A 70,522-nucleotide genomic window follows, 5' to 3' on the forward strand; every position below is an offset into this window, starting at 1 on the left:
CGCTCTAGAACCTCGGCGTACTCCCAAATGAAGCGTCGAATTCCACGATGCCAGGACAGAAGCTCGCCCTCGTAGTCAGACTTTGGACCTTTGATTCCCCCATCGTCGATGAAGATGCCGGCATGCTCAGGGATCTCGTCTTGTAGTATCCAAACCATTTGCGCTTGGTAGACTGCTACTGAGTTCGTGGCTCCTTGGGGGAGTCGGGTCAACTGGAACCGACCTAGAGGCGTGTCGAAAGTAGTTAAAGGCCGAGAAATGGGGTGTAGTGCGCGCTCGTCGTAGCCGCCCATAATATCCCCAAGACCATAACACGCGCGACCCGAAAAAGACTCAACAAACTCCTCCGTCGCCGGAGGAACCCCGGCATCCCGAATCGTCACCTTATTCAGCGGTTGCAGATCATGTACTACCCTGAGTTTACCGTTTCCTTTTAGAACGCAGAAGACAGGGCTAGAGTAGCTTGACGTCGACTGTTCGTATAGACCATTTCAAACTCTTTCCCGGATGATACGGATATACTCCTCAATCTTGGCGGCCGGAATCGGAATCTTTCCCTTCTGCCACGGTTCATGTTCAATGACGGGGATGATATACGGGAGTCCGTAGGTCTCCTTCAGCAGTCCCCGCTCATCCTCGGTGAAGGCGATGGCAAGGTTGCGTTCCGCCAGTACATTCTTGATCAACGACAATTCGTCCGGGTAGAGCCAGCCCTCCGGGCCAAAGTTAACCACCGAAAGGCGCTCCTCAGTTACTCGACCCTTGGGTACAAACGGTCCGGCTAGAGAGCGAGATAAGCCTTGATACGGGTCGCGTGAGAGAGGCGGGCGGCGAAGCGGAGGGTTCAATTCCTGAGGCATCGGCTGATTCACCGGTTTGACCTTCTTGGCGACTGGTTTGTACTTGGCCGCCAGCGCCAAATAGCCGCCCTCCTTCCATGATCGCGCCAAATCCACCTGCGCGCTGTACCCAAGCCCGGAATCCATGAGAAGACGCGTCCGATGCTCCGCCCAACTCCCGAATGCCGCCTTATCTGAAAAGGAGAGTCCATCCGGGAAGTCTTTGCTCACGTATGTGGCACGCGGCAGGGTTTTCGACGATTGGGGAGCATCACGCCTCGGAGGTGCATATTGGTGGGAACTTACTTTCACGCCATATGCCCTCCACGACGGTCCGAACATTACAATTCCTCCTTCACATTCCATTCCAAGAGAGCATAGTTTAAGCTCGTTGCGGAGCTCCGCTCCGCACACCGCGCCTTCTGTCGCGCCAGGTCCTGAAAGAAAAGCACCAGAATCCGGGTTGTGGCTCACCAGAGTGGCACGGGGCAGGGTTTTCGACGGTTGAGAAGCATCACGCCTCGGAGGTGCATATTGGGAGGAACTTACTTTGTTACTCCCAATCCTCCGCGGTATCTCAGAATCTGGTTTACGTGCTTGAGCCTCTGTTTCCAAGGAAATTAGTTTATTCTCTTCGCGGAGACGATCACAGTTTGAATCTTGAGACTTCTCCTGAAACGAGAATTGAGAACTTGCGGAGGGTTCCCGTGATGGGGCTGAGGCCTCCTTGTGATGAAACGAGGATAGTTTATTCTCTTCTCGGAGACGACAATCCGGGCTTGAAGGGTTGACGGTACTGGAAAAGAAAGGGGGCGAACAGGGGCGGCTCACAGCGTGGCATGTAATGTTTTCGACGCGCGTAGAGATGCCCGGAGGTGCACAATGGATGGGACTTACTTCTGTCTCTCTAATGCCCAGCGAAATACCCCTTTTTTCCTCTCCCGCACCTCTTCTAGTGTACAACTGAGACTTGAAACTGAACTGAAACTGAAAGCCGATCTTCTTTTTGCTGTTTTTGATTATCTGTGAATGTTTTTCGGGTTTTCTGATTTGGTGACTGAAAGAAGAAGTGAAAAGAAAAGCGGGCCGATGATACTCGAAAAGATGAGTCGATTCGACGGCGAGAGTTCGAGCATCTAGATTAAAACTGCCGTGTACCGAACCAACTGTGCTCATAAAAAAGGACGATCCTCCGAAGAATCGTCGGGGAGCCGCGCCACATGAGTAAGCACTGCCTTACGGCCCTGACCTGGGAAATCACGCTCCCATCGACCTGACCCAGTCGAACACAAAGAAACCTCGATGTTTCTTCCAGTGGCGTCCGGTATGATAAGCTTCTCGCCCGATTGTGGTGAGAACGCCAGCGTAGCCGCCACATCCATTAGGAAGGGCCGACCTAAGATCAGCGGCCCGTCCATCTTTGTGATCCAAAAGTGACAAGTCTTCACCAACGACTTGCCGATCCGGACCTGCACATCTTCAGCTACACCCATCAATTCACAGGCCTGGTTATTGATACCGTAGACCGCGGATGCAAAGTTAACACGAGGGCTTAGATTAAATTTGTTGGCCATGGCGTCCGAGATCAGATTCAATTGAGAGCCCGAGTCGACAAGGGGAGACGCTGAGGTCTCATCGTCCCCAATGAGACACGGCAAATATCCCAGGGGGCAGGAGTAAAGGTTTGGATCGGTTCCCAAATCTCTGTCAGAGACCTCAGCCAACGTCCCGGAGTTCACCTTCAGCTCTTCGGTTCCGACCTCAACACGCCGTCTAGATACCCATTTCTTCATGCCTTCGGCTATGGAGGGGGAGATCGCCATGAGTTCCGATACCGTGATGTCGGGCACCTTCAACACGGCTATCTTTTGCAATACGCCGTCAACCGCATTCGGGTGTTCGCGCGAGACCTCTCTTTCAAAGCGCACTTTCGGACCAGCAGCCTTTGTGGGCGTCGGCGGAGTCGTGGGGCGATCGGGAGACAGCTCGTGCGTTGGGTCGCCTCCAGGACTGCGCTCGAAAAGCTCCGCCTCCTCGTCCATCGCACTTCTTTCTTCGGGAACAGGCGGAGTTGGAGCTCGACGGATAGGGCGCTTCGCGGCACTGAGAGGGACGGCTGGGGCCTTATAAGGCTTCGAGTCTTCATGCCGCTTCCTTCCCGCCGGGTCGGCCTCATAAGCTCCCGAGAATGACTGAGACGTCACCGCGGGCGGGTACCACGGTTGAAGAGACCCGCAACCGACTTTGAATCCCACGGCGGGCTCCGTCGCCGCCTGACTTGCTGCAGTTCTCATGGGCTGGAACGACGCCACCACATGACGAATCGGCCTGGTAGAGTCCCAGGGTATCAAAGCTCCATTCGGCAAAAAGAAATTTGTGCCCTTCTGCTCTACGAGGTTGTCGTCCTTATCCTTCTGGAGCTCGAAGCAGCGGGCGGTCCCGTGTCCCTCGCGATGGCAGTAGAAACACACCATCGGACCCCGCGGATTCTGTGACTGCGATGGTTTACCCGGTACCGAGGCCAGCTTCTGGTCAAGCTTCTGTTCGAAAGACTCGAACATCTTCGACAGCTCATCCATAGTGGGAACGGGCTTCGGCGGAGCCGCTACCGCCTTCGGGCGCCTCTCCTCTCCCATCCGCTGCATGATACCATTCGACTCGCTCAAAGTCGCGGGTCCCACCGGTTTAGACGCCTTTGAATCTTCGAAGATCAACGCGGTCTGCCTTCTCATTACTTCAGTGATTGCAGCTTTAAGAACATCGAATTTTGGCAACTTGAAGCGGTTGTCGGCTGTGGTGATCATCGTATTATCTTTAAGCAGCTGTTCGCGAATTCGATCCTGGACAACTAGCGAGAACGACTGATAGTAGTCGTTACGGATCTCCTCCACGGAATCGATATGATCCTTGGCGAGAAGGTAGGCCTGAATGGGCTCCCAGTGCTTCCTGAAGGCCTGATAGTCCTCCACAGAGGAAACCCCTCCGCGCGCAACCCATCCCTCCGTCAAAGTCCTGATGTCTCGAGCGGTGAATTTCGCCGAGTCAACTTCTCCCCAGTAGGACAACATTGAAGCCTTCAACTTCGGCCAGTTCGGCGGCTCATAGCCTTCCAAGGTCTCCAGAACATCGAGGAGCGCGTCGTCCACAAAGAAGAACAACTGCTCGGCCATGTCCTGCCCCGAGGCTTTGTCCAAGCGAGCAGCGACTTGATACTGGTGCAGGAAGCGTTCGACGTTGGTCCCATCGAACTTGAGGCTCTTGCCGTGCGGCGGTTTGATCTTGACGGCCTCAACGGTTGTGGGTTCGGCCATCTTGCTCTTGAGAATCTTCAGACTGAACTAACAAACAAAGCGGACGCGATAGGACGGCTCACAGTGTGGCGAGTGATGTTTGAAACACGTAGATAGCCCTAGAGGTGCACTATGGATGGGACTTACTTCTATCCCTCCTATGCCCCGCGTCTGAACGCCCTAAGAAAAGATTAAAAAAATAAAAGAAAACCCGGACGATTAACCAACGCCACGAAAACTTCGCGCTGATCTTGATCCTGAAACGAGGATCCCGAAACGACTTCGAGATAAACTTGAGCTCCTGAGACGAATCAGTCGCGCGGCAAAAGAATCTGTTGCTTTAAAGGATCTGGTTCTTCCGCGCCGACCCTTCCGAATCAGAATCCCGAATAATCAAAAGAAAAAAAAGAAAGAAAATTCCAGCCTAAGACCGCCAGTCCGTCTCGAAATCCTGAGGCGAGACTGTAAATCTTGAGGTCGCTGGTTCGATCCCGGCTCGGGGGACCAAATATGGACTCCTGTCGGGTCTGAGCCGTGGCAGTCGGTTGAGGGGATGGTGCTGAGTGCTGCCCTCGTCGGTGGTCCTGCGAAAATATCGGGAATAGTCGAACAGAAGTGATAGCGGTTGGGGGGGGGGATTTGTTTGAGAGGGAACAAGGGGATGGAATACCCTCGGCGGTTTGGTTGGATGGAAAAACTCAGAAAAGAAACTCAGAGGGAAGCCGGCGCGGTCGTCGGAAACTCGGATAGTGCTCAAAAGAAATAAACTCAGGAAGCTCGGGTACTCAAAACTCAAAAAAAGGATACGGAGATGGATCGACACGATCCGGGATCAATAAACTCTCAAAACTGTGATGATATCTTTCTGGGGGGAAGAGAGTACCATGCCGATCCCTCCTCCAAGTTCGGCTGAACTTGGATTCAGGCCCGCGACATGCCGCGCGACGAGCCCTCGCGCCCGCCGCGCCCGTACAACTAAGATGAGCAGAGAAGAAAGAACAACCAAAGAGACAAACCAACAACAAAGGCCAAGAAAACAAACAAAGCCAAAACCAACCCTCCTCCAACTCAACCTCTCCAACGCGCGCAAGGAAGAAACAGAAAAAAAAAGAGAAAGACACGTGTAAAAGAAATGTAAATAGAGGAAACAGAAACAAAACCACATAAAACAAAAGGGAAGAGAAGAAAGAAAGGAAAGGGAAAGAAGGAAAGAGGGTGAGAAATGATAACCGGAGATATTGAGGGTCTTGATGATCTTGAGGCCTTTATCCCGGTGTCTTGATCCTGTGTACGCGCCAGAACTCCACACCGTCTCCTACGGTCACGGTCGAACTACCCTGGCCTTCTCCTGACCACCGCGCCCCGTTGTTGCCACCTACTGCTTCCACGGTACCTTCCACCCCTCCAGCGGCGCCCACCGTCCCTGCTCCATCCATTCCATCCATCCTTGATTCCCCACCCTTAAACATACCTCTCCAACCCCGCTTTGACCGACGGCTGACTGCATCCATGCATGCACCTCTGAACAGAGTTCGAGATCGGACCCCGTCGCCTGTCTCCTCGTCAAATGACACAGATGCATCGGACGGTAAGTCTGCCCCGTCGCCGATCCCCCTTCCGTCGCCATTTCTTCGCCCTGCATCTCCTCCATCTCTTCTCCCATCTCCTCCTCTGCTTTCCCCTGTCGCACGGGCTCCTCCTAAGGTTCGCCCACCTTCACCGCTCCACAGGTCCTCTCCACCGGTGCTGCCTCCCGTTCTCCCGACTACGGAAAACTCCCCTCGTGTCCCTCAAGTGGCGAACCCTCCTCCGCCTCCCCCGCCCCGCGTCCCCTCGCCTCCACCGGTACGACGGTCCAACAGATCCAGGAAAGCCCCGGATCGCTACGGGCAGTGGTCAAAATCAGCGACTGCTCCTGAAGAAGTTGACACTCCCAAGACCTGGCGCCAGCTTCAGCGGTCCCCACACAAGGACAAATGGCTAAAGGCTGCTAACAAAGAATTCTCTTCTCTTCTAGGGATGAACACGTGGAAATTGGTACCGCGTCCGGTGAAACGTCGTATCATAAAATTGAAATGGGTTTTTAAGGTCAAACGCAGACCGGACAAATCTATTCAGAAACTGAAAGCGCGGTTGGTCGCCATGGGCTACTCCCAAATTCGAGGTCTAGACTACAATGAGGTTTTTTCGCCCACACTTCGAATGGAGACATTTCGTCTCATCTGCACTCTCCTCGCCGCCCGGAGCTGGAAAGGCCGCCAGGTTGACTTCAAAACCGCGTTCCTAAACGGTCACCTCGACGAGCCGATCTACATGGAGCAACCAATCGGTTTCGAAGATTCCGCGCACCCGGACTATGTATGCAAGGTGACCAGATCTTTATACGGTCTGAAACAATCTCCCCGTCAGTGGAATCAAGAACTCAATTCTGCTCTCGTGGATCTTGGCATGTCTCAATCGAAATACGATCCCACGCTTTACTTCCGCATAACCGGCAAGAAGCTCGTGTGTGCGGTGACAGTTCACGTGGACGATCTCACGGTAGTGGGCGAGCCGGCTCATGTAGATGGGCTCATAACTTCCCTGGGCTCTCGATTTAAAATTGGGGCTGACGAGGACCTGCATCATTTTCTATCTATCAAAATCACCAGGGACCTTGAAACCCGTCTGATCTATCTTTCCCAATCGCACTATATCGACGATATGATCTCTCGTTTTATTCCTGGAGATTCCCTCAACGTATCGACACCTACGGACTTGTTTTTCAAAGATCTCCGCCGGCGCAAGCCCGGAGATCCCATCTCATCCGGTCCGTACAACCAATTGATCGGGTCTCTTCTGTGGGTTGCGCAATGCACCAGACCGGATGTCTCGTTCGCCGTGAACAGGCTTTCTCAGTTCCTGAAGGACCCCTCCGACTCTCACTGGACGGCTGCTGTTCGAATTCTCCGTTACCTCGCTGCTACCAAAAATCTCCGTCTCCGTCTTGGCGGCTCCCTCGTTTTCGGGGGTTTTTCTGACGCCGACTGGGCTGAAGACAGGGAGGATCGCAGGTCTACTTCGGCTTACACTTACCGTCTTGGTGATGGATCAGTCTCGTGGAAATCTCGCAAACAGGCGACTGTTTCTCTTTCCAGCACCGAGGCAGAGTACAAAGCTCTCTCGGATTCGTGTAAAGAGGGTCTCTGGTTCCGCAACGTCCTAACTGAACTGTGCCTTCGTCCAAAGCAAGCAATTCCTCTCCACGTCGACAACGAAGGTGCAGAGGCTCTGGCCAACAACCCTGAACATCACTCGAGAACCAAGCACATTGATGCACGATATCATTTTGTGCGCGAGTGCGTCAAAGACTCCAAAATCAAGATTCTTCACGTCTCGACACATGACATGCTGGCTGATATGTTAACAAAACCGCTATCCCGTCTGCTCCTCGAAAAGCACCGCCTTATGTTTGGTATCGTTTAGTTTTTTTTGTTGTCACTACAGTTTCTTTCCTCATGTTTTCATTTTTTTCTCTCATCTCAGATTCTCAGCAAGGGGGGGTGTTGAGGTTGGCTCATCTGGTTGTCTGCTTCGATCTTCATTTCTCATCCGCTCATCTCATGTCACACGCCTGTCACATTGTTTCTTTGTTTCCGCTCGACTACATAACCTGGAGTAGCAGACGTTGGAAAGGCTTTCCTCATCCTTTCCAACACACTCACCATACTCGTGTCTGCTGCTTCAGGTAAGTTTCATCTCTCTATATTTCTCTGTATAGTTGTCTCATATGAAATCAAAATCCTTTCCAACACACTCACCATACTCGTGTCTGCTGCTTCAGTCCCATTTATTTCATCAGGATTTTCAGTTTTCAGAGCCATTCTCACCCTGCAAGACATAGCCCGCTGGACAGCCAGTCATGTCCGGCTCATTCGACGCACACGGGTTTGCGCTGGACACCAGATATGTGAGTTTGAGCCCGGCCCGGGGTCTCTGAGGGCTAAGCATGGCTAGCCCACGGGCAGCCCGAGACCGCCCGATTATTATCCTACATCTTCCTCTTTGGATGTGATTTATCGTACTCAGGATTCTCAAGATGGCTACCTTAAGCGACCTGCCAACCGAGCTAATCGACAAGATAATTTATTTCACTACACTCCGTATTATAACTAGCCAACAATTAGAAGCGATCGAAAAAACATTCAAGCACTCTCGTGATGGGTATGACCACCATAGGGTTGACCACAACAGGATCATCAGTCTACAGGACCAACACATCGCAAGCTGCCATGAATGGTTTCAACACCATGAACGAACATACGTACGTTATACTTTCTTTCCTTGCACGGTCCTTAACCATAAACAGTACATGTCCCAAGCTAAATCCTTGAAATTGATCAAATGATAGGCATCTCAAGTATCGTGGCCAGTGGCAGACGGCAAGTCATTGAACCTGCGAGACACTTCGGAACTGAAGATGAATAAAAACTTACCAATCTTGAATCTGTTTCTGCAGGTCTCCCCGGGAATCCCCTATTACCATTATCCATGGTCAACCGCACCTTTCGACGATTGGCTCAGGCGAGGCTCTTCAGAGATGTGACCTTGAAATCCCCTCGGCAGATGCCCTCGTTCTTTCAGGCGCTGGCTGGGCCATTCCCCGGTGATAACTCAATGGATGACCACGATGCACATAGCACTCAGGAGGACCAGATGAGTGACGTCCAGCGGTCTGGGGATACTCCTTGTCTGAACCAAGTGTCGCGATATGTTCGCTCGATACAGTTCTGGTGGAGCGGCATCTTTGAGAACACACAGGGCAACGGATTTCTGGCCCACGATATCATCCGGTCCTGTCCCCTTATCGAATACATCCACATTGATCATTCGTTCTTCAGTGAATGTGAACAGTCAATCATCGAAGCCTTAGCGAGTCGGCAGCTGATCCAAAAATTTACGACTATGGGACATTGGTCGAACCGTCCCGAGGTGGGTTTCTGCTGGCGAATCGACGAGGCCGTCGATCTACTCTCGAAGTGGGAATTTCTTCACACGATCGACTTGAGAATTATAGGCCGGCAAATCGAGACGCAGGAGTCAACGATTCCCCCAACAATCCCGGTCTTGAATCATGCCCTACGGTCGGTTATCTTGACAAAGCCTGACTTAAGCGGGATCGAACTCTCGACACTTCTACAGGGCTCTCTGAAGAGCTTGTTAACGCTCCAGATCTTATATCCGACGTCGAGGCTTGACCGGCCCGGTTTATGTCGAATTCTAAGAGAATACACCAACCCTGACTTGGAAATCTTGATGATCGATGTGGATATTGAGTGGCACCCGATCCAAACAAACTGCGAAACTTCCGATGACCCTGCTAAAAATCGCGCCCTACTAGACATTGTTATCAAGTCCACCTACGCCTTCAGAAAGTTGAAAACCTTGCTTGTTGCTGGTTATCTAGTCGGCCCCCGGTTCCTGACCCTCCTCCCTCAATCCCTCATAAAGCTTGCTGTTGCGAAATCTGAACTGCCATCTGCTGCGTTTTTTGAGGCCTTCTCAAGTGATCGCCAGCCTGACCCCCCTGGTGACTTGGATACCCTTTTGCCATGGCTGCCCAATTTGAAATGTTTATCAGTTCGGGATGAATGTAGGGCACACAGATGTCAGTTTTTATTTTCTGTCCTTTTCAAATTGGATTCAGAGGACATCATGAGGTCAGTAAAACTATACTAACGCGAAACTGAAAATGAATAATCTTCATTTACAAAAAAATAACGTTCCTCGTGGGTATCCGCATCTGAGACTGTAGGGCCCATTGAAGACCGAAATCTCATGTCAGAGATGATGGAAAAACGAGGGGTGTGTTTCCATGCAAGTTGCCACTGCGGGCCAGACTTTGGTAGGATAGAGTTGAATTAGGACGAGGCGGTGGAAGTGCTGGAAACTGTGGATGAGCAAAACATGAGAATGGTACATCGGTTCGAAAAGGACGCTCGCTTGACCTTGTTCTATGTAGTAAGTAACAGTAAGTATTGGAAATCACCTCCCGCATCAAATTCTGTTATCAAAATAACCCATTATGGTCATTGGTTACTGTTTCAATCCATTTCGACCTCCAGGTCATCATTCAACAAGACGTCATTGATAGCTGAAGGCACGAAATGTGTGACGTTCGATGAAAATGAGAATTTATTTGAATATGTATAGCGGCTAAATATGTGGCTGACGGTTTTACAAACATTGGGCGTCCAACGATCCTGGTAGTGCTTGTGTTGTGCTATCATGGACCCGTGTCATTGCCCATCAAACTGGGCTGCTCTCCGGCCTTTTTTCTTTGCACTCTACATACCTTGAGGAGGGCCGCACTGGAGCCCGGAGCCTGAGGGTCGGCGAATTTGTTCCCGTCGAAATCCCGGCGGGTATACCCGCCCCGCAGATACCACCTCGCGGGAATCGGGTATGCCCGCGGGACCGGGACACGGGTATACGGGCCAACCCGCGCGAGCCACCTTCCAGTGCCCCGAACTTAGCACAAGTCCCTCGCCTGCCGGGTTGTCGGCGCCAGGGGGTGAGGCGCGCCAAGGTGCGCGCCCCCCCGGTGCGCGCACCCGGGGCCCCGGAAATCCCAAAAATGGGGGTCGGCGCGCACCTGACTTACCCTACTTTTTGAGAGAACGTTGCAACAGCTCTTCCCTTACAACTTAAAGACAGTCGATCAACCTTTGAATTACTGGCTTACCCTTCCCTACACACCCGATTCAAGTGCATTTGAAGAAGCTAGCCATTGGCATCCTCAAAGTTGTTCCCCATGCTGCCGGAGTTGAGGGGCTATTCTCCATCATGAGTGCAATTACAGTTGCGAGGGGCATATTACTGTACAGATTAAACCCCCGGGGGCCCCCGGTTCGGAATTTTGGGATCTGGGAGGAAAAAAAAAACAGGAGATTCAGCCTAATTTGGCAGGATCTGACACTGATCTTCTGAATGAACAACCTCTTGGATGGTCTTGAGTCTCGAAGAGAAGCAGTCGGCAACGGCCGCGTGTGGAGCAAAATTGTGTGAAGGGTGCTGAGAGGTGAAGAGGGCACTCGGACTCTGTAGCTATGGGCTGATGAGTGCTCGGACAGGCTCGGACCCCATGACTATGGGTTTATGAGATCCATAGTCATGGAGTTACAGGTTATAAACCCATAATTATGGGCTCATGGCATGTACTTAGCATTGGGTTCGGAATGTAGGGGCCAAAAAAAAAAAAAAAAAAACTGGCTGGTCAGAAACCTTAGCCGGGATAGAACTAGAATCTACAGCCTCCAAAAGGCCCAAAACTATCATTTACATGTTATGTTAAGCCCATATGCATGGGCCTAATTTGGCCTGCGTCTCAGATCTGATTTTGTGGGCAAGGCCGTACAGTAATATGCCCCTCGCAACTGTAAAACTAAATCTTGAAATCAAATGTCACCCATCACCTTGAAGATGATGGCCCAACTTACGCTTCAACTCCTCATGAATGGCAATCAATTACCAGCACAAAACATGAAGACCTATGATGCATTTCTCACTCCGGCAGAACTAGATGAATTTGAATCCGGGGTCTTTGCTGAAGAGCAAATGCAAGTAGTTGCCTCACGGGACAACACTTTTGTGGACACCATCTTTGATTTTGACGTGTGGGAAAACCAACCTCAACCGTCTGAAAAAGTGATTGACCTCAAAACTATCCAAGAAAACCCGGCCAATTGCAACTGGGACCCAAACAATCTTTGGGTTTGAATCTCATTTCACTCCCTCGTCTTTTTTTGTACTTCTTCAGCTGTCTAATGTCATGAAATTTAATGTACATGTCAATTAAATATGTGATGTGATTCAAAAAAAGTTAAAACTAGGCGGGGCCAAGCTTGCCGGGGCGCCACCAGCCAAAGGCCTTTGGGCGCTCAGCTGGCGCCCCTGGGCGCGCACCTTTTGAAAAGGTGGCGCTGACAACCCTACTGCCGGGGGGCGTGGCACAAAGCGCCTCGCACGAAGTGCGACCTCCCGTCAGGGCGGGACTTGCATGGAATCCCTGATTCCTGGCGTTTTGACAAAATGAAAGGGTTTTTTATCAAGGTCCTTACTAAACAAAATATGGTTATTCTGCCATTACACGTAGTTTTACAATCTGACAGGACTTTGCCCGCTTGATTTTAAGGATTCTTCAAAATTTTGAATTTACTTCCTACACTTTGAAGGGTGTACGTTTTTATGGTGCCACTGCAGCCCATTTTTCATAGTTCCATTTTGATTTTTGAGCTCACATGGTTTTTTGATTAAATCAGTGTGCACTTTTGCAGTGGCTTTCAAAACTTTTAAATTTGTTTTCCTACATGAAAAGGGGTGGGCTTTAGGGTAAAATTGATCACCTCAAAATGAGATTTCCATGAAGAAAATTCCTTTTCTATGTTTACACACAGTTTTTCAGGGCCCCAGGACTGAGCAGAAAACACAGTTTTCCACATTTCCCCATGTTTTTTTGCTTTGGAGTTTTTATGTTTCCATTCACCTGAATGTGTTCCACACAGCTTGCTGGAATTCACCAGCAACCTGGTTTTGTACCAGCCCCCTTAGATAGCCTTGGTTGGTGCCTGGGTGGGAGCCTCAGGCAAGCATAAAATGTTTGCCTAGGATTCCCTGAAAATCTTGACAGCTTTCTAGCAGCTCTTGGAAAGGCTAAAGCTCCCAGCTTTTAGAATGGCTGCCTGGGTGATTTGAGGTATTTTAGCAGCTTTCAGGTTGTCATTGGCAAGCTGGTAGATGTGCAAAAAGTCAAAGGGGGAGATCCGACTACCTCAGCAGCCAATATCAGTGAGCTGATCCCCAACATTTGACCAGACAGCCCTTTCCATGCAATCTCTTGGCAAGCTTCCTATTCTAACATTTGACCAGAGACAGCCTGGCCGTCAGAGATTTGATGGTCAGGTTGCCAGGTCTGGAAGGTCAAGCTGACAAGTATTGCTGTTCAACCGCCACTTTGGGACCCTTGGCAGTTGGGGTGCCAACAAACACAGAGGTCAGCCGCCGGGCGGCTTGTCCACAAAGTATGGACCAGTGGCCGCCCACCACATGCATGCCATTACCATCAAGTCACACCGACTGTGACCAGCAAAACCACAGCAGACCGGCATGTTTTTCCGGTTGGCGTTGGACAATGTTTGATGTTGGGTTCTTGGCCCAAAGGCACCAAAACTGCTTGTGTGGTGTATATCTTTTTATGTATATCTCAGGCACAAGGTATCAGAAATAAAGTAGAGAAAATTTTTGGCCTGCCTCTGTGTGACCACATACCTTCAGAATCCCCTTTGAATCCCTAAACAAACATACAAAACGTGGGTTCTTGGAGGGTAGTTCAAACAGTTCTTTGGCAATTTTTTAAAAATCTGATTCAGGCCCCACAAATACCAAGAAAAAACCAACAGCAAGCCATGCCCCTTTTGCATCTCATGGGCTGGTTTGATTGACTTCCATGCAATTGTGTAGCTGCTGCAGAAGCAAACTTAACCCAAGGCCCTCGCTGCTGCACCAAAATTGGCTTTATTTGCCTGTCGTGCAAGGTAGGGCATAAGTCACTCTCTTCGGAGGGTTACTTGCGCCTTCAAAAAAAGGACAGATAAATATGCTCACAGGAGTTGTTTGACTGGTGTGGGCCAAATAGCTGGCTGGGCGCCGCTGGGCAGCCCGTGTCTGCCTCATTGCCTACACGGGTTTGGGTTGGACACCAAATTCAGGTGATTTTTCTCTGCCTGGCCTGTCTGATTATGTAGCGGGTTGAGCTGGGCTAGCCCGTGGGCAGCCCTTAACTTAACACAAGTCCCTTGCTTTGGAGGGCCCGGGTGTAGCCTGCGCTGGCGCGAAGTGCAAGCCTCCAAAGGAGGCACTTGGGAATAATTTTGAATTTTGAATTGAGAGCTTGGGGCTGTTTGGCAGGGAAAATGCTGCCCTCACATTTGCCCCACCTTTTTCAGCTATATGCTAGTCCAGACAGCGCTGCAACTTTCAATCCCGCTCCAATTAGCCGGCCAAAGAGTCTCCCTGCGAGGGAGAACACTGAAAGCAAGTGACATGTAAATGAAATGGATCAAACAAGCATATCACAGATCATATAGTACAAGTAGGAGGAATTCCTCCAACTTGGAAGATTCCTCAGATTAGATACCACACCCAACTTGATTGTAGTTTTGACCAACTCAAATACTGCAATTGGGGCTTTCATCTATCTCTTTTCCTTTTATATTTATTTTGATTTTGACACCTCCACTTGACCTCGCCAATACCGGGTAAGTCAAGCTTCCTATTCTTATCTCTCCTTCATCTAGTTTCCTAGAGAGTTGTGATAGACTCCGGTTGACAAGAAGTCAACAGCCCCTCCTTAAGGAGGCGTGGTTTCATTCCTCCTGCTGAGCCGGTAGAGTAGAGCTCCAACAAGTATGTCGTGATAGCTGTTATCATACAATTCCATTCAGAGCACGGTCACTGAAGAGACACACCCTGACAACCTTCCTGGAGGAAAATCCTTCAGCCAAAAAAGACGGCCAAAAGGCCTGAGTTTTCTGTATCTTTCCGGGCTAGACAGACCACCCAGGGTTATCAACTTCTCCATAAATGAATTATTGAAGTTTTCATTTACCTGAGTAGCTGTATGGATCTGTGGCTGATATGCCCCCTGTGCCAATTGAACAAGGTGCCTCCAAGAGAGAACCTCACTCAAATGCCAGGGAATGGATACTATTAGCCCAAAATACAACAAAAAAAGTTATGGCCAAAAAGCCAAGATGCTAGACTACATGCCAAATTTCACACCATGTTAATTGGCTTGATGGTTTGGGAGTTACAAGTGTCTGAGTTGCAAAAAGGCAAGAAAAGCCACAAAAAGCCACAGCTGGGACTTTACTCACAAGCCCCTCTTTCAGAGGCTTGCTTCGCGGGGCTCCTTTGGCGCGCCAGGTCCCCCGGCCCATGAAACAAGGGGATTTTGGCATGTGCTAAGCTAGGGGCAGCCCAAGCCTTGGCACCCTTAATCAGGCTGATCTTTGAACGCCGGCTGCGCCCGCAGGCTAAGTCTGCTCCACAGCCGCCAGAAGTCTCATTGGATCCAACAAAAGGGTGTCTGTCAATGGCGCCAAGGGTGGGGGCTGAAAGCCCAACCCAACCAGCACTCCAGTCCTCATCCTCATCCTCTTTGTTTCTCTATACTGTATGAGCTGACAGATTTATTTTTTGGTTATTTACTAGGTCATGAAGGACCCGCAGGATGCGGTACTCCAACAGAAACAGCATTCATCAGCGTCGGCAAACTTCCAAAAATACCAGACTCTAAAAGCCACAACGTTCAGAAGGGGGCCGCAAAACTATCAACAACAAGTTAAATGCAACCACATACTTGTTAATGTGGATCCCCAGTGTCCCAAAGCAGGTATGAATATCCAAGGATCATCCACAACTCACCCGGATTTCCCGCGTCCCAAAGCAGGTTATGAATCTCCAAGGATCATCACCCAGAATTCCCATGCTCCAAGGCTAGAGCCGTCTTGGGAAACTCGGTTTGGTAGACAGAAAAGTGGAAAAATAAAACATTTTTTCTATGCCACATAATTACTCATACTAGGCCTCAAGATACCACCAAATGGACCCCAGAAATGGATTCTACGGCCAATCTCACCCCTAGTCACCATTGGAAGCACCCCTGGGCCCCCTCTAGTGTGGAAGTTACACCTCATGGACACCTATCACACGGCCAGCCCCAGTAACCCAGCTGTCACCTGCCTCAACCCAAGTTTCACAGTAGTACACTTATAAATATCACAGGATACAAAAATACATCTCCACCACTGCTCAAATTTGGGCTTGGGTTGACAATGGCCCAACTTCGCGGTTGGCAAAAGGTTGGGCTGGGTGGGCGCCAACCTGCCTGCCCAGAGTTTGACTGTGGGATCGGATTGTGTCAAAGTCTAAGATTGGTTGGGCCCCCCTTGACCTGACCAATTCAGCACCGCGGGCGGTTGGATGGGTTGGCCGTGTCTAACCCAGCCAACCCATGCCGGCTCTGATCAGCGTGCCCACGGGGGAAGCTGGTTGGGCATGACAAGAGCCCAACCAGCTTTACTCAGTGGGTGGGCCAACGCAATCATGGTTGGCGCTGAGCAGCGCGCCAACGTTGTACTCTGGTTGAGCCCCCGTTAGGCCAACCAAGAAATGATTTTTTTTTTAAAAAAAACATATTTTCTGAGCCTCTTTCCATGTTTGGAAAAAGGCTACATAAGTGAGAAATTACAAAAAAAAAAAAAGACTCTTGTCCAAATCTGCAGACTTTGTCTGACAAAATTTGGAGAAATGGGGTTGATATTGCACAATAAACTGCCAAGCATGCCAAGAAATGTGTGATGTCTTAGTCGGCAAGGCTGGTGCTTCTCTGTCGAGTGCAGCAAGCTGTAGTTTGTCAGTCCTTGAAGTGCACTGATGTACTGGGTTCAACCCCAGTAGCAAGCCATATTTTTGTTACCCGCTCACCGGACCCCAACCGCGGCGCCCACGGCAGGCCAACTTGAGGAATTCGCCAACCGCGGGCCCTGCACGTGGGAGGTTGCGCCGACCGCGGGTGGCAATCACTCCCGCTCCGGGTGACACCAAAACTTCAGGATGGGGTTGCGGGGGTTGTCTCCACATTGCGTCCAATGTCAAACCGCGGTTGGGGGTGCTCCGTGGTGTCCCTGTCAGGCTACACTCATTACATATTAGCAAAATAGACTCCTTTAAATACATAGTATGACATCATTTGTATCTACACCCACCAGCTAAAATCCCTCACCCTGTTGTCTAGATTATCTGAAACCCTAACCCACAAGCCCCTTTGGGGCTCCACTTTTGTCTATAAAAGGAGCTCTCTCCACCCCCAGTGGTCTGCTCCCCAGTTCCTCACCCAGAACTCACAAGTCACCCAACACTCATCCACACTAAAATCCTAAAACCCTTATAACAAGAATTCAACCCTTATAACAAAGTAATTCAACCCTTATAACAAAGTAATTCAACCCTTATAACAAATTAATTAAAACACTTACATGTTGCCAGTCAAACAGATTTCATCTGGGACAGACCAGACCTATCACTTAATAAAACTTGCCAACCTGAGATTGGTGGGTCTTGTTGACTGATAACAGAAGGGCAGAGCTTTCAACTCCATCATACCCTTTGAAATTCAGCAAAAGGGTTTCATTACCACTTTTGAGTCTTAAATCAGCCAAATCTGACCAACAAGTCCCCTGAAAAGGAAGGGAAACCAGTGAAGCTTACAATTCCCCAGGAGCACCAGGTAGGACAAGGTATTGTGCACCAATTATAAATATTCCTCCATCATTGAGATTGGGAGCAAAACAGTCATTTCATCTCCTTTGCATTGGCAGGCCCTACAAATCTTATATCAATTCTTTCTAACCCTAATTTTAATTTTCAACTTTCAACATTGCTTGCTGTTAAACACCCCAGACACTCTCTGAGACAGCCTCTTTATTATAATTTCCACCTTTATCTCTGAGTTTGATTAGCCTCCATTCAAATTTTCACATCAGCTCCCTGGAGTAGCCATCCTTGCCATCACTTCTGAGTTGTGAATCTTAAATTTGAAATCCTTTCTACCTTGAACGTGATCCCTTAAGCTTAGATATCTTACCTCACTTTGATTTCACTTCACCCGGCCAATCCTTGTACAAGCTTTGCACTTCTTTTCACTGTACTGTCATTGTATCACAATTAATAACATCAGCAACCCCATAATTCCAAGTATCTCTGTAATAATAACTGTCCATCAGCCCCACTTTTACCTCCAAAACTCTCTCCACACCAAATCTCAGCTTTGTCCCTCTTCTAGTCAGCACACAATGAAAAGATCAGTCAATGATTCCAACACAAACTCTTACCCCTTAGTTAGCAAAATCTACCAAGTTTTTCCTCTTCCATTCACCCGTGAAATCCCAGTTCAGCCATTGATTCCCAACTCACTTTGCATGATCCAAAGTCTTGTGGCCACTGCACCAATGCCACCATCCTTTTCCAATCCCATCCATAAATTCACTATCCCCATCAATCACTCGCTGAAGCCAAAGCATTCATCACCGCCATGCAGACAACTGTACACTGGAGCAGACAGTGTGGTCCCAAGTTGAAGCCAGTGGCCTTACCCAAACGTGGCCAATCTGGTCGTCCCATCCACCACCTTTGTTTTGATTATGTTTGTCCTCTATCTGGAAAACATGAACCAGTACCCAACTCTCACAAGCAGCACTGCACACTCCCTCTTGCAAATGTGGTTGCAGGGGCGGGTTCTCCATCTTCCACCATGCTCAGTCCAATACACTGCGGGTTGAATGGTGTTGGCAGCACAATAACCCCAATCCCTTCTCTGAAGACAAGATCAAAAAAAACCAAAACCCTCAAATGGTGGACAGCTGGCTGACTGAATGTGTTTTGGAGGGGCTTGGCTGGACCGCAATACAGGCGTTGGTGGAGTGCCGGGAGCTTTCAATGGTAAGGTTTTTCACCTTATTCTGTGGATTCTGCAGAGGGTACACTATAATGACACTTGGCTTCCTCATCTCTCATTCAACAGATGCACAGCGCCACTGTCAAGCTGGAGCTGAGCAGCCTGAAGTTTGATCAATACCGATATCTTGTTGCCACCCAAATGGCCGTGTTGGCAAGACGTGATCCTGACCCGTTCAAATCGCTGAGCCTTTGGAACAACAACTTGAAGCAGCAAGATTGGCATACATTCCTCCCGGTACTGCACAACTCAGCCAATTTTGTTTTTGCCTTTCAATCACCTTGGCAGAAACAGCAAATGCTTGAGCACGGCCATGCAATGATCATTCTGGACAGCACTCACAACACTGTCAACAATGGTTCCCTTTCTGAAGGAAAGAAGTTCAGCTTGTATACCTTTGTCATACAAGACCCAGTCATGGGCAAAGGTCTTCCAATATGCTGGGTATTCACCACCTCTGCTGCAATGTAAGTCCCCTTCCAAACAATATGTTCACTCCTGTGATGTTCTGCTTGCTAAAACTGATTTCCAATGTCCCTTTCACCCATCGCCACTGCAGTGAGCCAATCCAGTCTGTGGTACAGTGGCTGCGCGACTCTACTGGTATTGTACCGTTATCCTTCATGAGTGATTGCGCGTTGGCAATCAGAAACGGCATCAAGTCGGTGTACTCCGATATCCGCAAACGGGCCCCAAAGCTATACTGGTGTATCTTCCACGTTCTCAAGGCCTTCAAGGGCCGGGCTCAATTCTACGTACAAGAGCAATTGCGCGCAGAGGCCCTAGCCAATTTTTGGGATATTCTGTATTACCAGCGCAACCCAGAGGCAAAGCTGCAAGTGTTCTACAGAAAATGGTTGATTGTCAGCACATCTCTTGTTGACTACGTCCAGAGCCAGTGAGCACCCAATATTGTGCACTGGGCTATTTCTTATTGATCAGTAAGTTGCTCATTTTATAAATGATTGTTGGAGCCAAGTTCCAACAATATCAATTCTGCTTCTATCTCATGCAGACCACCCATCAACAGATCCACACTAAAAGCTACACCAAGGCGTGGCACAAGGTGCTTAAGGCCCATTACCTCCTCAAAATGGATGGTCGGCGCCTGATCAATGAGGTTCTCCAGGCACTTACTGATTGGGTACACACCCATTACCTCATGGGGTACATTCAGGTTGCGGATGGGTACAAGCGCCAAAAAAGAAACAGATTTCAGTCAGTTGCCAAGGTAAAGGCCAAGGGCTACACCCCGGCAATAATGGAATTGCTAGGCATACTTGTCCACAAGTTTGCTACTCATGTAATTTTATCATCTTTCTATTTATCAAGTCAACAACAGTGTTAATCATATTTGGAAACAGTCCGTCATCTCCTCATTCAGCACACCGGCAACCAACACTGAAAAAAAAACTGTGTCAACTGTGAGCAGTTGACATGCGGCAACTCTGAGGAAGCTTGTGGTGTTACACCAGCCTTACTCAAGTTTTGACTCAACCCAAGCTTCAATGCACAGTCACTGTGCACCTTGCACAGTGACTGTGCCAACAAAGGCACTTCTGCATTCATGTGGAGTTACAATGGCAGCTTGGCTTGAGTATCCTGCATGTCAACTGCAAGCAGTTGACCAAGTTATTTTTGCAGTGCAATGCATACACGCTCCAGCTCCAGCCCCGCTGTGGAACTACTCTGAGGGAATAATAGAGCTTGAGAGGGATTTGGTGCTTGAAGGGCTGCCTCTCCGGGGAACAAGAAAAAGAATATAAGAGTATGGACTCTTAAGGAAAGGGGTGGCTATGGAGATTCTTGAGGTATGTCTGTAGGTTTTAACTTTAATGGGTATACTAATCTAATAGTAGAGGTCAAGGATAATATCAAGTTTTTCCAGTCTGATTTACTGGCATAAACTAGGCTAATTATGAAGGGTGACCAGTCAGGATCTGATGGGGAACAAAAGGTAGGGCCAAAGTGGGCAGACTATATACAAAATATTATGGGGCTGAGTTGTGGTTGGAAGAAAACATGAAACAGTGAAAATTCTCAATCAAGGGGCTGAGGCTGAAAATGCTATGGGGATGGAAAGTTCTGGAATGAGGCTGGAATGTGGAGAGACAATGAAACATCAGAAAAAAGGGATTACAAATGTTCATCACCTTGTGTCATTCTCATACCTTGTTTAGGTATTAGACTTTTCTTGGTCCTTGCTTGCTTCCCTCAGAGTCCTCTCTCTCCTCACTCTGCTGACAGCTGTCTCTGGTGTTTCATAGGTATTAGAATTTTCTTTGTCCTTGCTCGCTTCCCTTGGAGTCCTCTCTCTCCTTGCTCTTCTCACAGCTGTCTCTGGTGTTTCATACAACAGGAGTTCCTGCAGGGTGACTTGAGTGGCACAGGGTCTTTGGGTGCGCCAGATGACAGGCCTGTCAAGAAGTCTTGGCCCAATGACCCGTATACCCTGCAAGACAACCAAGCTCCAACTCAAGCCGCTGACAATGACAAGCCGCTGTGGACTGAGGAAGATTTCACCTGATTCCTTGCCGATTCGTTAGCAAAAAAGCCCCCCTCCTGCCCGCCACTACCAACACCTCCTCAAGCCAATGTCTTATCCTTGACCAAGGACAAAATCAGATTTCACCTTGAAAACCTGGCAGCATCCATGCCTCTTGCATTAAAAGGAGCCAACAAAGTCCTGAAGTTTGTCAAGAACCAGCGCCAAATCACCACAGAATTGTCCCCAGATTGGATGTGGTGGTTCAAAGAAGCCTGCAAGGGGATCATGGGGCAAGTTCTTCATGGATGTCCGAATGCCCCAACACCAAGGAAGGTTGAGTTTCCGGGGATATCAGTAGTTCAGTGCCTACCTTGTGACAAAGTCAACTTGCTGACGGCACAACTGCAAAAGGCAGGTATCAAGGCGCTTGTGACAGCGCAAGGTCTTATGGTGTACAAGGATCAAAAATACAACATTCTGGCTAGCATGAACACGGGTGCAATGGAGATGCTGTGAATTGATTGCTGGGAAATGTTTGGGAGCATCAAGAATATGTGTCCAGGTTTGGTGGTAAGGAAGCAGAGAAGATAGTTTCAATATATTTAAGTGCTACAGCAAGGAATAGTATCTGCAAGCAAAGTAGCTGTAACAAGGGTGTTTTTTTTTTCTTGTTGGTGCATCAGTAGTTGACTCTGAACGTTGTGGAACTACTCTGAGGGAAGAATAGAGTTTTAGAGGGATTTGGTGCTTGAAGGGCTGCCTCTCAGGGGAACAAGAAAAAGAATAGAAGAGTATGGACTCTTAAGGAAAGGTGTGGCTATGGAGATTCTTGAGGTATGTCTTAAATGGCATTTACTTGTCTACTAATCTAATCTAATAATTGTATACTGAATATCTAGCTTGTCCAATCTGATTTATTGGCATAAGCAAGGCTAATGAATGGTGAAAATTTATTTGAATTTCTGGGGCAGGATCTGATGGGGAACAAATGACAAGGCCAAAGAGGGCAGACTATATACAAAATGTGAAGGATGGGGACAAGTGCCAAGTGAAAGTGAGTGGGAAGAATATGAAACTGAGCCCTGGAAACAATCAAGGAGGTGGAGAGACAATGAAACTGCCAAGGTGGCTGATACAGAAACAAGAAGGGAATAAGAAATACCAACAAGGGAAAATACAGCTCATATGGGGGGGGGTTGTATAATGCCAAGGCGGATACATGATGTCATTAGAAAGGGCTGTGGCTTGTACCAAAGGGATGATGTAATAAAGGGTAAAGACAAGGAAAAAGGGGGAGGCTGAAACAGGAAAAACATGTGGCTGAAACCATAGGAGGATTATGTCATATTCTAGAAGGAAAAAACAGAAGTGAGGTGGGGTGTCACATGGTGGGTAAAAGAGGAGGGAAGAGAAAGGGGGGCCTGTCCTTGGTGTCAGAGGTCCTGGGGCTTGATTCTTGAGGAAGGCGGGGCCTTGAGTAGTCCAGAGTGGTTGATAGTGAGGGGAAAAGCCTTTGATTTTGGTGCCATATTCAGGATTGGCTTACCACAACATTGTACTGCTAAACATTGTATTCATGTAAAGATTATAAGTATAGCTTCATGTTGTGTATTTGAACTGGGAGGGACAGAAGGCAAGGGTGTTGTTGGTTGGCAGAGAACAAACTCAATGCCCCCGCCCCTTATATGAGATGGCAGCCTTCCATGAGAACAATGACTTGTTGAGAAACTGTTATTGGCTTGGTGGGCACTGGGGCGGATCTGCGCCCTGCAGGAGCGGTTACGTTGGGTTGTCACGTATTGATACATCTTGTCAATTATGGTAACTAATGGATGGAAACATCTTCATTATGTGTAACCAATACCAAAGATTAACATGTTCATGATGGCTTTCTACAAGACTTGTTGGTGATAGTTTCAGCTTTGCGTTCAGCAGCTCCGACAACCTCCCAACGCCTGATGCCGCGGGACCAAAGCCACACATGGCTGCTTCTTTTGGCAGTTTTGGCTGCTTTTTGGCAGTTTTGGTTGCCTTTTGGCAGTTCTGGCTGCTTTGTGGCCCCGCTTGCATCATCAGCCCGAGTGCTCTGACATGTCACATATAACTGACACTCGGGGACATCCCCTTCCAGGCCGCTGAAGGCGAATCACCCCCCAAACCATTGGAGTTCTGTTTCGAGTGCGAGTCGATCACCGGACAACGCAGGAAGGATACATATGCGGACATTTGGGGAGGCAAGCATCCATTCTGGCCTTTTGGCTTAGACCCAGCATTGTCCACGCCAAAAGGCGAAAGCGGGCCTCGTCAGGGGGCTTGTCGGGTGATCCGGAGCCCCTCCCTCTGACCACTTTTTTTCATGAGGGGTCGCACTTGCCTGAACTCCGACCGTCACCGACCTGTAGCCCCCCCCCCCGGTTTCCCCTGTTTTGATCACCTTCCATCCCGATCAAGTATCTGTTCTTAACAGTGTAATTACTGGTATTGGTTCATCAAACCAATCAATTAATTACTCTTATCTTTGCAATGCCCTCAGCCATGACCCGGCTTGCCGGAGTGGCTGGGACGATGGCCTTGGGCTCACACTACTCCCTTGTGCTGTCAGGCAAGACCTTTTTGATCTGGTCGCTTTTTCTCCCGAAGGGTTCAATGAACATCCGTGTTTCTTCCCTATCAGCTTCCCAGGAAAAAAAATCGCTCACACCAGTCAAACAACTCCTATATTTATCTGTCCTTTGTTTGAAGACGCGAGCAACCCTCCGAAGAGGGTGACTTATGACCTTGTAAGATAGTAAGGTTGATTTTAGACCTTTTTCCATTGTTCCTTCTGCAGCAGCTACACGATTGCATTGGAAGTCAATCGAACTAGCCCATGAGATGCACAAGGGGCATGGCTCGCTGCTCGTATTTTTTTGGTATTTATGGGATCTGAATGAGATTTTTAAAAAAATCGCCAAAGAACTGTTTGAACTACCCTCCAAGAACCCATGTTTTGTTTGTTTGTTTAGGGATTCAAAGGGGATTCTGAAGGTATGTGGTCACACAGAGGCAGGCCGACAATTGCCTCTACTTTATTTCTGGTACCTTGTGCCTTGCCCTATGACTGTACCATCAGATACACCATGGGGTGAACCCGGTTTGCCTCCCCAGGTGGAAATGCTCTTAAATAGACAGCCACGGAGGGGGATTTGTACTCCCGAGAACCATGTGATAGGGAAGAAAGAATCCACCAAATCCTCACCAGTTATCCCGTCATCTGTCCCTGGAAAATCTCATCACAGAACAGGACCAGGGACAACGCATCCACGATCACCTAGAGAAATAATATATTTAATCTTAATTTGGGGAGGTTGGATACGATATACGAACATTAATCAGAGAAAATATCGACTCATAGCTGGCCAAATATTGTGTGGGGAAGGCTGAAAAATAGAATAAACCAAGGCTGTATGATAATAATAAAAACGGGAAAATATACAGGGCAAGCGCAAGAGCAACAGTGTAGGTCTCAAGGAAGTCACTCGAGAGAAGAAAAGAAAACACAAGCGGTTAAAAGTCAACTACTTATATTAAGGAGGAGGAGAGAGAAGTGCCTGTTGTGTGTGTGTGTTTATGAGAGTGGATGTGTCAAAATAAATGGAATATAATATTAGTCGCCAGCGCGAAATAGGTGTTCTTCGGTGGCTCCACAACTAGAAAAGAGGCAAGATGGTTTGTCTTTTTTTGATTCGAGTGACTGTTTTTTCGGAGGAATCAGGAGGGATTTTGAGCCTCAACAACCAAGCATCTCAGATATGCTGTTTGGTTTTAGGATGGATTGAAGGTGTTGTTCAGGCGGCAGATGTGGAGCTGAGACGGGCGCAGAGGGAGGCAAGATGATTAGATCGGGAGTCGATAGAAACGAGGGATGCGGATGCCGGAGAGAGATGCGATGGGGGACTTACTGTCGCAAAGCAGCACCAGTGGCGCGGGCTTGATGCGAGCCCACGCGATGCAACTCGGTCGGATCGATCGTCGTCCCTTTCTTGAGCCCGACGCGACGTTGGGCCCTCTTGATCCAGGTAGCATGGTTCGAGTACACTGTAGGATAACGCTCGAATACCGGTCAGCACTGGCTACGAAGAAGGAGATGTTAAACAGAACGCACATGACTCGTGGCGAGAGGCGGTTCGTGTGAGAGGAATGCCCGTGGCCTCGTCGACCAACTTGAGACTCTGAGGCTTGACGCCTCGTTTAGCGTTCCAAGCGCGGATGCCGTATTTAACAGAAAACTTGATGAAATCTGTTGTTATGACCCAACCTACGTCAGTAAAAGCACCTCTGATGCACAGCCTGACACAGAGCGGAAGGAAGGACTGACCCATGGGAAGGAACCAGATGATGTTCCAAATCCAGACGATTCCAATCCATCCTCCCGAGATACCTTCGACCTGGGTGAACCCCCAGTTTCCATAAGCGGCAATGATTGAACTGATCAATTGAGCAAGACAGAAGGCTCCCATGAGGGCAAACGATGGCCTCTCCATAAAAAAGAAGCCGTGTGATCGGGTGATGAAGATCAACGCTTGGGAGATTTGGGCCACTTGGAGGTAGATGATCATGTGCAGCTTGAAGTCATTGATGTCAGTGATCGTGTCAACACCAAATCTGTCGGGGAAGAAGCTGGTTTCTCGGATCACGACAACCAAGATGATGGTCGACAGGGCGAGGTATAGCCCGTAAAACGTGGCAAAGATGACTGAAATTTAAAACAAAAAAAACAAAACTCAGTCAGTCAAAGGTGCCCACGACGCTACGGGAGCTAAAAAGGGAAGAAGACTGACAAATTTCGGCAAGGTCCCAGTGATCGGGGGTCATGCTAGGTAAGACCCGATCGACAGACAAAGTCATGATCGTCCCATCGTTGAGTAAAGCGATGATCAGCACCATGAACGGTGGGAAGTCAAACTTGTAGGCAAAGACCAAGACAGCGAAACCGACGACGATTCGAATAGTGACTGCACAGGCATAGATGGAGTAGTTACGCATCCGTTGGAAGATGATTCGGGATTGGCGGATGGCGTGAACGATGGTTGAGAGACCAGGCTCGGTGAGCACAATGTCGGCTGCTCCTCTGGCCGCGTCAGTAGCACCTTCGACTGCAATACCAACGTTGGCACGGGAAAGCTAAGTGGCAAAATATGTGCACCCGGTTAGTGAGGAAGCTGAAAATCAGATAAAAAAAGAAAGGAATCCTTACAGCCGGCGCATCGTTGGCACCATCACCAGTCATCGCACACAGATGGCCAAGACCCTGCAGACGTTTGACGATCTCATACTTGTGCTCAGGGAACACACCCGCAAAACCGTCGGCATCTGTAAAGCGCGAAATGTATGTCAGGAAAGAGTCCGATGTATGAATTCTTGACCAAAAACCGACCTAAGATCATCTCGTCAAGGGTCAAGTGTTTGCCGCCTGGTTCGGGACCATCCTTGAGAACTTTAGCCGGATACATGTGATCACCGAGACCCAGACGACGGCCAGTTTCTTTGGCAATCGCAAGTTGATCACCTGTCACCATCTTGACCCTTACTCCCAATAACATCGCATCATCAATAGTCTGCTGAGTGTCTTCACGCGGAGGGTCGAAAATGGCCAATAAGCCGACAAGCTCGAATCCGTTTCCTGGGGCATCTTTGTCATTGGATGGTACATCTTCAAAAGCGACCGCCAGAGCACGTAATCCTCGTCTGGCAAACTCCTCGACATCGGCTTCCAGTTGGTTCTCGACGTCCTCAGTCTTGTTACGAGAACAAAGTTCGATGATCACACCAGTCATTCCCTTGCTGACACGTTTCATTTTGCCGGTAGCTTCTTCCAAATAAGTTATTTCAGTGCGCTTGTCGACGGGATTGAATGGCTTGAAGTCCAGTAGCTTGATCCCAGCCCGAGCTGGCCCGGTTCCGACGGTTCCCACAACACACGTGTCAATGGCATCCTGATTCTCGGTTCTTGACGCGTACGCAGCCAATAGACAGACAGCATCCACGTCGTATTCCCCGTAGGTTTTCACGGTGGATTTGTCGATTGTAAGCTTGTTTGTGGTCAAGGTACCCGTCTTGTCCGAACACAGTATAGTGACTCCTGCTAGCTCTTCAATCGCGGTGATTCGAGTAACAATAGCCTTGTACTTGGCCAATTGTTGCGCGCCGACAGCCAGGGTGACAGACAGAACCGTAGGCATGGCAATAGGAATACCACCGATGAGGAGGACGAGCAAGTTGTTAATTCCACGACGATACCTGTATCTGAATCCGGCGTACATGACCAATATTTCTGAAACGCGTGATTGACAGAAAGTTCGAGTCAGCGGTGGATGACCAAGAGCGAGACTGTTGATCGCTGTGACTTACCGAGAATGATGAAGATTCCGATCGAAACGAGACAGAACGTCCCGATCTGAGCCAAGATCTTTTGCAAGTGACCAGATGAATCATCGTCTGCTCCTACGAGTGCGGCAGCTCTTCCGAAGAACGTGTTGGCACCTATAAAAATGTATGGAGTCAGCTACAGGGAGGGATTGGGGCAGTGATCGAGGGGAAAGACTAACCGGTGGCGATGACCACTCCCTCGGCTTCACCTTGCTTGCAAGTAGAGCCTGAGAAACATTGATCGCCGAGCTTCTTGCTGGCTGGAAGAGATTCACCGGTCAAGGCGGCTTGGTCGATTGAGACATTGATGGCGTCGTAGAGTCGGTTGTCCGCTGGGACAACGTCTCCGATCTTGAATGCCACAATATCGCCAGGCACCAATTGAGCCGAGTCGATCTCCTTCCAGCTGCCATCGCGTCTGACTTTGGCTTTCGGAGCCAGCGAATCCATCAAGGCGGCCACTGCGTTACCGGCAGACCGTTCCTCGTAAAACCCAATGGCGGAGTTCTAGGGAGTATCAACTCGTCAGTCTTTTTTCCTCCCTCAGGCTGAGGAGTGGTGCGGGCGACGAGACGCACGATCAGGAGCAGTAAGACGATTCCGACGAAATCTTGCCAATCCGGGGGCTCGCCTTCACCGTTGGATAGGGCGATAGCGACGATTGCTGCTGCCTCCATGACCCAAGAAAGCGGACTGTGGGTGGTGCTCAATGTACATAGGAACAAAAGGAGGGGCGAAGAGGCAGGCTTACTTCCACATAAATCCAAGAAATTGCAAGAACGGGTTGATTTCCTTGGTTTCAAGCTTGTTGGGCCCGAATATTTCGAGCCGACGTTGTGCCTCGGTTTCGGTGAGGCCCTCCTCCGTACATCTGAGTGCAGACGGGGCAGGTTTTAGGATGGGCTAGAGCGTGTGACGAGATGGGAGATGGGGTCTACTGACTGTAAGAGGGCCCAGACATCATCCAGTTCGACTTGTTCCAGATCGACCTTATCCTTGTCGTAGAGGTCCTCGGCCTTGAGCTGGATCAGACTCATGTCCACCAGGGCATGGACCGGCTTCTCTTCGGACTCGAAGGTCTTGTCGAACCGGCCGGGCTTCTTGGATCCATCGGAGGTCTTCTCGGTAGTGGTGATCGAGGTGGGATCAAGTGTGGACTGTTTTTCCGGCTGGAGCTGAGGGTCGGGATCCGGGTCGGACATTGTTTGTTGACTAGAACTGCGCACAGAAGGAGGCGGGATGGGAGAGGAGGAGGGGGGAGTGGGGCTACGAGGGGTATGTCGAGGGATGGGCTTGGTTTATGTATAGGGGGTTGGCTGTTGACCACCACACGCTATACTTGGTAGTGTGTGGATGTTCTGCAGTAGCCAATTCCGGATGCTCGCCAGTCCCCGGCTCGGCTGTTGTCTTTTGGAGAAGTTCAATGGACAGTCAAACCACATATTTACATATTTAATTTAAAGTGACTGCACAGCGCGCCCGCGTTTTTTCCTCTGGTTTCTGCCGCCCATGGGGCCATGCCCAGTGCCCACACAGCGGGGGACCCATCGCTGACATCATGTGCTGTGATCGGGCAGCGGCAAGCATCCCGCCACACCACCACCGATGCCGCCGCTCGACCATGCCTCACGAACACCAGAAGCACTCCGATGGAGTTCCGCTCGTGTGCATGCTCCGCCCCGAGGGCACGTCGTTTTCGGCCACTTGACAGCGTCTTACTTGGGGCACCTGAGTAGTTGGCATATTCCCTCCTTGAAGGATCGTCACCGCGCGCGCGGGGGACATCCTTCAAGGGTGTGTTACACCCAACCAGCGGCATGCCAAACTTGCCAAACATGGCAGTTTGGCTGCCATACCTCGCGCGACTTGAAGTTCGGATTTCGACGAAGTCGGAATCCGACAACATCCCACCTCTCAACCACACTAACCAGCCCTTAGGTTAGGTCCTGGGGGGGATAAGAAAAAAAGTTGACAAGAGGAAGGAAGTCGATCGACTGTAAATGGCAGCCAAACTGCCATGTTTGGCAAGTTTGGCATGCCGCTGGTTGGGTGTAACACACCCTTGAAGCATGTCCCCCGCGCGCGCGGGGACGATCCTTCAAGGAGGGAATATGCGGACCGGTCAGGTGCCAGGCCCTCCGAAGAGGGGCTTGTGTTAAGTTAGGCGTGGAGGTACTCCCGGGGTGTAGGCTTCCAAAGATTGGTGTGTCAGGGCCTCCATAGTACATTTTGGTTACATACATATTCAAGAAGTAAGAGAAACAGGTGGGCCCTCACCCTTTGGAAGCTGGGGTGGCGTCGATTTTCCTGAAACAAGTATTTCAATGGCGCCTACAATAGCAGAGACGCGTGTGGCAAAACGCACTTTTCCAAGAGCTGGATGAAAAATGAATGACCGGCCAGGGCACCCGTGACCGGCTATGTATGAGAAAGATTGGATCGGGGTCTATGCGACCACGGCCGATTTTGCGGCGCATGTTTGAGGTCTTTTCAAGACGCGGAACCTGTTTGCATCAGTCCGCTCTGTTTCTCTAATCAGCATAAATACCAGATTTCTCAGTAGACCTAATATCTACTTCTTCCTCGAACGCTGTCCAATCTTGAATCATCAAACTCCCGAACTCCATAGAACTCCATTCCGATCCTCACCGCTTGATATATCTACTACTACTAGCGGGTCTACAAACAGCAAGCATGATTCGATTCATTATTGTTTTATTATGGACCATCAATTGCTACGCGATGGATGAACCATGGATGAATCCGGGACCACTGACGTTTACGAGAGATAGGGCCGCTTCGACTTCTCCTATGCTTCTGGAAGATCGCCTAGGCAATCTCAAAGGATGGGGGCCCAATAGGCAAGCATTTCAAGTGAATCCATCTATTTATTTATCCCCTCGACCTCGTGAGGTGGATGTAGAAGACCTCCGTCCGGCTCGCGTGCACGATTCCGCCAAGTACTATGGATCGGATATAAGTCCAAATGGAAATTCAGAGGAGGAGGGTGTGTCGTCTAGACTAAGAGAATATCCTTTGGTTCCCAGACGGCCGATCAAATACCAAGCCTTGACTTCAAAATCAAGCAGGATGTTATCTCCGCAGGATAAGATGAAACGAAAAAACTCGGATCCTCCTGATAATAATGACTCACCATCGGCGCAAAGACCTCGGAAGTTCATAAAATTATGGGGCGTTTTCATTGGGCCGGAAGAACATGAACCGGGCTCTTCTTCCACAGGCGATAACAATAGTATCATCAATCGGTGGTCCCCAAATTTGAGATCCAGTCCATCCTCGATGTTAGCCTCAAGTAGACTCATTAATACAGCTAATAATGAAGATGGGATTTCGGTGAGCGAAGGGGCAAGTCATCAGTTTGCAATTCACAATCCTCATAATTTTCCTATCAATAATCAAGGCCTCGCGTCGACACATTCGGGAATAGTTACGAATTCCGGTACTTGTCGTGGCGCTAGCAAAGAGCAAATTCCTGGCTATGAGGAAGACGAATCGGGAGAATTACTAGTGTTTGATAGAACGGTTTTTGGCTATTCGACACCAAGCATCTTTCAAGCGTGTTTGAACAGAGATATCAATATTTTGAACCTCATCTCCACAATGTTTGGTAGACTAGCCGTCAAAAAACTAGAGATGACAGAAGTTATGTTTGCTAAAGACTATCATGGAATTTTCAACTTCGAAAGTAGAGCAAAGCCAAAGGAATTTGATAGAGAGATTGCTCATGCTAGAAATAGAGATCTTGAGAATCATAGAAGAAAAAGCTTACATCATTCATTCAGAACGCTCTTCGAAAACCAGGAGGTATGGCTTACACATTGGCGCAAGATAACGGGCATAGACTTCACACCTATGGCTGAAGAGGCGGAAGCTTATAATGAATCTCTCCACATGCGGGAACTTCTCATAACGTTTTTATTTTATGTGGAAATGATAAATACAATCATAACTAGCGGCCCAAAAGTGAAAGTCAAAGTAGAAAGAAAACTACAAGAAGCAGCATCTTTCTTCAAAAACTATTTGCTCACAGGCACCTCTGCAGATACAAGAATTGTGACCAAAGAAGACCTGAATAATCAAAAGAGGATCAAAAAAAATATTGTCAATAAACGGCCCATTCCTTTTAATTCTGGTCTTTGGACTTTGTTAGAAGTGTGGATGAAATTATCCAGGAAAGAGCTCCACCAAGAGTTAACTAAAGGAAATGAAAGAACTCTTATTACTACAAAAACCTTCTTTGGTACAATTTTCAACTACTCTATTGAACATTTTTGCAATAGATTGAAAGGAAAACAATGATTTTTCATATCTTGTCAAAATAATGTGGTTACAGCAAACAGACAACTTGGTTTTATCTCACTAGTGGTTCATGTTTTTTGATCATCACAAGATTGAAAGATAAGATCTTTGGGTTTTACAGGATCTAGATATTTCTCAAAAGAATTAACATTAAATGGGGCTGAGTTTTGCATTGAGATGGGATTTCCCTTCCATGTTTACGCAACAAAATAGATGCATCAGAATAATTTTGATTTGAGTGGCTTGATATTGATATTTTATAGTACATTGCCTGCTACAGCTGCACTGTCAGGGCGCGTCTCTAAAGTGGCGACGCCCTGAATGGAAAAGAACAATTGTTGAGTTCCTGTATAGGAAAACACGCTCAACTCAACCGCGGAGCGGGAGGAGAAAGCCGCGCCTCCGGTGGAGGGGCTGGTAGAGCTGGGTCGTCACTGAACCTGAGAAGGTTCGTAAAAGAAAAGCTCTAGCTTACCTAGTAAGGAAGCAAGCGGATGGAGCTAGGGAGAAAGGGCAGTTGGGAATGGCGGAGGTGAAGGCGGAAACGGGATTGAAAGCGGAGGCGGAGTCAAGGGAGGCAAAGAGGAGAGGTCTTGAAGGTATAAAGGGAAATGAGATATCTATAGATGAAAGCCCCAGTCGTTTGTATCAAACAAGGTTGACGGGCGTAGTAATCTAAAATATAATCTGAGGAACCTCCTCTTGCGCGGAGATTCCTGATCTTTTATAGCCTAGGAGGCCGGGAACTCAGGCGTTCCGTATCCTCACGGTATTCCTGTTTGAGAACAATCCACGCGTGGATTGTGCTCAGTCGAGTACAACAACTGGGGAAACTTCACCCAAGTCTGACAAACAACTAAACAGGAATTCTCATGCAAGTAAATCCTGTTTTATTTACGCGCTTCCGCTTCTTCTGCGGCGCTTGCTGCGTCAGTGTCGGCGCTGTCTGGAATAGCCGACGGCTGACATTTGCCCCCACAAAAAAGCATGGCTCTGATAGGAGTTTTGCCGTGGTTGCGCCTCTTTGTGGCGCAAAATTTGCGCAGTAAAATGTCTGCATTAGCAATGGCCTCTTTCCGGAGCCACTTATCATGATCTGCCGTTAACCCTTTGAATCTTGTCAAGTAGAGACAACAATCCTGTCCCTGTATACGCGTCATCTTCTCGTCCAGTATCCTAAAGGCAACTCTTTCCGAGTCCACTTCTGATAGTACCTCCGGTGCCACGGGTGGCTTTTCTTCCTGCTTATCTCCTGGGGCCACATACTTTTTGAGCAAGCTGACGGGAAATGTGGGGTGCTTGAGGTCATAGCCCTCTGTCAATATAACCTCAACCGCGTTCCGTCCGTGGAGAGCTTTCACAAAGAAGGGACCCACAAACATATCCTTTAGCTTGCGGTTACCGCTCAAGTTCTGAAAATTAACCGTTGATACTAAGACACGTTTGCCAACAATTATGTCGCGGTCGCGATGGGTCTTGTCCCAGCGTTCCTTGTTGTACGCGACTTCCTCATTCAAGCAGCTGCTTGCCTGCTGCTCTGCCTTGAGCATAATTTCCTGAAAGCGTTCAGCTGAAGGGTGTAATGTTACCGCCTTGCTAAGCACCCGATCGCGCGGCATATGCGGAATCCATCCGCGCTCAAGTTTTTCGAAGGGAGTCTTGCCGGTACTTGCGTGTATGCTAGAATTGTACGCATATTCCAGCGCAGGCAGCAAGGAGACCCAATCATGAGTATAACCCTCGCTGTCCTTGAACTGCAGGCCAAATGCGCAGTACCTCCTGATCATATCCTCGAGCGTCTGAATCATCCGCTCCGCTAGGCCATCGGTCTGTGGATGATAGGCTGTGGAAAAAGACAACTTAGTTCCTACCAGTTGGAACAGGCTCTGCCAAAACTCCAAGGTGAATTTTGGATCACAGTCTGTGATTTTCACCTTTGGACACCCTACATCGTGGATGATTGAGTTCCAAAAGATAAGCGCTACATCCAGAGCGGTATTATCCTTGTAACACGGCAGAAACCGGGCGCATTTAGAGAACCTGTCAACGACTACAAGGACCGCATTGAAACTATCCTTCCCTCCTGGCGGCAGCGCCGTAACAAAGTCCATGTTAATGACTTCCCAGCGCTGCTTGGGTTCCTCAATGGATTGGAGCAGTCCAAATTGCTTGCCGGTGGCCCGATTTGCCGTTTGACAGCAATCATAGCTGGAGCAGTACTGCTCCACCCTGACTGTCCATCCCAGCCACCACGCTAAGACTCACAGTCTCTCTACCGTGCGGTCCTTGGAAGAGTGGCCTGCTGCAATGTTATCATGACATTTGTGTAGCATGGTTTGTATGTGATCCTCATTGACTAACACTAGCGCACAGTGGTTCCTGGTACAGTGATAGAGTAGACCATCCAACAGTACGAAACGGCCTGCATTAAAATTTGTCTTCCAGGGTTCCTCGAGCTGGGCCACTAAATCCTGTTGCGTGTGTTTTGAGCGCAGTATTCCTACTAAGGCCGCCGTTTTACGGTTCCCTTCATAGCTACGCTCCACAGAGTCCCAGAACTCAGTTGACAGAGGGCTTACACTAATAGCCATTATTGGCACCTCCCTAGGGGAGTCCTCCTTGTCTGACGCAGGATTATCTTTGTCGTTAGGAAGGGCCCACCGCGACAGCCCGTCGGCGTTCTTGTGGACTAAGCCATCCCAATGTACAATTGTCATAGATCCCCGCCACTCCTGGATGGAGATTTGCCAGCGCATCATGTGTTGGCTAGGCGTCTTCTTATTAAGCAATGACTTCAGCGCGACACAATCCGTGATGACAGTGAAGACACATCCATCCAGATAATAGTACAGCTTTTCCAGTGCCCAGACAAGACATAAGCACTCAAGCTGTGAGGCGCCATATTTTCTCTCCGATTCTTTCAACTGCCAAGAGATAAAGCAAATAGGGCCTTCCTGCTCTTGGTCCCCAATCAATTGAATTTGATGGAGGGCTGCGCCTATGCCCTCCATACAAGCGTCCACATACAGTGTCAGGCGCGGTGATGCCAAGAGTATATGTACTCTTCTAGCTACACAGGTGACTGCGCAGCGGTGCGGTGGTGCGCGCGGCAAAAGCGCGGTAGAAAGTGCCAAATAACTTTAAAGTTATTTGTAATGAACCCAAAAAGGGGTTTAACGGAGGGGCCAGGAGTGCCTGGGGTGTTTAAGTGCCCTCCAAAAGTCTTACAGGGTCTGCGCACGGGTGCGCAGAAGTTTTTTAAAGCCTGTGACGTCTGGGGCCCAGTTAAGGGGGTATTTAGAACGTATAAAACGTTCCCAGGAGATGGTTTTGGGATATAATCCCGGTAGAGAAAATGAAACAGAGGACTTACTCGTGAAGAGGGTCCGCAAAAAGGACAGCAAACGACTCAACGAACTGAGATCGGAGCAATAACAGGCAAGCGGACTGGTCGGGTAGAATAGGGCGGGGCTGGTATGGCGACAAGGTGGTTGGTATGAATCTGGGGAGAATTCTACTTGCTCAGAAGCCTCCCTTTAAATAATCTAGCGGCAACCGGTGGGGTTGCCATTCCTTTTGCAAATTCCTCTTGGCTTGTCAGCCGGGGGAAATAACCTGTTCAAACAGGAGTAATTGAGAGTTCTACTACTCGGACCACTCCTGTTCATTGTTCTCAATGACAAGTGTTACTCTTCCTCAGCCTGAGGAAGAGTTTATGTTCGAGATGTCTATTCTTGGTTGAGGAATTTAGGCCTGTGGAGAATAAGAAGTTCACTTTATTGCTATTCTCCTCTGGCCGTTTCCAATCGATCTGTTCTTCTGTCACTCTTTAGTACAAGAGGTCAGGAGATTCTCTATCCATTTGTTCTCTTGGCTTTGAGAACGTTTTTGCATCCCGTTCTCTTGGCATGAGAACGGTTCTTACACATAGCTGCATTCATTCTCCAGCCACTACCTGCGGCTTGAGTTTTGACAGTCTCTCCTTGACTCTATCCGTCGTTCAAGGGGAAGGCTTATTGCATATTCATTCATTTTCTTATGCGCGGCGCTCTGCGCCACCATTAGTATTCAATCATGAATATGTTTTTCATCTTATACGCGGCGCTCTGCGCCGCAATAAGTATGTACAGTTAACAACTGTGTATGTTAGTTAGCTGGGCTCTAACTTATTATAGTCCGGCTGACATACAGTATGAAAGGCCGTTTAGGATCAGGGTGAAAAAGAAGGGGTGCTGTGGTCAGTGCTACTCTCAGCGCTTTATAAGCCTTGATCCTCTCCAGGGTCATTTCAAAAGCAGTGTTAGGGCTGCAGATCTTATACAATCAGGAAGCCATGCGATTAAAACCGGTAGTAGCCCGCAAATCCAAGGAAGGACTGCAGCTCCTTGATAGTTACTGGTATGGGCTTCATCAGTACTGCCGCCACGCGGTGTTGATCAATGCCAAGGGAGAGGCCATTCACAATATGGCCCAGAGCTTTCAATTCTGAAAAACCAAAAGAACATTTGGTAAGAGAAATCTTCATCCCCATGCAAATGACCCACTGGAGGATAATGCAAAGCTTCGCCACATGATCTTCCCATGTATCTGTGAACACTATAATGTCATCAATATAGATGATCAGCCAGAGTTCACTCAATTCTTGCCAGAATTTGGTGTCCATCATGCGCTGGAAATGCAACGGCGCGTTTTTGATCCCAAATGGCATGCAGAGATACTCGTGGATCCCCATGTGCAATATAATGCGTAGGAACTGGCGGCTGTTCTCACTGATTGTGTTCTGATGAGATCCCTTGAGGACATCCATGCACGTGATGTACTTTGCACCGTGCAGTTATTTCAGTGACTCCATGATTTTAGGCATGGGATACCGGTCCGGAGTGGTATACGTGTTTAGAGCGCGGAAATCACCAACTAGCCGTGACTTCTCTTTGTTCCATGCAATGATTACCGGAGCCATGATTGCAACCCCCTCATTGGAACCTACTTTGCGGAGTATGCCCATCTTGATGAGCAGGGCAATGTGTTCCTCTATGGCCGCTCAAGTGCGCGGGCTGGCCGGGTAAGGAGACTTCCACAGCGCCAGTGGATAGGGTTTATCAACCGTAAGGGTGATCTCAACCTAGCCAGGTTGAGATCACCCTTACGGTTGAAATCAGAGGGCACTATAGTGCCCTCTGATTGACCCAAACGGTTGATCAGTAGTTGCGAAGGCACATTTGTTGTCAGCCAGGGCTCGTACCAGCTCTCCGCGTTGTGCTTTGGTGATGTCTCCACTAATCTTAGAGTCTCGTAGGACTTCATCCTTGAACGCGAGAACCTTGCCTTTATCAGCTGATACTGCGTTGATAGTCTCGTTGAAGTCAAAAGTTTGCTTCCCAATTGTAAATTGGCGTTTCTCAGAGTTGATTAGTGATATTTTGTAATGGAGCAGGTAATCATTAACAATGATGAAGTACTTAGCTGCCATGTTGTCCATGACAACGAACTTGATTACCATCCTGATGCCACTAAAAACAAGTCAAACATTCACTACTCCGAGAGAAATCAGAGCGCCTGACGCACTACGGAACTTCCCTGCTTGCACGGGGAGGATAAATTTCTCCCATCCCGGAAAGAATCGAGAAAGGTAGCCTTTCCCTACCACCAACCTCACGGCACCACTATCCAACAGGGCCATGCACTCCTTTTCACAGCACGTCATCTGCACCAAATTATTCCGGCCCCTCGCGTGTCCCACGTCATCCAAACTATTGGATATAGCGCCAATGATGGATTCATCATTCTCTGGGTCACTACCAGCCTCGTCGCCCTGGCTGGCGTCGTCGCCGTCTCCCACATTATTAACATTCTTCTTGGGGCAGTTGCGCGACGTGTGACCGGTTTCTTTACACGAAAAGCACTTGATTTCTGACAGCGCCGGCTTGTTCTTGTCCGGCTGTGCGGCGGAGGTTTTAGTGGTCGGGGGAGAAAAGGTTTTAGGAGAAAACCGCCGCCTGCCTAGGCGAGTCTTATTGCAGATATCCTCTAGAATGTTTATAAAGCTACTAAGGTCCGCGTCTGGCTGTTGCATCGCGTTTTTGGCGGCATATTCTACCTCATTTTCCATAAGATTTAAAAGCTTGAAGATAATAGCCTCCTGGTCGATGCCAGGCTCAAAGCATTGCAGGCGATTATACTGCCGGGTCACCCATTGGGCGGGAGTGGTTTCCCCTGTAACAAATTTGTCTGCCAAGAAGGCGTCCTGTTTCTTCCCCTTCCAGGCAGAGTGCCCAAACGTTTTACAGATCTCTGCTTTCCAGAACACCCAAGTAGTATTCTGGTGATTTAAGCGCATGGTTTCATACCAAGACAGCGCGGACCCAGTAAGCATAGTAAGAAGATTGAGGACAATAACCTTGTCATCTATATGGCTGTCGTTTTTAGCGGTGTCAATCCACCGTACAAACCGTAAGTGGTCGTATTCACCATCACCAGAAAACATTGGCCAATCCAATTTAGCAATGGGGTTGTTAAGCCTCTTCTTCAGCTCAGGATCAATCCTCTCCTGTGCATATTACGGAGTTTGATATTTGGGCTGAGGGAAATGAGGTGGTGTCTGCTTGTTTTGATCAGGTTGGCGTAGATTAGTGACTGTGTCAGCAAGTGCAGCTATTTCTTCCCTAAGCCGAGCTCCTTCTGAACGGTATTGACTCATCATGCAGTCAATCTTATCACTAAGTTTAAGAAAATCAGCGCGCTGATTCTTGCTCTGTTCCTCCAGTTTTTGCTTGACTTCTGCGCTAACGCTGGAGGCGCTTGAGGAAATGTGTGGGGGCGGCATGGTAGCAGTAAGACTTCCAACTAATTTTAGTTTGGCAAACGTTTTGCCGATATGAGCTGATATTACAGCGGACAAGGTGGATACCATGTCATCTGGGACCGCAGTTTCCCTAGAGAATTCAATCTCACGGAGAATGGCCCTGTTCTGATCAGCCACAGATGTCAGGCGGGCGCTGACCTCCTGTATAACTTGTATGACTTTGCTGTTATCAGGTAGACCACTGATTACCTGAGCTACAGTGGTATCAAGAGCTGTCTGGACGAAATTCCTCATGTCATCATCGCCCTTCTTGAGGCCGTCTGGGCGCGTAGTTCTCACAATGTCCTCGATAGCACGGATTTTCGCCGCTAGGCGATCAAGTACTTCTGTCATGTAAGTGGAACTGGATGAAATGGAATTGCAAGTAGTATGTATTCCAGTAAGAGAAAATTTAACAGCTTTAAACTGCTTGTTGACAACATCTTTCACGATCTGGACATTATTAGAGATAGGGGAAGAAATATCCTTGAGCAAGGACTTCAAGAGGGACGTCAAAGACATATCTATGCAATCCTTAATGAGGCGAGAATTTCGATCAATAATTTTCTCAAGCTCCTTGAACATACGGTTCAACACACTGCTCACCTCTAACAAGGTCAGTTGGGGTACCCCTGGTTCCTGGAGCGTGATTGATCAATGGCTTGATAGCCCCCTTGAATCGTCCTGCCCATGCGGAACAACTCCGCGTAGATGGACGCCTTGTAATTCTGGCGCCCCCTCATTTGGCTTGGATGGCTGCTTTGGCTCTGGGTTGGCTGGGCTGTCCTGTCGGTTTGCTGGCCCGCTGGATTTGCTCCGGTGTTGTGGCGTACATAAGCTTGATGGCGGTTTTGGCCGCGGTTTCTGGTATTCTGTGATCTCGCCGCTCGGGGGTTCGGGCGCGTGAAAGGAGGCGTCCAACCCTTGGTAAGAACCAGAAGGGTCTCGCGTCTGATCAATTGCTCCAGCGTTTGGTGGGTTGCGGTTGCCTGATCCCCTAGGATCCTCATTGCCTCTTGGTTTGTCCCGGAGAGGGCTTCCAGATACGCTTGCTTGTGTCTGAGATGGGTCTGAAACACCAGCTTGGTCGTGGGGCTCCAGTTTTGGCGCACTTCCTCCGTTTTTAAATTTACCTGGGGGAACGAGGGCCAGTTGCAAGGACCTAGTGGACAACGCACGGGAAACTGGGTTACTACTGGATTTCTTTGGTGGAGTCATACTGGAGAAAGGTTTTTAAGAAAAAAAAGGACAGACCTTCACCTATGGTGATTATGTCTATGCTCAAAACGGATTCTGACTGGTGTGGAACCTCTCAACTGGGTGAGATGAGCTTGGAGGGGATAAGTATGATAATATACTTGGGTGTTGGTAAGACTGCCCTCCTGGAATAACTCTGAGAGAAGGGTTCACTAAGAATAAAAATAATTTTGTGGCTGACTTCTATTCTAGTGAGAACTATTACTGGAGTCTTACAAGGACAACCTGCAAGGAGGGAAGAATGAGGGTTGGAGGAGGGAGAATGGTTGAGGATTCAAGGATGTATCTGGTTCTCTGTCAATTATTCACTAAGGTAATCTGTTCTGACTTCAATGATGGTTATCTGTCTCTGATGATATTTCTCAAGGATAAAGGTGATGAATGCTAGTATGTATCATTTACTATTCTAATGCAAGCATAAGAGGAAAGGAAACAACAACTGATGAGTGTAATCTTTATAAAGGATCTAGTACATTGGGGTAAATAATAATCAAGGAAAAATAGTGGGGCAATGCCTTCCCTGTACAACTGGTTGGGGTTTGTGTCTGGGGTTATTCTGTACTGGGGAAGGACATTTGGTTGGGGGTAATTCCACTACTACAACTGGCTGGGGTTTCACTAGAATTTTCTTCAGGCTAAACTATGTACTCTTCAGTTGGGGTGACTAGACTGGATGATGTAATAGTACTAACTATGCCAGATGCTGATGGGGTTATTTATCTAGAGTGATTTTAGCCTTCTTGATTATGTATTTATCTGTACTATGTATAAAGATGCTCTTGTATAATAAATAAGAGGGAATATCTTGTGAAATTATTTGTCTGTGACTATTTTTGTGATATGTAGCCATGTAACAGATAATAAGGAAAAGAGCAAAAATAAGGGAAATAATATAGCTAGGCATATTAATAAAGATGGGACCCTGGATAACTTGACCTGTAGATTGTGATTCTGCTATAATAATGAGGTATTTTCTACTTATATGGGCTAGAAATACTATGTATGAGTTTGAGTGATCTCACCACACTGGGACCTGTCTTGGTTCAACTCAGCAAGGCCAATCCGCAGACTACCACCAACTAGATGTTGTTTGATGGCGGCCAACAATGCTCCTGGAGAAGATCTAGAACAGACGTTGTCTATAAGACGCTGAACCACAGAGTTAGTCCTGGGAGCAGAGTTCCTGGTGGACCTAACGTTTGAAGTTGTAGAGCTGTGCAACTGGATTGGAGCTCCTAGTGCCGGAGCAGTAGCTGAGCGGGTATTGTTGCGAGCTGTAGCACCGGTAGGGTGAAAGAGCCTATCAAAAAGATTGCCAACACCGTTATTTTCTTGACTGCTGGTGGAAACCGCTGTTGCTGGGTTGTTGGTTACTCCGGGAGGAGCAGTTAGAAACTGCTGGATTACCGCTACGTTCAGCCTGAAAGAAATTAAGAAGAGACGTCTGACGAGTTGACACTACAAGTATACTTATCAGTTGCTGCTTCAACTAAATGAGTTTTTGTAGCAAAGTATACTGCTTACTAATGATAATGAGCAGTAGTTAACTGTTGACGTTTGCAAAAAAAAAATGTTTTTAACTGAGATTCTGTCAAAGAAACTAACAAGATAAAAAGGACGAGTGTCAGTATCTAGATACTTGTTGGGTCTGGGAAAAATATCCCGATGAGGCCCCCAAATGTCAGGGCGCGTCTCTAAAGTGGCGACGCCCTGAATGGAAAAGAACAATTTGTGAGTTCCTGTATAGGAAAACACGCTCAACTCAACCGCAAAGCGGGTGGAGAAAGCCGCGCCTCCGGTGGAGGGGCTGGTAGAGCTGGGTCGTAACTGAACCTGAGAAGGTTTGTAAAAGAAAAGCTCTAGCTTACCTAGTAAGGAAGCGAGCGGATGGAGCTAGGGAGAAAGGGCAGTTGGGAATGGCGGAGGTGAAGGCGGAGGCAAAGAGGAGAGGTCTTGAAGGTATAAAGGGAAATGAGATATCTATAGATGAAAGCCCCAGTTGTTTGTATCAAACAAGGTAGATGGGCGTAGTAATCTAAAATATAATCTGAGGAACCTCCTCTTGCGCGGAGATTCCTGATCTTTTATAGCCTAGGAGGCCGGGAACTCGGGCGTTCTGTGTCCTCACGGTGTTCCTGTTTGAGAACAATCCACGTGTGAGTATTTGCATGGATTGTGCTCAGTCGATTACAACAACTGGGGAAACTTCACCCAAGTCTGACAACCAACTAAACAGGAATTCTCATGCAAGTGAATCCTGTTTTATTTATGCGCTTACGCTTCTTCTGCAGTGCTTGCTGTGTCAGTGTCGGCGCTGTCTGGACTAGCCGACGGCTGACATGCACTGTACCAAAATTCTGTGGTGTAGTATTGCTGAGGGGGGTCCTGCTGGCGACCTGGATGCTTATGTATCCAGCTTGCTGGGAGGAGTCCACTTGGCAAGCTGGGTATATCTACATATAACTGAAGGAATGGCCTCTGGGGGCCAAACAAATCAGTACAAATATCTGTCATGCAAGTAACGCCGGCGTCAATGCTCTGCTTTTGTATTAACCACCTCCACATGTTCATGAACAGAACCTTCAACCCTTCAAGTTTAAATCTATGGCCTGTACCCAAGTCCGTTTGAGCAGACCCAACAGATTTATTACTTCACACACCCCGGAGCCCCAAATTCGGGGGCTATTGCCTTGTATATATATATATCCAGATTGTCAAGGGAGGTCTCCAGCTCACAGGGAGGATCCCCCTCACCAATCAGTTTCCTCGGGTGGTTTCTGCTTCTTCTTGTCTTTGGGAAAATAGCAGTGTTTCAATTTTGAGACATGAAAAACGGGGTGGTGTTTTTTGGTGTCCGGTAGGCACAGCTCCAACTTCAGACCATGAGTGAAGACCCTCATGACCTGATACGGTCCCTCAAACCTTTCCTTAAGTTTTTGCACGCCACCCGCATGCCTGCCTTGCCAGTTGGCCATGTTAAGGAAAGCCCAGTCATCAGGGCGCAATTGTGGTTCCTTGCCGTGGTGTCTATTGTGCTGGATTGCCTGTTTCAGGCAGCTTGCCCAGAGAGCGTCTTGGGCGTTGGCCCACGCTCCTTGTTGCTTCAGCCAAGTAGCCACAGCTGGGGATTGTTTTCCGCGGGTTCAGTTGAGGGGAAGATACCTGGTTGGCGGCCAAAAAGTAGCTTGCAGGGGCTGAAACCAGTCAATACATTGACTGCTGAATTGATGGCAAGCTTGACGGCTGGAATGTATTCAAGCCACTTTTCTTTGACATAAATTTCTGCAAGATCTGACTGACAGTCTTGTTTGTATGTTTGGTGCTGCCACCCGCCTGAGGATTGAATGAAGTCTTCATGTGGAAATCAACTCCCAGATGTTTCATCAACACCTTCCAGAATTGATACCTCCATGCTTTTTCTCAATAACTGATAATGCTTTTTGGTGCACCAGGGTGTGGCTGGAGGGTACCTGGGTATGTAACCTCCCACTGAAAAAATTCAGGGACACGCACCCTTACCCAACACTGCCTGGCGGGTGTGTGGCAGGTGTAGCAGGTGTGGCAGGTACCCAATTGCTATCTCTACGCTGGTGGAGAGGCTATGTACAAGAGCTGCTCAAAGTTGCGGGTGACAAGTGTGGACCAAAGCAGTTCTTGTGGTAGCTTCTCCCTGCTTAAGGGATCCAGCCTTGGCCATATCAACAGTCCACAATTTGACCTACCTCAACAGCAAGCTTAACTAAGCCTCTCCAAGAAGTGTAGAGACTGTAAAATGAAGATGTGTCTGGTGAGAGTCAAACTCATGACCTCAGCTATGCTGAGACACATACTAGAGTGCTGCCTTTACCAACTAGGCTACAGACACTTGTGGCTGCCAGCTGGGTGGTTTGTTGGTAGTGCTCATGGGTTGATCCAACAGCCCTCCATACTTTGGTGATACATCATGGTAGCAGACTAACAGACAACTCAACACCCCCCCTTGCTACATGATGGGAAGTGGGGATTGACCCCAAGAGAGAGTGGGAATGAGACCCAGGAAAGATGATCAGCGTAGGGATTGAACCCGTGATCTAGATATAGGCTTATAGGGGTTTGCGTGGTCTTACAAGTAAGCATTCACAAATTCATCAAGTCTCTATTGTAAGCGAGTAACGCTCAGGTAGCTCTGGGCTCATAACCTGTAGAGACTGTAAAATGAAGATGTGTCTGGTGAGAGTCAAACTCATGACCTCAGCTATGCTGAGACACATACTAGAGTGCTGCCTTTACCAACTAGGCTACAGACGCTTGTGGCTGCCAGCTGGGTGGTTGGTTGGTAGTGCTCATGGGTTGATCCGACAGCCCTCCATACTGTGGTGATACATCATGGTAGCAGACTGACAGACAACTCAACAAGAAGGTGTGAAGTGTCTCCAAAGGAGAGGCTTAGGACTAATGTCCCACACTTGACCTGAGGCTGAAAGGGTTTTTCAATGAAAAATGTGTGATTTTGTGTTTAAAATCTCCTACAACTTGGTATCACCTCATGATCCAAATCCCAGTTGACAATGTCTAGCCCTTTATCTCAGCTGTCTTGGACATTTTTTTTTCAAGAAAATTCATCAAGAACTGACTGCTTGTCAGCCACAGAGTACATCTCACAGTACCTTTCACATACCAAGTACCTGCAATTGTTCACATTACACATAGTGCATTCCTTTTACATCTTTACTACATTTACACATCATTAGATACAAGCTTAAGAATGTACTCTTGTTATACTTTACATTACATGTAACCATAGTTCAGTACAGTTACATCAAGGTACTGCTGTTATGAGGGTTAAGTTATGTGTAACAGTGATATTACACTATACCTTAATATTACTGTACACGTGAAATGTCCTTAACCAGGTATCACTTATTTATCCCCTGTTACACCTCATTCCCTTTACACATAAAGTATTGATTATGTTTCAAATACATAACCAATATGTGATGTAATCTAATTCAAAGAGCTCTGAATAAGATCAATGTTCCAACAATCAACTAGTGAACACAACTACAGATCTAGTATTTGATCTGTCCTGATCATTACACTGCCCTGATCAATTCCAATGTTGATCCTCTAGAGGATCTGCTTCCTTTGAGCGCTTCCAGTTCCCCCCTGGTCCTGAAGTGCCTCCAAGCAGCTCAAATCCCCTCTTTCTCTTTTCCCCTCTATATAAACACACCCCCATGGACTGTTTATCCCTGAGAATATTATTAAAGTTTAACCCATACTATAGGTAAATAGTACTTTCATTCTCACCCATCATTCAATTCAGGAATAACATCAACCCTTGATTACCCTTACCTTTTTGTAGGTAAAACCACAAACCCAAGTTGAGTTATTCCTTGGATGCCTATCAACAATCTGTGTTGATCTGGATGTGCCTTCATTGAGCAAGCCTCTGAGTCAAGATTACTGATATATTGAAACCTTTTACAGGTCTTACCACAAACCCATTGGTCCATCCTTGGCACCTTACACTATCATATTGCTAGTAACAACCTTATTTAACATGGTTAGCTGCCTACAGGCTGAAACTGCTCAGCAGCCATTCTTGCAAGGGCATTTTCTGAGCAATGTGACAGACCCGCCAGGCCATTTGCAGGTCAAGTTCAGACACTTTCTCACAGTTTCAGCCTTCCAAGACCTCACAAGCCACACTTTTACATCAAAGTCTTTTGCAAGCGATGGGGGTAGGTGTAGTGACACCTGAGAATATGTAGAAAGAAAAGCTGATTCTAACAAAAGTGGGTGGTTATTGCTACAGTAACGTGTAACATAACAATAAAGCAACAAATTTTCGCCATTGTTGCTATTGTTACTGGTAAGAGTGCTGCACTATCAATATTGCACCGGGGGAGAGCATTTTTTCAAAGGCATTTACGATATCTGTGCCGGAGCAGCAGATATTGAGTAAGATAACAAGCAATAAAAGGGCATTTTACAGCTAATTTGGCCCTTTATTGCTTGATAACGTGTTTTCCGCTGGATAACGCATTACTCTACTAGTAACGGTACTGAAAAAACTTGCACGTTACTTTACATGCGATCTGTCTTTTTGCTCATTACTGATAACAATGACGACGGCAAAAGTAACAGCAGGTAGTTACTTTACTAAAATCTGTCAGATATTGTAAAGTAAAGTAACTACCCACCACTGATTCTAATGGTGCCGGAGGCTGTGAAGAAATCCAATAGGGGGGTTCACAATTGAAATTTACAAAACTTTGGGACACATTTTAAGGTGTTTATGAATTTTTCTTAAAAAAATTGATAAATTGCACTGATTGATCAGTATCACCTTCTGCTGTGCATTTTCCCAAAATTTTAAAACTTTGTTTGTAAAGGCCTTAAATTTGGCTCCAAAGTTTAGTAAAATTCAATTGTGAACCCCCCTAATGGGTATACAGTGATAAGTGGGTCAGAAGGAAATTTTGCACAAATGGCTGGGCAGCCTCAAGCCAAATTCAGGCCATTAGGCACCAGTGCCTCCCGCAAGCGGGAGGGTGCGCCCCGCGAGCACAGGGAGGGACTTGTGCTAAGTTTGCTGCAACAGCTCAGGACATCAGCTTGCAAATACAGGCTACCAAAGGCCAGCTAGTCCCCCGGTACCACTAGAGATGGTCTTAGAACACATACACATTTTTGGTTGGTGATATTGGCTAATACTTCCATGCATGTCAATTGAAGTACACCGGCTCAAGAGAAGGTAGAGCCTCTTGAAATGGCCCGGATAAACCAAAAAGAAGAACAATACATTTTTGTTACTGAAGAGCGCTCTCTGAAGGCTGTTTGGCTCCCATGGTTTGTGCTCGTTGGGGCACCGGGGCTTTTAGTAGGCCCCCCATCCTGATCTTACAAGCTGAGTGAGTTTGATGGGTCACGAACATCGAGAAGCGTGAGTGATTTTCCCAGCTGAGGGTGTTCAATTCCACATCAGTTGCAGATATTTTCATACATGTCTTTCATCAGTCTTGGTCCCCAATGCGTTGCAGATGAGTATCGATTTCCTCCGTTGAAAGCTGTGACGTATGAGACAGACACGGAGGGTCAGTCATCGATGGTCAATCAAGATTAGGCCGGTCGATCAAGATCAGGCCAGAGTTGAAGGTGATTGATCCGGTGAAGTAAGAAGAGAGAGGTAGACTGACGACTCTGAACTCTGGGTTCTCATTGGTCACGACACCGATCTCGATCTCAGTAGCCTTGAAGTCGGTAGCGAGGACGGTATTCAGAGTGGTGATCGCCAATTCGATTGCCCCATTTCCGTTCAAGTTGACTGCATTTGGGCCTTCCTTTTTGAACTGCTTCTCGAGATGGTTGGCCGCCTCGGACTGTTTGGTCCCTGCGGCCGTGGCTTTGTACCCGACGAAGTATCCGGCTGGGTCGATCTTAAAACATTGGGGTCCTCGTTCAGAGTCGATACCTATCAAAATCATAACTGCACAGATGTGTGGTTTTTTTCCCCAAGAGTAACTTCCAAGGTCAGAAATTCATGTGGCTTGTCGGATTGTAAAATGCTGACAAACCAATGCCTAAGGGGCGGGTGGCAGCTCTTTGCGTGTAAACCTGATTGATGTTCGCCAGCCTTTTCGCCAGCATATCCGGAGGAATTTCGTACCCGTATCTTAATGGGATTGTAGTTGGGAGGTGAGCCGTTCAATGGTGTAAGCAAAAAAGAATAATCTAAATATGCCGACTGGGCCTTGGAGAATCTTAAAGCGGAGGGAGGAGAATGGAACAGCAACTGACTGATATCTAAATTCAGCGGCTTCTGATTGAGCTCTGGAGACCTGAGCTCTTGCGTCAGCTGTTTGGAGCAAAAAAAAGCTTAATGGTCAGACTCACTGAAATAAGGAAAGGATAAAAAACAAATGATTCTACCAATTAGCCCAGTCATTACACAACCAATACCGGGAGTAATCTTAAACAAGTGTGTAACTGTGCTAGGATCGAGAAGTTTGTCCTATTCCACTCAAGCAAGCAACAGTAGCATTGCCGATCATCAGTCTGTATTCCAAAGAAAGCCATTTTTTTTCCAAACAAATGGATCGTCCATATCTTCGAAGATGATCGGTCTTCGAATCTTGACTCACAGGGACTTTCTTTTGAGTAGCGACGACACAGCAGTCGTTTCCTCTGATAGCCACAGAAGTCTGGCCGGAATTGGAGATCGCTTTGAAGGCATATTCGACTTGATAGAGTCTTCCCTCGGGCGAAAAGATTGTCAAAAATCTAGATGCCAACAGAAAGATGCAAGCAGGGTAAGTTTGCTGATCAGAGGCATGTTTTGAGTTCTTGATTGAATTCCTACGAAGGATTGATGAGCGAACCTGTCGTATGAGCTTCTCGACATCTTGAATGAGTCGGTGCTTCCTTCGGTGGGGTGTCCTTGGAGTTGCTGTTGGCAGTCGAAGGGGTGAACTTGTGCGGGCTGGTTTGGTTGACAGTCAAAGTGATCGAACTTCGCTTGTTCGCTGGGGAACGACCATTACGTAATCGGTGCACTCAGCTCGACGCGCAAGTCAGAAGCCGCTGGGCACAAGCTTAATCCAAAAGTCCCGCGCGACGCGAGGGGTTCCTCGCCGGCAGGACTGAATATGTATGTGCTGATGGTTTATTTATTTAAATATGTCTGTATGTGCTGATGGTTTATTTATGTCTGCTGAAGACTCTATACAGTCATGCTATTTATGTATCTGCTGGATTTTGGGATCGAGGTCAAGCCAACGAGCGACCCCCACACTGGCCCCGCATCACGGGTCAAGCTGACAGCCCTTCCCGAAACAAGGCGGGCCATTCTTTTGGGTGTGGCCATGGTGTGCTTCACTTCCATAGATTGGATGTGCTTTGCTCCCTCCTGCTTCTTCCCTCACAGCGGAATTTCTCGTTGTTTTCAAAGATAGAAATGCACAAGGCAGCAATTATTATCTAATACGCATTAGGTTTCCTTTTGGATATTGTTTTTTTCTGGAGAGAAGAACTACCTCACATGGATGGGGTGAGCGAATGGAAGTACAAGTTTGCAGTGAGTAGAAGACGCAAAACGTAAAAGATAAACTGCGAAGGGTTATACATAGATTGGAAAAAGTCAAAGGAGAGCATCCCAAATCCTAGTTCGTATCAACGCACATGCACGGTAAACTGACAAAGATATAATCGATTGTCTTCTTACCGCCCCTGGTTTTAGTGAGGAGGGGTATCTTAGATATCGGAAGATTTAGATTGAGCCAACGAGCTATTGAACGATTCCAGGGCGGGTAAAAGGTCGAGGGTGGCGAGACGTTCGCGGTTATGGACTTGAGTTCTCAGGCGGTCGAGCTCCATCTTGGCCCTACGAATCTGAAGATTGGAGGGAGCAGATTTTCTGGGGGCTTCGACCATCGAAGGGCGGTAGGTAGCAATCTCCAAGAGCCGATTGATGCGCTCGATGGGCAGCTTGAGATGTCGAGAGAGGCGGCGGGACTCGGCATCGTTCTGGGCCGCGATCTTCTCGGCCAACTTGCTCTCCCAGTTCGCCGTCTTGAACCGTCGGGTGTGTTGGCCCGCCGTCAGCTCCCAATCGGGCACCAACAGCTCCGGAAGCGCATTCGTATTCATCCCTGGTGACGAGGACTTGGCCGTCGAGAATAATTCCGGGAGTCGTTCTCGATTCTTCGGGGATGTAGAGAGCCATAAGTCGGTGTCCTCGTATTGACTTGGATCAAGCGTGTTCGACCAAGTGTCCCTTGGAGATGCAAAGAGGTCTTTGCGCGCTGGACACACAACAAGCAGCATCAGAATGAAATCCGATGATATGACAAGGACAAATAAGTATGATGATAACAAAGGATACTCAACTCTCTCTCGAGTGGACATGTGAGGCTGGCGAAGTCGAGACATCTATTTAGGAAAGTCAAAGAAATCTTGCATCAATGCTAGTTTCGAGGGGTTAGAGTTGGATTACAAACCGATCGTCTCCCCATTTCTCCGCCGTATTTCGAGGGCCCACTGCTCTTGCATTAGTTTGAAGTGTCGGTCGCGGTGTTCCAATCTTTTGTTGGGGTCTTGCATGTTGACCGACCAATCCGGCTGGACTGGCCAGGGAATGATCTCTTCTCCTGCGCTTTGCTTGCCGGGCTGATGGATCGAGTATCGGGTGCCGATTCGTGTCCAGTGGATTTCCCTCCGCTTGCCACCGTTCGGTATGATCACTGCTTCATGATCCACTTCTCGCAAGTCTTCATAGTACATTCTAGTTAAATTTCAATCATTTTCTCACCGGTCAGAAGGCAAACTAACAACTATTTTTTTGAGAGAGTGACTGATTCTTTGAGATGACGAACTCGTTTGATCCGGGTGCCATTAGCCTGACCGTACTGTATTCAAATTCAATTGGCACGTTACGAACAAATTCTGGCAGCTCAGGATGACCGATTTCCTTTTCTTCTTTCTGTGATGTATACACAACATAGATTTGTAGATCAGTATGTTGCTCAGGAAAAAGAAGGCCAATCAAGGAATGTGATTGCAATCAATTGAGTTGTGAATGGACTTACCCAAAATTCGGGTTCAAGTAAACCCAGCCGATTGGTAGTTCTATCGACCCAGAAAACTGTACCGATCAATCCTCTATATTTCTTGATGCAATCGGCGATGATGACTCGATCGCCAGCGGTTAAGTTCCAGAACTTGATGCGATCCTTGAAATGCACGAAGTAGAACTCTTTCCTGATTCCAGGAGCGGGACGAGAGGACGTGCCCTTGGCAGCAGCAGGGATGGCATGGTGGACGAGATGGTTGAAGTCGGTCTGTCTCTTGACCTTCCGGTTGAGCGAGCCCAAGGTGGGTGGTGCGTAGGTTGTTGGCCGGGTGAATGGAGATCGGATGGGTGCTGGCTTGGGGGGTCGGAGGTAGTGGATCGTGCTTGATGGTCTCATCGTCGGCGTAGTTGGCGATCCTCCGGTGCCAGCTTCCTTCACTTTTCCTTCAACATCCTCTGCTGCTGGCCTCAGAGTTTATTAGGCCCCCCGCCAGTCGGCCGGGCTGTCGGGCTTCCGTCAGCCGGACGTCTCCGCACGAAGCAGATCAGACAGTCACAGAACGGCACATGTGTACACTGATTGTTGATTTGGTAAATAGATGTTTTAATTTAGGAGTAGAGGGGCATCTAGAGCTCTCTAAACACCGACGGGAAGTCTCCATTATAAACAAAAGGATAGCAGACCTTGAGACTAGATCTGGCTAGATCCGGAAATTCTGCTAGCTAGTCTGTAGTTTTCCGTTATCCCGGGAAGAACCCAAAAACCCCTATACCTTGGGCTCACAACATGCCAATGGACCTTTTCCCACAGGCTTTCGTTGTCTGTAAATTTGACTGGCATGTAGTCTTCAAGGCCATCCCCTCGACTTCGAACCAAGGGGAAAGTTAGGCACAATGGTTATAAAAATAAATAGTTGAATGATTTTGCGCTGGACTGGGGGGTTCAAGGGTGACTTGAAACAGGAAACACATCTGTCTAACATTCAAGAGAAGGAGAATCAAATGCAAGAACAAGATTAAATGTCAACGCAATACCAACAAGACGGCTTGTCGACTATTACAACGGAGGGTTTTCTTGATCAGAAAGGGAAGGCTTATGTATACTAGCACCATGTCAACATTCTTCTTTCTTGCTTGCTTCTATCTAACAGGATAAAAATATCGTTTGATTCCTTCGGATCGACCCAGGTTAATTTGGCCCAGTACATCCCAGTATAACTGCCATACCATCAACCGTGCCAATGATGCTGGCAGCGAGAATGCGATAACGAATCACATGTCGGGTTTGATCAGGGATCGAGAACTAAAGAAATATGGACCAAGGCTTGTTAGTACGGATATAACGCTCATAGCGAATCGGGATGATCGAAGGGCTCGGGAAAGAGATGTGGATGAATGGTTCAGAGGACATAGGTTATTTTTCTCCCCAGGCAATTTCCCATGAGGAAACTGGTCGGATACTATTTGCAGTTGTTATGTGTTCATCATGAAGAGATGGTCGCAGAGAGCCAGAAGAAATGGGCCGATTGATCGAGATGACTTACATGGAGGGCAGTTGGTTTGGCACTCGTTGGCGGTATTCTCGAAGGGTTCCGCCAGCGCGAGTGCCATTTGGGAATGGCGGGCAATACTCGATTTGACTGCGGCTGCGTGGGCGGGGTGGTTGTGGTTAGGGCTAACTCTAACCACCCTGGTTGTCCACTCCCGGTTCGACCGCCCCTCCCCCATCCCCCACCAATCCGATCGATCGACCCGGCCATTCGACCTCGACTAACGACCCGACTCCGAGATGGGTGCCTACAAGTATATCGAAGAACTCCAGAAGAAGAAACAATCCGATGTTCTTCGTTTCCTTCTCCGGGTCCGTTGCTGGGAATACCGTCAACTGAACGTCATCCACCGGGCCTCTCGTCCATCTCGACCTGACAAGGCCAGACGTTTGGGCTACAAGGTTTGTCGATCTGTCTTGCTCCGGTCATCATACCTAGGCTCAGATCATACTCACATATCGATTGGCTCGTTTTTGCTCAGGCCAAACAAGGCTTTGTGATCTACCGTATCCGTGTTCGTCGTGGTAACCGAAAGAAACCGGTCAAGAAGGGTGCCACCTTCGGTAAACCCGTCCGTCAAGGTGTCAACCACCTCAAATTCCAACGTTCGCTCCGATCTACTGCCGAGGAGCGAGTTGCCAGACGTTGCGGTAATCTCCGTGTTCTCAACTCTTACTGGATCAACCAGGATGGTGTTTACAAATACTTCGAGGTACGTCCGAAGAGCAGTAAGATATTTGCAGCCATCACACAGCTTTTTTAACATCGAGATCCTTTATCGTCATCAGGTCATCCTCGTCGACCCATCCCACAAGGCTATTCGTCGTGACCCTCGAATGAACTGGATCTGCGACCCTGTCCACAAGCGCCGAGAAAGCCGTGGACTTACCGGTGCAGGCAAGAAGGTACATCCGTACTCTGTTTGTGTAGTCTCAGCCGGTTGCTAATCACCCTTTTTCCCATTCCCCTCCAGAACCGTGGTATTGGCAAGGGACACCGTCACAACCATCAACCCAAGAACGCTGTCTGGAGACGACACAACACGTGAGTAATCGATTGCTATTTTCTTCCGGTTTATTTGTCGCGGTCCACTGACACAGCCTTCTGGTCCAACTACAGTCTCTCCCTACGCAGATACAGATGATTTCTCTCGGCGAAGACAAGTGTTATTTCTATGTTCCAATGTGTTGTCTATGTGCCTGATCTCTACGTCAATTCACGCATGCCTGCCAATGTGGCACTCACATGTCTCCAAATTTGGCCCCACCAACATTTATTTGAGTGGAATATGCCTCATCTGCTCCACCTTCGCACTCAGTAAAGTGCAACTGACTCGAGCACATGATGTGCGCTATCTGGGAGCTTGAGCATGGTGGCTGGATCTAACGGAGACGTCACATCACTGTCTCCCCAGCTCTGTTCAACTCTGCCTGATGCCTCTCATCTCAATCCGATGTGAAGACTTTTTCATGGGTTCCTTCAACCTGGCTTTGTTGGTTCACATAAGAGCCTTCATCATGGAATGAATATTCCTCTAGTCAATTGGCCACTTTCGTAATAGGGATCAGGTTATGTCCGTCATCCTCATCCACATCCGCATCCCCACCATCCTCATGTAATTCTTTCTACTTCATTTTATGCTTCCTGTCTGTGACGAGACCAACCTATGATTGCCGCTGAGGCCAAGATGATTTTACCGCCACCTTATTTTACTTCGAAGCCAAGGAACCAATGATGATCCGATCGATTATAACCTGAGATAAACTTGTTGACTTGACGAACGTATCTCGCGATTGAGTACACCTTTGAGGAAGGATGATTGATTTGTTTTGATTAACATGGACATCTTTCCAGTCACTGCGCCTCATGATGAAGACCAATTTCCCTCGTTGGCATTCCAACCAAATATTGAGGCACTGATGGTAGGTGGACAGTCGCCGGATATCGTACACGCAGTCAGAAATGACATCCTGGTTGGGGCAAAAGAGGGAAGGAGAACAGAGAGAAAGCTCACTCGAGGCCCATTTGTCCCATCATCCAACCCACATCCTTGGTGGGTTTGTAAGACGTACGAATCTCTAAATCTTCTGTAGTCTTAAACGTTGGCGGCTTGGGATATGTGGAAGGATCAGTGAGTCCATCTGCATTGTAGCGCCGGGTCGCAATCGATTCGCCTATTATTTCATTAGCTGTTGGGAGCTCCTCCGAAGGCCCGAAGGTGGAATCCTCCAGACATCCGTCTCCTTTATCCTCTCCAGTAGCACCACATTTCGGATTATCTTCGGTGTCGTATCCCCAGCTCGTCCCAGAATCGAATTGGTTATAGCTCGGTTCACTCGATTGGTTCTTCCCTACCAGGTCCCAAAGGTATTCGGCCGCTTCTCTGGATGATCGTTCCCAGCGCAATGACCGAGCAAAAAACGAAGCAAGCAGGAAAAATCAATGTCGGTTTCGATTTCATGGTTCAGCTGAAAACTGAATCTGATTACTTGTGTGGATCCAATTACTTGCCTTCCCGCATCCACCCATTTTTCAGTAGCTTTTTCGACTTTCTCTATCATACATTCACTCAGGATCCGTTGACCATCATGCAAACGGACAAGTTGGCTCTCCAATTGTTTGATCAACAGAGCTTGATTCTGCTGGCGAGTCTGATTCCTATTGCGATTTCCGATCATCATTGGGTTCCTGAACGGTTTCCCAAAACTTTCGCTGTTGTCCTCTCTGGTTTTCGTCGATTCGTTGTCTATTCGAGCTCTCTTCCCTATCATACCCTCGTTCTTCGTCGCGTTATCTAACGAGGAAATGGATATTTCCGGTTCACTTTCGTATTCGTCTGGTTCTTCTGATGCTGCCCGCTTCCTCGATGAATGGTTATTCCGGAGCATGTCTGGTTGACCTCTTTCGAAAGACGCAGGCACGGAGCGGTCAAGGAACCTATATGTACTGATGCAGCACCTTTTGAACGTTGATGTGCTGTTCCCTCGCACACCCCTTTTCTGCGAACATTAAGCAAAGGTACCAAAAGGTGCTGTGGAGGATGCCGGTTGCTCTCATGATGTCATCCGAAAAAGCGGTGCCAGCTAGTGGAAAGGTGCCCACTCGAGCAAAGCACAAGGGTCTAATCTCGAGAGTCATAGACAGCCTCATGCTGGCTTACTGGAATGAGTCCCTATGTACACCCCACAACAATGGAGAACTTTCAAATTGCTTTGCGTCGGAGGGACTTCAGGAAGGTTCAAGGAGAAATTGACTTTGTCCCTGTTTTAGCAGCTTGTCAGGCCATGTCTGTCTTGCAAAAAAGAATTTCATCCCCAGAGAGGCTCAAAACTGGAGGACCTCCCCGTCGGCTACAATGCTTAATCTAGAGGGACAGGCCAAACCTTACTGGTTGGTGGTAATGAATTGACATTGAGTTTTCACCAGTAAACAAGGTTTAGCGGCCTCCTCTAAATCAAGCCTCCATATACAGACCCTGCAGAACCAGATCTGCAGCCGCTGGGACAGCATTTCCCCGCAAAAATCAAGGTTTTCTGGCTGCAGATCTGGTTCTGCAGGGGGCTGCAGATTGACAGGATGTCCTCTACTGGTACCGGGCTTAGTCTTCATAAACCATGTGTTTCCAGAAATCCAAGTATATTAAAGCCTCAGTTTCGTGGAAAAAAAATCAAGGGTTTCCCCTACAAATGACCAAAATACAAAAAAAAAAAATCAAAGGTTTCCCCTTTTACAAAATAAGCATCCACAGGCTGAGATTCAGCTCACAAATTAAGCAAAACACAAAAACAAAGACTAAAATACAACATGATAAAACAAGCCCCAACCCTGCCACCTAACATCAGCAAGCTGATGTATCATGGCCCACCACCCATCCCTGTCTAGCAGGGTTAAAAAGTGGTGAGAGGAAGACCCCCAGCCCGTAAGCACAGGGTCCACAAGTATCCCCCGCCGGACTGCGCAAATTCAACAGCGGACGGGGGTGAGGCGACCCCGGGCTGGAATTACAGCTCAAGAGTTGCCTGGGGAAATATGGATGCCAGCTTCCTCCTATTTATAGGCAATCGTCTGGTGAAGCTCCATCCCACCCATCACAACCGACTCACCGCTCGCCTTCAAACTGTTGCTTTGCCAATGCCGCCACACCGTACGACACACCCAGCTCCCTACCCACCATTGCACCTTGTTGCGCCCTGGCCTTGACTCCAGGTGGACCAATTCCAACAACTCCCCAAAAACATCCAAAGGTTCCTGCTCCTCCCCAGCCATTACACCATTTTGATCTGAGAAATACTGGAGGACTTCCCTTCAATTTACACGGCCGTGTAAAGTCAGATTTGGCACTTGTAAAGCCAGATTTTTACACCCTGGTTTTACACGCACTTTTCAGCGGCTAGATCAAACCAGAACATCCCTCTCGATGGCCAGTACAGACCGTTCATCAAGACTACACAACCCTCCCAATAGCTGGTCTGTACCGGCCATCCAGAGTACACAACCCTCTTGATGCCCGGTACAGACCAATTGTTGAGGGGACTCAACCCTCTCAATGCCTGGTACAGACCGGCCATCAAGAGTACGCAACCTTGATGCCCGGTCTGTACCGGTCATCGAGAGGATTCAACCCTCTCGATGCCCGGTATAGACCGGCCATTGAGAGTACGCAACCCTCTAGATGACCGGTCGAGACCGGCCATTGAGAGTACACAACCCTCTCAATGGCCGGTATAGACCGGTCATCGCGAGGACATAGCCCACTCAATGACCGGTCTGTACCTCAAGAGGACACATCCCTCTTGATGGCCGGTACAGACCGGCCACCGAGAGAGAGTGCACCACCCTCTGGCAGATCTGTGCCGGTCATCGAGAGGACTCAAGCCTCTTGATGGCCGGTACAGACCGGTCATTGAGAGGAATCAAGCCTCTCGATGGCCGGTACAGACCGGTCATTGAGGGGGTACATCTGTACCGGCCATCAAGAGGCTTGAGTCCTCTCAATGACCGGCGTTGTGTCCTCTTGATGTCCTACCCACCAGTCATCAAGAGCCATGTGTCCTCTTGATGACTGGTACAGAGGACACATCTGTATTGGGCATCGAGAGGATACTGTACCCTCTCAATGACCGGTCCGTACTGGCCATTGAGAGGGGTCTGTACTCTTGATGACCGGTCTGTACCGGCCATCGAGAGGGATGTGTCCTCTCAAGGTACAGGCGGGTCATCAAGTGGGCTGTGTCCTCTTGATGACCGGTCTATACCGGCCATTGAGAGGGTTGTGTACTCTTGATGACCAGTTTAACAATGAGGGATGAGGCCCAAGTTGCTGGAATACCTGGGGTTGTAAATCTGGCAGGTATTCTGGCATCTCAAGCCTTTGGAAAAGCTTCTAAAGCTAAAAATTACAAGTTGAGTCAGATCTGGCTTTACATGTACCAGATCTGACTTTACACGGCTGTGTAAATCAAAGGGAAGTCCTCCACTGACCCTTTCTTTTGTAGGGCTCTAATGTTGCAGGATTAGAAACCATGCCTAGAAATGTCGCCGACACCAGGAAGCTCACCAATGCACCCACCATTGCCATCCAGCAGCTCAACCACAACAGCCTCCTGCAGATCCACCCCTCCAACATCCGCCACATCCTCACCAACAGCCCTGTCACCGAGTCAAAGAGCCCCCCCCTCAGCCGGACCATTGTTGAATCAAGCTCCAACCGGCGCCAGGTGGTTGTTGGCCTCCCTGGCGGCGAGCTCATCTACTTCAAGCTTGACCTTGACAGCCAGCTCGACAAGTACCAGGAGCAGAAAGAGATGGGTGCCACCATCACCAGTCTCTCCCTCTCCGTCCGAGGTACCCAAGGGGAGACAACACATGCCCTTCCTCCCCATTGGCCTCAAAAACGCTACCGTCCACATCATCTCCCTTGACCCCACCTCGGTCCTCAAGACCATCTCCTTCCAGGCCCTCATCTCCATCTGTATGGCCGAGATCCTTGACTTGTCGATCAGTAAAAATAATGAAACCCTCTGTGTTAACATTGGTCTAGCTAACGGCATCCTCCTCTGCACTGTGCTTGACTCCGTCAACGCCCAGCTCACCAACACGCGCACCCAGTAAAGCCCACATCCACATGCACACGCACTTTTTTTTTTGTTAAAATACTGATTGATGTTTCTGTTACTGCTTCCTTGGCTCCTGTCCCATCAAGCTCCTGCCCATGAAGGTGGACGGGAAGACCAGCGTCATTGTGTTCTCATCCCGCACCTGGCTGTGGCCAGTGTGCTGGGAGTCGAGGCATCCGCCTTTGTTGCCGTCACTGCCCTCTGGATTCAAACAATTAGGGTGGACTTGTTTGAATGGAGTTTTTCCATGAAATTGATCTTATGTGTGTTGGGTGTGGACTGTGAGAGTTGTAGGAGAGTGTCAATGTTGAATGGAAGTTTGTGGTGCACCTGGTCTGTGACATGAATCTGGCTTGAATTATAAAGTAATTTCTTTTTCCTTTGCCTTTCATTTTCAAGATTTTAGTATGGCAGTATCTGTGAAACCTTTTTCTTGACACAGCCATCCATAGAACCTCCTCCTTTGACCTCAAACTTGTTTTTCTATGTATTATGATCCTTTTGCTTTGAAGATAATTTATCAAATTTTTTAGGTTGTTTGCTATCACTGTGGAACTGATGTTTATTGATAAATTGATTCTTGATCAAGTTTGAATTCTGAGGGAAAGTTGACTGTGACCATCACAAGACCCCCAGATTTCAACTTGTGTAACCAAGTTCAAATCACATTTTAAATTTTGAATTGCAGTGTATGACGCAACTACCTGTTTGCACAGATTTGTGTCAAGTATTCAAGGGGTAATTGTAAAAAAGGGTTGGAATATATTAATCTTTGATCTGCAGGGGCAAAGCCGCCTGGGCCTCTAGTTCAGTTTATAAACATAGATAATGAGGCATGTGAGAATGATAAGGATAAGTAATTAGTTGATGGACCAATAGGAGGGTTCACAATTGAAATATGCTTGAATTCAGGGCACATTTTGAGGTGATTCTGGACAAGTTTTTTTTTCAAAAAAAATGGTGAATTTCACTGATTGATCAGAAGCACCTATGTGGGCAGATTTAAAAAATTTCATTTTCTTGGTTTATAAACACCTTAAAATTGACTCCACAGTGTAAAGTTCAATTGTGAACCCCCCTAATAGCAAGGATTAATGAAAAGCCAGTCTCAACCTCACTCAAGGGTGCTATTAGTATGAGTTGACTGGATAATCCATTGAAAATGTTGGGTACAACAAAGCCCAGACTGATCAGCGGAATTAAGGATGGGAGAAGAAGATAAAGCAACAAATGAATGAGGGAACTGGGTATGATCAGTCTATGCACTGCCTTTGAACACATGAGAGTCAAAATTGGAAGGAATAATGTGGATATCTGAAGGGCAAGGTCAGGTTTGCTTGATGGATGTGCAGTTTTCAATGACTGATTTCAGAAACCAAATGATCAAATTTCCTTTTACTTGGACATTTTGAATGCCTTTTGAAATCTTGAAAAAAAACTTCACCCTCCTTTATGAGGTTGAGCATAATGATCGAAAAAGTCTTTTCATCAAAGAAAACCTCACTCCATTCATCTGGAAAACTTTCTCTGAACCAATATCCAATCAAACCTATTGAGATTTGGGGAAGAATTTTAAAAGAAAAATCCACACTTAGGAACCGTATCATTCCCACTTGAACTTCTCCAAAATATGAGCTGCTGAGAGGTGGCTAGACTTCATGATTAACCTTTCCAAAAATAGGAAGAGCTTGCTTTGATCCTAAGAACTGACCTTCAATCCAGTCAAGATATGAGCTTTGTGAGTCTTCAATCAACTTTCCTGATTCTTGATACACATATTTCACCAAGAAACTATGGCAGTGAAGTGAATATGTCAAAAGGCTTTTGACTTTACGCTGAAATGAAAGAGTTATAATGGGTTGAGATAACTTGTCTGTGACTTTGACTACCTCTGAATTTTTTGTTTTTACCAAGCAAACTGGAATGTTCTCAAACTTTCTTCTCATTTGAATTGCACAAGATGAAGATTTTGATGTTTTATATATTGATTCAATTTTATCAAATGCTTCACTTGCCTTTGTTCCAAATGATTTGATTCCATTAGAATGTTTCTCTGGGATTAATTGCAAAGGTATCTCATTCAAATAAGCTGAGAAAAATTTGTTGACCTGATCTTTATTCAATGAATTAATTTCATTTTTCTTGTTTATATTGAAAGATATCTCATTATTGATCAGCATTCCCAAGATAGTGTAATTTGTCTTTCCGTCTGAGCCTTTGAGTAAGTCCATGAATTGATGATTGTGTTTGTGAATTAATTTGAGGAAGATATGGAGAGCTATGTTGAATAAATGTTTCTTTGGAATACTAGGGCTTGCAGATAGAAATTTTATCAAATCCACCTGCAGTTCTTGAAATGCACTCTCATCCATTTCATATTTGTCTTTATTAATCACTCCCAAAACAGGGAGGCTGTATTCAGGATTAAAGATTTCATTTGAAAGCAAACCAATCAAGTGGATGTTTGAAGAGAAGATATACGCTCCTGAAAGTGATGATCCTCTGAGAATTGCTGTGCTGACAAAAACCAAGAAATTTACCAAACGTTTTGCATGATTAAGTAAAACTTTCTTGTGAATGAATTTGTCTTTTGATTCATCAATAAGTTTCACAAAATTTCCACTCTGAACTGCTGAAAGGACTCCAAATCTTTTTCTCTTCTTATCCATGTTATATGTACCAAAATTATCAGAAAGTGATAGATCATCATACCTCGAAGAAATAATATCAAAATAACTGGGAAAATTGGGGACTTCCAGATATTTTGGTAATAATCTGATGCTAAATTCACTTGATAATCTCTCCAAATATTCTTGGTCCTCTGGGCTTATATGAAGATTGTCTAGTTTTTGTGCATCAATCTTACTATTTGAATGATTTGTTTCTGTCAATCTTTTATTGATGCATATTTGAGAAGATGTGCCTGTTTCAAAGGATCCCTGTGGTGGCTCTGACTGTAAGCCCATCTCAGCGGATGATCTTGAAATGATGATTTTTCCTAAACAAAGAATGAATATTTCAACCAGAATCCAGTACAAAGGTGAGTTATTATAAAGTATTTTTCAAATGTCTGCTTACCCTGATCTTTAAATTGAGGCTCTGGAATCATCCCATGTGAATTCACATGGTGCAAAAGCGGATTAAATTTTCTATTTGGGCATTTTTTAGAAGATGTTCCTGCTTCAAAGTCTTCATTTAGTGGCGTGATGGATGAATCTTCCCCAGAAAGTAATGCTAAGAAATCTATACCAAGAAGAAAAACAGGTTAGAAACAAGTGTAGGACCATGATCTGTATCTTTCCAATGACTTTCTTCTTACCTCTTGTCTGAAGGTTTTGATCTGATCTTAAAATTTGATCTGGTATGGTTTCATGTGGATTCATAGGATGATTTTCAAACAGTGTTGAGTGTTTATTTAAATTATCTAATAAAAAGAAATTGTGCTCAAATTTTTTTGAATCTACATCAGAGGTCCTCCAAAAGTCAGTTAGTAGTTTTTTTGGTTTGGTTTTGGTTTTCCAAAGACTATTGATTTGACATCTTTCTACAAAAAATATAAATGAAGAAAGCTTACCAGTATTTTGATCCCACTGTACTCTTCCAAATGGAACATTTTCATGATTTCCAGTATCATGGTCCTCCAATGGTAAACAACTTGCAGTTCCCAAGGTATTTTTTTCAGTTTTAGGGTCAGCAGTGGGAAGACCAAGATGTAAGATATGGCCATCAAGTTTCATAATTTCATTCTTCATTCCTGGTTGTCTATTCTTTACTGGAATCCTGACACATCTTGAGAAATGAAGACCCCATTGTGAAACAATATAAATCACCAAAAATTGGTGGATAATGCTCCAATTTAGTTTACACATATTCTTAGTAGACAAGTGCTATTCTGAAACTTGGCTAAATATTCAGAATATATTGGGATGGAACTGGTGACTTCCTGACTTATTTGAATTTTCTGGTGGAGGAACTGAGAAAATTGGGGGTGGGGGGCAAGGGAAGTTTAAATTATACTGATTGCTGACTATTTTGAAATCATCACAAGCATTTGATTCCTCATTGAATCAGTAATCTTTTGCATCTGGGGCAATCATTTCCGTCAAAACATGTGAGAATATCATGCAGGTTCACTGACCTACAGTTTTTGGCACAGTCCAATCTGTAAACCACGTCAAAAATCTGTATAGGTCAGTCACTGCACATACACCTTTCAAAACATGAGATGGATTTGAGTCAAGAGGGGACAAGGGAAGGTGAAAGGTTGAAATAATGCAAACATTAAATATTGGGAGTTGAAAAATTGACTCTCATAAATTAATTTATTGACTCCCAAAACGTGTTTATGTTGCGGGGACTGTCTCACAACGTCCACCCCGGGTCCGCGGGACCAAATTTTGACCCGCGCAAACTTTGGGAGTCAGAAAATTAATTCCGCTATCCAGAATGGGAGTCGGAATTTTAATTTCACAAAAAATGCCAAAAAATAAAGAAAAATTTATACCTCCTCACTGGGGCACCCAAAGCCTCCCAAAATTTTACAGCAGTCAGAAAGTCCTCATAAGAACACATGGTGAGCTGAGCGGCAGTAGAACACCCCAGGAAATGGGTGTGCTACTGTGGGTCTAATTTTGGGGATTTCCTGGGACAAACAGCTTCCCTCCCCCAGCCCTTTAAGTATCCGACCAAGCTCACACACCCTGGGCCCTGACATCCTTCAAACCAAAACTTGACAACTTGGTTGTCAGGGCCCTGCACCTGGGTAGACAAGATGCTGGCCTGTACACACTCATCCGAGTGTTTACAGGTCAGCCTGAGAGCTTGACATGTGAACCTGTGAGTAGTTACATAAGCTGATTGTGTCCTGTAGGTCTCCATCTTGTCTTGATGCTGATCTGTAGTGGTTATCGGGGGGACCCACACCTCTTCATGACCGGTACAGACCGGCATCAAGCAGATTCATTCGTCCTCTCCGATGACTGGTCTATGCCGGTCATCGAGGGCAGTCACAGCTCTGAATGACCGGTCGGTGCGGTCTTGTAGGGAGGTAACAACTCTTGATGCCGGAACAGCCCGGCATCGAGGAGATTCATACCTCTCGATGGCCGATCTGTACCGGTCATCGAGGGAACTCCGCAGTACATTACACCTTGATGGCCGGTCCAACCGGTCATCGAGGTCTCACTCCCCGATGACCGGTCGGACCGGCCATCGAGAGGTCTCATAGCTGTCGATGGCGGGTCTTTACCTGTCATCGAGGGGACTCCGCAGTACGGTACACCTTGATGACCGGTCGGTGCCGGCCATCAAGGGGTCTCTCACCTCCCGATGACCGGTCAGACCGGCCATCAAGGGGTCTCACCCCTCTCAATGGCCAGTCAGTACCGGTCATTGAGGGGTCTCACACCTCTCGATGACCGGTCGGACCGGCTATCAAGGGGTCTCATTGCTCTCGATGACCGGTCGGACCGGCCATCGAGGAGTCTCACACCTCTCGGTGACTGGTCGGACCGGCCATCAAGGGGTCTCTCACCTCCCGATGACCAGTCGGACCGGCCATCGAGGTCTCCCCTCTTGATGGCCGGTAAGTACCGGTCATCGAGGGGTCTCATCGCTCTCGATGACCGGTCGGACCGGCCATCGAGGGGTCTCTCACCTCCCGATGACCGGTCGGACCGGCCATCAAGGGGTCTCACACCTCTCAATGGCGGGTCAGTAGCGGTCATCGAGGGGTCTCATCGCTCTCAATGACCGGTCGGACCGGCCATTGAGGGGTCTCATAGCTCTTGATGGCCGGTTGGTACCGATCATCGAGGGGACTTCGCAGTACAGTACACCTCGATGACCGGTCGGTGCCGGCCATCAAGGGGTCTCTCACCTCCCAATGATAACAAGTAGTAGAAAATCACTATGCTGACCACTGAAGTAGTGGAAAAAAGTGGTAAAAACTGCTGAAGTAGCAATTTTTGGTTGCTAAACGTACCAAGAGCTTAAGTTGTGGAAATAACACTGCACTGAATGCTGAAAAGCCACAATTTCCACTGATCTCTGCTTTTCAGCGCACCACAGGTGCTCTCTGCTCTCTGGACGCCATTAACAGCAAAGGGGACTTGGTGGCCAATAGCGCTGCGGCATAGTACGCTATTAGGGCTATTCTCAGTGTAAGGTAACTTAAAGCGCTGCAAAAAGAAACTTCAGAGGCCAAAAGCGTAGCAGCGTGGTGCGCTGTCCACACAATTTCAGCAAAAAGCCGCTAAAAGTGGTAGAAAGTGTGTCCTAATGTTGTCTGCTTTTGCAGCACTGTTTTTTAGTAAAAGCAGGAGAGGTCAAAATACAAGTAGCAATTTTTCCATTTCTCTGGCGCGGTTCGCCGCTACTGCTATCACTCATAGGCACCAGGAATAGTAGGGCCCCGCTACGCTGAGCTATTTGGCTCCTTTTTGTAGAGTAGCATAGCCTTTGAAGTTTGTGTTGTTGATCAAGGCCACATGCTTCAAAGCTATTGGTAAGTTACTAAGTATCTTATGTAAATAAAACAACTACATGGTACTTGATTTTGCACAGATATTGGAGTTACCCCTCTCACATGATTTTTTATGTGTTAAATCAATCTGACTGAGAGCAATGCTGAAACTATACACGTATTGGTATTTATTGATATTGGATTGTTGTTGTTTCCAATACATTTATCTGTATTGGATCTGCAAACCAATACAATCCAGATGCATTGAGATATGTGGATTGGGTACCCAATCCAATCCAATATTCAATAAATTGCTTGGGTGGGCCATTGGATTTTTTCCGAATGGCCCAGAAAAGAAAGAGAAAAAAATCAATACAATACCATCATATTGTATCTGTTTGTCAATACAATCCGTAATATCAAATTCTTGTGTATCAAAAGAACAATATGATCCATGGTATTGCCGATACCTGTCTTGGATTGGATTGGTTTCAGCGTTGCTGAGAGTGTAAAATTGAAATTCCAGGATCTAGCCAGATTTGACACAATTGTGAGCTAAAGAATGTGACTGCCCTGTCAAGGGGGGAGAATCTGGATTTGGGGTTTCCAGCGGCGAAGCTGCTTTGGCCTCTAGTTCAATATAAATTGGGATCTATGATTTTCAATTCAACCTCACTGGAATTCTAATATATGCACTGGTCCAAATTGCAGTCTAGAGAATGTGGCTGCAGACACGGGTACGCTTGCACCCAGGTGCCGCACAAAAGCCGCACCCGTACCCGCACCCGTACCCGTACCCGTACACGGCACTCACGGGCGGGTGTGGTGGGTACACCGGTGGTGTACCACGGTACTTTGGCCTTGTCACCCAAACATAATCCCTTCCAGCCAACAAAGGGCTATAGCCTTGTTGACTGGAGGGGATCCCTTCTGAGCAACAAGGTTATACAGCCTTGTCTCCCAGAAGGGATTCCTTTGGGACAACAAGGCTATATAGCCTCTTCTCCTGGAAGGGATTCCTTTGGGACGACTAGGCTATACAGCTTTGTCTCCCGGAAGCAATTCCTTTGGGACGACAAGTTTATACAGCCTTGTCTCCTGAAATGCTTCCTTTGGGACGAAGAGGCTATACAGCCTTGTCTGGGATCCCTCTGGGTCTGGAAGGGGTGTAGAATGTGAGCCCCGACCCAATCCCCGCTCCATCTGGGGGAACTGGGGCGGTACCTGGATGGGTACCCGGGTGTTGCACCTGTTTAGCCCAAAAAACAGGCAGCCATACCGGGACACGGCACTCAAGGGTGGGTGCGGCGGGTACCCGCCTACAGGTAGACGGTACAGGCCGCGGGTGTGCAGCCACATTCTCTATTGCAGTCTCATGCAGCACTTCTCTGGATATACTTTGGGATTGTACCTCATGGGATCCGGCAGAAGAATTCAGGTTGTCCCATCCGCAATTTGTGACATTATCCCAGGGCCTACTAGGCCTTCAAATACAATTCAAGTTGATTAGCACTGGAGTTGTGAATTGGGCAAGGTAAAAATCTGTTTTTTTTTTCACCATATTTAGTTATAAATAAGATCAGCTTTAGTTGAACATCACATCAATGTGCATTTAACATTGAGTTACACATGCTCCAACAGTTGACATCAGTCTGGGTTACTCAGGAAACATACGGTCTGGCACTCTTTCTCCCCTGGTGAGTAGCAGTTTTTCAATGGAAAGTGAGTACAAGCGTCTCTCAGGGGTGATGGTACAACCTCTCATGGGTTATAGAAAAGCTGCAAGGGCTATAATGATGTGACTGGTTGATTCATTGAGAATGCTTAGTATTACTATGTGTTACTAATAGTCACATGTCAGGAAGCAAGGAAGACAGCAAATGCTGGATTAATCAGCAGAATCACAATGGGAGGAGAGAAAGAATGACTAAAAAATGAAAGGGGGCATAAAGTAAAAGAGAATCATCAGTTCATGTGCGTATTTTGAACACATGATAGTAAAAATTGGAAGGGAAGGAATCATTCAGATTTCTGCAAGAAAAGGTACAGTTCTTGATAAATGTTTTGTTTTCAATGATAGATTTCAGAAACTACATCATCAAGTTTCCTTTTTCCTGGAACATTGGAAAACTTTTCAAAATCTTGAAAACAAACTGCACCATCCTTCATGAGTTTGAGCATGACCATTGAAAAAGTCTCTTCATCCAAGAAAATCCCATTCCATTGATCTGGAAAGCTTTCTCTGAACCAAACTCCATTCAAACCAGCTGAGATTTCTGGAAGAATTTTATAAGCATGATCTGTACTTAGGAACTTTATTATTCCAATTCGAACTTGTCCGAATTTTGAACTGTTGAGTGGTGGTTGGACTTCATGATTAACCTCTCCAAAAATAGGAAGAGCTTCCTTTGATCCTAAGAATTGACCTTCAAGCCAGTCAAGATATAAACTTTATGAGTCTTCAAGCAAATTGCCTGATTTTTCATACACATATTTCATTAAAAGACTATGAAGATGGAGTGAATATGTCAAAAGGCTTGTGAGTTTACTGTTAAATGAAGGAGTTATGATTGGTTGATATAACTTGTTTGTGACTTTGACTAATTCTGAAATTTTTGATTTGACTAAGGAAGCTGTAATGTTCTTGAACCTTCTTGTGGTTTCAACTCCACAATTTGGAGATTTTGATGTTTGGTATAAGGATTCAATTGCATCAAATGTTTCAATAGCCTTCTTTCCAAATGATCTGATTCCATTGTAATATTTCTTTGGTATAATACAAGGAGGTACCTCTCTCAGATAAACTGAGTAGAAATTTTTTGATTGATCTTGATTCAATGAAATCATCCCATTCTTCCTTTTTTTCTTGAAAACTATGTGATCATTTAACAAATTCCCCAAAAGAATATAATCCTTTTTTCCATCTGAGCCTTTGAGCAAGTCTGTGGCTTGATGATTGTGTTTGTGAATTAGTTTTAGGAATATGGGGAGAGATTTGTTGAAAAATATTTCATTTGGCATGGAGATTTCAGATAGAAAGTTTATTAAATCAATCTGAAGTTCTTGAAATGCACTCTCGTCCATTTAATATCTGTCTTTATTGATCACTCCCAAAACAGGGAGGCTGCCTTGAGGTTCAAAAATTTCAATTGAGAGCAGATTAATCAGGTGAATATTAGCATCAAAGTATGTTTCTGAAGCTGAGGCCCCTCTGAGAATTGCTGTGTTGATGAAAACTAGCAACTTGACTAAATTCTTTGCAGAAGCAAAAAATGTTCTCCTGGTGATCAATTGATCTCTTGATTCATCAATGAGTTTCACAAACTGGCCAGACTGAACTGCTGAAAGTGCTCCAAATCTTGTTCTCTTCATCTCTGCACTATAATTTCCAAAATGATCTGACAGTGAGAGATTGTCATAACTATTTGAAATGACTTCAAAATAACTGGGGAAATTGGGGTCGTTGAGACATTGAGGTGTTAACTTGTGGGTAATTGCGCTTGATAATTTCTGAATATATTCCTGTTCATCTGCGCTTATGTGAAGATTGTCTTGTTGTCTCCTATCAATCTCCCTATGGAACTGATTTTCCTCCAAGAATTTTTCATTCATGCATTCTGGGGAAGATGTGGCTACTTCAAGGTATTTCTCTGGTGGCTCAGGAGGCAAACCTGTTTCATAGATGGCTCCTGATACTTTATCTTGGAATAACAAAGAATGAAATAAATCAGAATCAACATAACAGATTGGATATCATCATCTATGTTTTGACTTTCTGCTCACCAAAATCATGAAATCTATCCTCCAGAATGTTTCCATCTGATTTGTGATTTTTCACCTGTTCCAAAATTGAACCAAATTCTCCTTCTGAATACTTCAAAATTGAACTGGATATTTCATCTGATTCTTTGTGAGATGATATACCTGCTTGCAGGTATTCATTTTGTGGCTGATTGGGGCGTAAATCTATTTCAGAAAGTACACCTGAGACAACCAAACCAAGAAAATGATCAATTCTGATTCTAGAGTGAGACCATCAATTGGGAATTACAGCTTGATCTTTCTAGTGTCTACTTACTCCTGGTTTGAACGTTTTGGTCTGGACTCCCAGGTGTTTCTGTTGTACCATGGGAAGTTATTGGATAAAGTTGATCCCAAATTGCATCTTCACTTGAACTTGGAGAAAAAAAATCTGGATCAAAGTAATTACTTGATTCTAAAAATACAGAACATCTCAACCCCCGGTTTAGGTTGACTTGTTAACTTCAAAGAACAAAGAAAGTTGGCCTGACCTGCCACATGATTTATGATATCACCTCCAAACTCATTCAAGTATTTCAAGGTTGGTGAAAGTGGAGCAAGATCTAAAGCCAAGAAAAAGAACCATGGTTTGTCCTCTGGAAGTCAGTTATCTGCTTGTTTCATAGGGGTATAATGACAAAATTGGTGTGTGCGATCTCTATAGATATCTTTCCAAGAAAGGAGAAAAGGAGGGAAAGGCTTGCCAATACTTCTAAATTGCTGCACGGTTCCCAATGGAAAGTTGTAATGATTCTGATCATTCCAGTTTTGCCATGTTGAAAAATTTGGGCCCAAGAGACTCCCATCTGGATGTGGGTCCACAGGAATCCCATGTAAGGCATGGCAATTTTCTTTCAAGATTCCAGTTGAAATTTCTTGCTGCCCACTAGATCCCAGCAGAGTGTTTCTGTGGCCCAAGAAGTTATCTGTTGGCATGGATGTGATATGGGGTTCAAACTGGCTGTAATGGACTGGACTGTAATGGACTGGACTGTAATGGACTGGATTATGATGCAGATTCTCAGGATTTGTGCCTTCCCATGAGGGCAAGTTTCTAGAGCCAAACAGTTCCTCATCAGTTTTGGTTTGGATTTCATGGAGCATACTAGTGTAATGATCATCTAGATCTGATCTTCCAATCTCCATTCCATGTATTCCATTGTTTACTCCATGTATTCTATTGTTTACTGGGATACTTTTGCAGCTTGAGAAGTAGAGAGCTAATTGGAAGATGAATTTGAAGATATTTTTCCTGTTGGTTTGACACTTCTTTGGGGTATCTTCTACCATGTGGGCTGTTCACAAACTTATAGTTCTGTTGTCTTCCAGTTTAGGATATTTACTGAATGTTGCAGCTGAAGATCTTGCACTTTTGGGGTCCAGTAAAGTTGAAGGTTGTTGATTGCATGTACACCAGTAACAATTATGGACATCCTCACTGGAACACATTTTTTTTTTTTTTTGGTAAGAGGTTACATAACAATAAATTCATAAGGAAGTTTGGAGTATGTACAACACACAGATTACAGAGGTTTCTGAGTAGAGGGTACGTGTACAGTGAGGGATTGCAAATATAGCTTGAAACTTTGGTGTGCCTTGGTGCTGTGTTGTAACCCCTCATGTCAGCCTCATAGTTGTGTCTGGGCACAATCTCTCAGTGAAATAGCCCCTTCCTTACATGGAAAGACAGCTTGACTAAAATGTAGTTTTCTATTGACTCATAAGTTGACTCCCAAATCAACAATGAAATACCCAATGATATCAACAGCTGAAGTCTTGAGATAGCACGGGAACTGTGCTACCTGGTGGGAAAACTTCCCTTCAAGACTTGTGAGGATGGTTCACATCTGAGGTTTGAGGGATTCTGCTGATGGCTTTTGCTTTGCTGATGACACTATGTAAGATTTAGTGCAACACCTCAGCACTGTAGATGGGACTGGTTCTGCCGGTGACTTGCTGACCTGCATAAAATCACAGATAGATGTGGCATACACCTCTTTTTTACATCAGTTTGCTGATGGGGCATCAGGAGAGTTTCTGAAA

At 47.0% G+C, this 70,522-nt stretch overlaps 10 protein-coding genes across 10 annotated transcripts; 6 read left to right on the top strand and 4 right to left on the bottom strand.

Annotated features, from left to right (window-relative positions):
* Positions 1-8,207: 8,207 nt before the first annotated feature.
* Positions 8,208-9,933, top strand: PtA15_9A355 (uncharacterized protein; the record flags this gene model as incomplete). Its single annotated transcript, XM_053172554.1, has 4 exons — positions 8,208-8,432; positions 8,520-8,550; positions 8,628-9,828; positions 9,924-9,933. The coding sequence occupies 4 exons, from the start codon at positions 8,208-8,210 to the stop codon at positions 9,931-9,933; spliced, it is 1,467 nt and encodes a 488-aa protein (XP_053023783.1).
* Positions 9,934-18,749: 8,816 nt separating this feature from the next.
* PtA15_9A356 (uncharacterized protein) lies at positions 18,750-21,210 on the top strand (the record flags this gene model as incomplete). The annotated part of the gene is made up of 2 exons (XM_053172555.1): positions 18,750-18,920; positions 21,043-21,210. The coding sequence occupies 2 exons, from the start codon at positions 18,750-18,752 to the stop codon at positions 21,208-21,210; spliced, it is 339 nt and encodes a 112-aa protein (XP_053023784.1).
* A 3,788-nt stretch (positions 21,211-24,998) lies between these two features.
* PtA15_9A357 (uncharacterized protein) lies at positions 24,999-28,781 on the bottom strand (the record flags this gene model as incomplete). Its single annotated transcript, XM_053172556.1, has 10 exons — positions 24,999-25,017; positions 25,113-25,248; positions 25,316-25,450; positions 25,529-25,906; positions 25,992-26,334; positions 26,408-26,523; positions 26,588-27,484; positions 27,562-27,693; positions 27,759-27,930; positions 28,497-28,781. 10 exons carry the CDS (start codon positions 28,779-28,781, stop codon positions 24,999-25,001), a joined length of 2,613 nt encoding a protein of 870 aa, XP_053023785.1.
* A 1,540-nt stretch (positions 28,782-30,321) lies between these two features.
* PtA15_9A358 (uncharacterized protein) lies at positions 30,322-31,899 on the top strand (the record flags this gene model as incomplete). Its single annotated transcript, XM_053172557.1, has 2 exons — positions 30,322-31,511; positions 31,881-31,899. The coding sequence occupies 2 exons, from the start codon at positions 30,322-30,324 to the stop codon at positions 31,897-31,899; spliced, it is 1,209 nt and encodes a 402-aa protein (XP_053023786.1).
* A 6,908-nt stretch (positions 31,900-38,807) lies between these two features.
* Positions 38,808-39,073, top strand: PtA15_9A359 (uncharacterized protein; the record flags this gene model as incomplete). The annotated part of the gene is made up of 2 exons (XM_053172558.1): positions 38,808-38,825; positions 38,939-39,073. The coding sequence occupies 2 exons, from the start codon at positions 38,808-38,810 to the stop codon at positions 39,071-39,073; spliced, it is 153 nt and encodes a 50-aa protein (XP_053023787.1).
* A 7,922-nt stretch (positions 39,074-46,995) lies between these two features.
* On the bottom strand, positions 46,996-48,383 carry PtA15_9A360 (uncharacterized protein; the record flags this gene model as incomplete). Its single annotated transcript, XM_053172560.1, has 7 exons — positions 46,996-47,049; positions 47,179-47,468; positions 47,557-47,654; positions 47,780-47,837; positions 47,912-47,993; positions 48,124-48,262; positions 48,361-48,383. The coding sequence occupies 7 exons, from the start codon at positions 48,381-48,383 to the stop codon at positions 46,996-46,998; spliced, it is 744 nt and encodes a 247-aa protein (XP_053023788.1).
* An 848-nt stretch (positions 48,384-49,231) lies between these two features.
* Positions 49,232-50,946, bottom strand: PtA15_9A361 (uncharacterized protein; the record flags this gene model as incomplete). The annotated part of the gene is made up of 5 exons (XM_053172561.1): positions 49,232-49,782; positions 49,868-49,909; positions 49,978-50,261; positions 50,353-50,459; positions 50,566-50,946. 5 exons carry the CDS (start codon positions 50,944-50,946, stop codon positions 49,232-49,234), a joined length of 1,365 nt encoding a protein of 454 aa, XP_053023789.1.
* A 1,392-nt stretch (positions 50,947-52,338) lies between these two features.
* PtA15_9A362 (uncharacterized protein) lies at positions 52,339-53,243 on the top strand (the record flags this gene model as incomplete). Its single annotated transcript, XM_053172562.1, has 5 exons — positions 52,339-52,500; positions 52,581-52,811; positions 52,888-53,004; positions 53,073-53,143; positions 53,219-53,243. The coding sequence occupies 5 exons, from the start codon at positions 52,339-52,341 to the stop codon at positions 53,241-53,243; spliced, it is 606 nt and encodes a 201-aa protein (XP_053023790.1).
* Positions 53,244-54,109: 866 nt separating this feature from the next.
* Positions 54,110-54,987, bottom strand: PtA15_9A363 (uncharacterized protein; the record flags this gene model as incomplete). The annotated part of the gene is made up of 2 exons (XM_053172563.1): positions 54,110-54,482; positions 54,794-54,987. 2 exons carry the CDS (start codon positions 54,985-54,987, stop codon positions 54,110-54,112), a joined length of 567 nt encoding a protein of 188 aa, XP_053023791.1.
* A 2,634-nt stretch (positions 54,988-57,621) lies between these two features.
* On the top strand, positions 57,622-58,020 carry PtA15_9A364 (uncharacterized protein; the record flags this gene model as incomplete). The annotated part of the gene is made up of 1 exon (XM_053172564.1): positions 57,622-58,020. The coding sequence occupies one exon, from the start codon at positions 57,622-57,624 to the stop codon at positions 58,018-58,020; it is 399 nt and encodes a 132-aa protein (XP_053023792.1).
* Between the last annotated feature and the right edge of the window lie 12,502 nt (positions 58,021-70,522).

This window comes from Puccinia triticina, chromosome 9A (genome assembly GCF_026914185.1).
Source record: "Puccinia triticina chromosome 9A, complete sequence".
In the NCBI taxonomy this organism is placed as follows: Eukaryota; Fungi; Basidiomycota; class Pucciniomycetes; order Pucciniales; family Pucciniaceae; genus Puccinia; species Puccinia triticina.